The 71,862-nt window shown below is 41.7% G+C and overlaps 1 protein-coding gene and 2 long non-coding RNA genes across 9 annotated transcripts; 1 reads left to right on the top strand and 2 right to left on the bottom strand.

Annotated features, from left to right (window-relative positions):
• Positions 1 to 13,303: 13,303 nt before the first annotated feature.
• Positions 13,304 to 51,195, bottom strand: LOC146505844 (polycomb group RING finger protein 5-A-like). Of its 7 annotated transcripts, XM_085182437.1 has the most exons (11): positions 42,972 to 43,859; positions 42,542 to 42,694; positions 42,207 to 42,290; positions 41,332 to 42,056; positions 39,394 to 39,490; positions 38,934 to 38,989; positions 35,513 to 35,572; positions 31,206 to 31,432; positions 30,844 to 30,942; positions 28,575 to 28,664; positions 13,304 to 13,734 (listed from the first exon to the last, which is right to left on the bottom strand). In XM_085182437.1, exons 4-11 carry the CDS (start codon positions 41,444 to 41,446, stop codon positions 13,687 to 13,689), a joined length of 792 nt encoding a protein of 263 aa, XP_085038563.1. In that variant the 5' UTR covers positions 41,447 to 42,056; positions 42,207 to 42,290; positions 42,542 to 42,694; positions 42,972 to 43,859; the 3' UTR covers positions 13,304 to 13,686. The 7 variants fall into 7 exon arrangements, with proteins under 7 accessions (XP_085038563.1, XP_085038564.1, XP_085038565.1 ...); XM_085182438.1 differs by lacking the exons at positions 42,542 to 42,694; positions 42,972 to 43,859 and adding an exon at positions 50,899 to 51,195; XM_085182439.1 differs by lacking the exons at positions 42,542 to 42,694; positions 42,972 to 43,859 and adding an exon at positions 50,014 to 50,892.
• LOC146505846 (uncharacterized) lies at positions 28,660 to 38,571 on the top strand. The gene is made up of 2 exons (XR_014877531.1): positions 28,660 to 28,854; positions 30,117 to 38,571. It is a non-coding gene; the product is annotated as an uncharacterized LOC146505846 (long non-coding RNA).
• Positions 36,087 to 38,927, bottom strand: LOC146505845 (uncharacterized). The gene is made up of 2 exons (XR_014877525.1): positions 37,753 to 38,927; positions 36,087 to 37,679 (listed from the first exon to the last, which is right to left on the bottom strand). It is a non-coding gene; the product is annotated as an uncharacterized LOC146505845 (long non-coding RNA).
• Positions 51,196 to 71,862: the final 20,667 nt, after the last annotated feature.

The following is a 71,862-nucleotide window of genomic DNA, read 5'->3' as shown; positions in this document are numbered from 1 at the left end:
TAAACAACAACAGAACAAGGTCACATTAAGGAAGAAGGACCAAAGACTGCTACAACTGTCACGATGTATATAGCACGACTCCAAAAATACACAACGATGTGCTCCACCACAAACTCTGTCAGATAAAGTCAGGATGTCCTCCACAGTAAGGAAGCGGTATCAACAAATCTTTGACTTATGACAACTTCTTGTCCCTGCACTGCTTCAGCAAAAACAACTTTTCCACTTTAGTCGAGTTGCTGTTCAAGAAGCTTAATTAAAACCAGTGGAATCAAAGGTTTGATTGGCTGCTCTGTGCAGCAGTGACTGCAGCTGCGTGCCTCTACATGTGACTCAGAGGAGGCGACGAAAGGCAGAAGGTGGAGCTGCTGCTTTAAATATTTCAACACATACGTTTATGACCTAAACACACATACGCAACATGCCTTACAGATGTAATCACACACACTCTGCAAACTCATGCACACGTAACATCCTGGAGACTTACTCTAAACTTTAAACCAAGCTTAACCTTAAACTAACTTCACCGTAACGCGTAAGCTTATCTCAAACCTGATGAAACCAGTGACCACAAAACTTTAGGCAGAGTCATGCTGTTTGGAAAAGCCTTTGTTTTACGTCACAGATGAAATCTTTATTTAATCCCACACTTTCATATTAGAGCGCACAGTTTGACACCACAATCAATACGTTTGATCTCTGCTGGTCTCTAACTCACGTTTGTAAAACTTACTCAGTGAAAGTAGAGTAAGGGAGAGGTTTAAAACATATGGCCCTGGGGCCAGAAGTGGCCCACCAAACGGTCCACTCTGACCTACAGGATGGCTTTAGAAAGTGAACTGATTAATCACATCACCCTCTCAGGCTCAAATTAAACTTTTTGTTGCTAATGCACAACCAAGTCCTGCAGTGGTACTACTGAGTAAAAAAAACGCATAAAATATGTATGTGGGGTGATCAGGTTGTTATTTTTTAACTGTTGCAAATCGGCAACGTCTTGTCACAACGGGACTGAACGGACTCACGCGCAGGCTCTAGGTCTTGAAAGCACAAGAGTCTTTGGTCGTGTCCAAATTCATCGGCCGCATTTGTAGACCGATTACGTCACAGCGACCCGCCGAAGGCTGTCCAAATTCGTAGACTCCTCCGAATGCAGCCGACAAATGCGTCCTCCTTTTCCCCGAATTTGAAGGATGGGTCGGGTGTGTCCTTCGTGGCCTACCACATCCCAGAATTCATAGCGTGGCCCAAACTCCAGTTTCCAATAATGTCGGCTGCTACTAAGTTTTAAAATGACTCTTACTAATCTTTCTGGGTCACAAAATAAACTTTTAACATATTTTCAGGCGAGAAAGTAGCTGTGTAAACATCAAATATCTGCTCGTTTTATCAAGATATCGCATATTTGCAAAAGTGCTTCGACGTTTTCGGAGACGTCTGCTACCCACCAGCTCGATAGCTCGCCGGGAGCTCGAGGGTCACTGATGCGGCAGAGAACGGCACAACTCCCGGCGCATCACTTTCAGATGACCGCGGACTTTCGCTGCTCGGGTTAAACGTAATATATAAGTCACTTAGACAACCTAAAAATGTTATTGTTGGGCTTTTTTCAGTGTTTTATTTGTTCGTGAGTAAATCGGTTTGGCTGAGATTAAAGTTATTAGATTAGATTACATAAAATAAAACTTTATTAATCCCCCGGGTGGGTTCCTCCTTGATTTTTACACAGCTGAATAAACGTCAAACAGAAAACTGATTAAACAGAAGTATGAGACGGTCGAGAATTTACGCCAGTGTCCTGTTATATTTTAGACAGCAAGGAGCAGACGGCTGAGTTTATTAAACTCCACCGAGACAGCGGTGACGCAAATCTGAAGGCTGGACCGTCCAATTTCACGGCCGTTTACTTCCGGCCTACCCAACCTTCTGAGGACCCGGCCCACGTAGACCGCGAAGGCCGGGTCCTCAGGAGGATGCAGCCCATGAATTTGAACACGACCTTTATTACGATACACCAGGTGATTATTTACAAAAGTGAGGGGAAAGCCGGGCTCCGGGGGTCCACACATGAACGGGAAAGACGCCTAAAGTCACACACACACACTCTGTCCACTCCTCACGCTCCTCTTCACACTCCAATCACTCAGGTAACACTGGGGTTGGTCCAGCGACGAGAAACGCAGAGCTGCCATCTTATAAAGGAGCTGGAACACTCGTGATGAGCCACAGGTGCGTGATTGCGACCAGGTGCTTGGGCCAAGGGCAGGAGCCCACAGGTGAGCTCCGCCCAGGCAGAGGGAGGAGGGAAAGAGGGGAAGGGAGAGAGCAGGAACAAAAAAGAATATAAAAACATATGTAGCCATACTGAGCCGACCGGGTAGGCACAGGGACCCTGACACGTCTGCCCTGAGAGGGTTAAACAGTTCAATGAAACTTACTGCTGCTCGTTTTGTGGTGATGCCTCAGTTCACAGATGTGAACATGGATGGAAAATGAATCTCGAGCGAGACCAGTTTGAATGATAAAGATGCTCAGCTGAGAAAAGAAAAACTCTATATTTCAATTCAATTCAATTTTATTTATATAGCGCCAAATCACAACAAAAGTCGCCTCAAGGCGCTTCATAGATACAGAGAAAAACCCAACAATCATATGACCCCCTATGAGCAGCACTTTGGCGACAGTGGGAAGGAAAAACTCCCTTTTAACAGGAAGAAACCTCCAACAGAACCAGGCTCAGGGAGGGGCGGGGCCATCTGCTGTGATTGGTTGGGGTGAGAGAAGGAAGACAGGATAAAGACATGCTGTGGAAGAGAGACAGAGGTTAATAACAGATATGATTCAATGCAGAGAGGTCTGTTAACACATAGTGAGTGAGAAAGGTGACTGGAAAGGAAAAACTCAATGCATCATGGGAATCCCCCGGCAGCCTACATCTATTGCAGCATAACTAAGGGAGGATTCAGGGTCACCTGGTCCAGCCCTAACTATATGCTTTAGCAAAAAGGAAAGTTTGAAGCCTAATCTTGAAAGTAGAGATAGTGTCTGTCAGGATTTTGAATTCTGGATTTAACAGGAAGCCAAAACAGGAGAAATCTGCTCTCTCTTTCTAGTCCCTGTCAGGACTCTTGCTGCAGCATTTTGGATCAGCTGAAGGCTTTTCAGGGAGTTTTTTGGACATCCTGTGACTAAGACTAAGCTGCTGGTTGGTTATATTGAGGTCTGGAAACTGGTTGGCAACCCCTGACAATCTCTGGTTGCTAGAGAAAAATGTGTGTTCTAGCTGAGTAGTTGAGATCAGTCCCCTTGTAACCACTGGTTACCAGTTAGCAAGTAAATGTGGGCGGTTGCTGGAAGCAGATAGCATTAATGTGGTCACCACGACAGACCCGATGGATAAACATGTTTTTCAGCCATCTTTATTAACACTCACACACAGCTGCAGCTAACACGCTGCCAGCTCAACACAACAACAACATCGTTAACCAAACTTAAGCAGGCGAGGCGTGATTGCAGCCGCACAGGTGTGTCAATCGCACTGCAGCAGCATCGTCAACCCCGCCCCGCCGCAGGGGTACTTAGTGCTGGACTAATAACCTCCATCGTGTCCTGGTCACCTGTAGCTTGGGTGTTTGTCTGCAAACACTTGCTAACTGCTAACCTTGCTCCAGGCTTTGACATGCTACTCTGCCCCGCCCCTCCCTGAGCCTGGTTCTGCCGCATGTTTCTTCCTGTTAAAAGGGAGTTTTTCCTTCCCACTGTTGCCAAGTGCTTGCTCAAAGAGTTTTCTCAGTTTTATTTTATATTCTTTATGTTACAACATAAAATTCCTTGAAGCAACTAAGTAAATAAAACTGAATTGAACTGAATTCAAACTAGAAACTGATATTCTTCACCTTCAGAGTAGAAGTTGCAGTGTGCTGGTTATTATACGACCTTCACTTTAGAAGTGATTGCTCATCGTAAGCAGTTTGCGTCGCACCTCTTCAAGTTTCACTGCAGCTCAGAGAGTAAACGGAAAGTGTTTGCACACAAATCTGCATCTTTCATGCAACCTATGGGCACGACAATCATTTAGTGACCAAAGCAGTATTTGCAACTGCAAGCCAGAGGTTGCCAGATGTTGCCAACTGGTCTCTAGGCCTGTGTAAAAACTGCCCGTTTAGGTTCAGGCTTGACTTGACGGTGGTCCTAAACAGAAAGTTACTGGTCACTTTAAACATGATGCATCATCCTTTTTGAATCCCTTTGGTTAAAAAAAGCCTCAAAAGCACTTTCATCAGTCACACAGAGGCTTTTCAGCCTCATACAGCACTTGGAGTGCACTCTGCTTGAAGGATAATATATTCTTAATAAAAGCAAAGAGTTTGCTTTCCAAGGTTGAACCTTTGGTGTGGCTGTCAGTGAGTCTAACCAGAGCTGCAGGTCTACGAGGCTCATCACGGTCTCATTCCAGACGCTGTTTACCTTCAATATCACTGATGTCACTACGTCTTTGTGTCCAGCGCACTGGCAGCGGTCCAGAGCTGAAGGACTCAGAGAAGGATGTCTGCAGAAAGTAGACTGAATTCAATCTGAGGTATAATTCTGTTGAAGTACATCAGTAAGGTTATTCACAGGTGAAACTGATGTAATCAGCCTGTTCCTCTCATCACCTTCACGTCTTATTGTGTTATTCAAAGACAGACTTTGGTGCCTTTTCATCCTCGTGGAAAATGCAAGAATCAAAACCACTTTTTCCTTTGTGAAGCTTCTCGTTTACTCATTTATAGCCGTGCATCACTAACTATTAAATGTGCTCATCGAGAAGGCTCTAGAGAAAATCATGCAAATCAAAAGTCATTTCACTGTTCCTGTGAGACTTTGGGAAGGCGTCAGACAACGTGCTCTTCTCAAACCACTCTTTAATTCTCGCTTCACCTCCACAGTATCTGTCAGTGCTGCATGACAAACTATAAGTGAAGTGATGTCATGATGCTGTAAAAACCCAGAGTGTTAACACCGCCCCGCTCTGCGTCATTGTTACGACTCCCTTTCCATTTTTTCACCCAGCCTGTTTGTTTTCGCCTCGGCAGCCTGTAATGAATCTGACAGAGGAAGGAACTGAAACTCATTTGTCCTCCCACAGCGGGTTCGCTGAGTTAGAACACAGGTTGTTCTCAGAAACTCTCCTTTTTTACTCAGCGGGGAAAAAATATATGACTTTCTCGCTCTTTGATTATCACTCTCTCCGCCTACACAGATGAAAGAACTCACAGAGGAAACACAAGTTCACACAGCCACTGCACTGCAGAGGCAGTCGAGTGGCATGCTGGGAGATGTAGGATCAGATTTAAGAAGAAAGAATGAAACAAAAATGAAGAATTTCAAGTTCAAGTTTCAATTTAAGACAAATCCATGTCACAGCACATTGTCTAAAAATAAAGTATAGATCATAATTTCTAACTGGCTTAAAAAAATTAAATGTAACTTAACAAAATACAGATTTGGACCTTTATTCACAGCTATGATCGCAGAACGTCCTCTGAAAGTTGAAGCTAAATCCTGGTAAAGAGTCATAATGACTGCTGAGCATACAGAGAAAGACTTCAGGAAGATTAACGCCTGCAAACAAGCCAACTGATATTGTAATACAGATCTACAACTAATCCGATTACTTTTTTCAGGTAATGAGTAAAGTAAGGGATTGCTATTGCAAAAACGGTAATTAGATTATCGTTACTTTCCCGTAGGAACGCTGCGTTACTGCGTTACTAAAACCGTGATTTTTTGCGAGAATGTCTCATGACAGTGACGTAAGCGAGTGCGACGTTCGTGACAACAGCTGTGTGCAGATCAACAATGGATCATATATCGAGTGCAGAGAGAGTATGAGCGTGCAGCGTTTAAAGCGTGGAAGTACTGACCTTACTTTGAGTTTGATTCCATAAAAAGTGACAAAAACATTAGTGTCCGTTGTGCGTGGGAAGAAAACTTCTTTTTACAGCGAAAAAAACCCCTAAACTTCCAAGCAAGCACCGAGTAGCTACGACGTAATGGGAAACTCACAGAGAAACTCGCGGATTCTTCCACTGACCGCTGCACACCTGCACCAGGGTAACCCTCCGCCTACCCCACTCCTGCTTTACAGGTGAAAATAGAGCAACAGGACCGCTAGTCTTTGACTTTATTTATTTTCTGCTGTGTTTTACTTGCATCTATTTGAAAGACTGAGTGTAAACACACAAAATATTTTATTTTATGTGCTGGAATGTGCAGAAAATAGGTTTAAATGTTAAACTAATTTCTTCCAGTCAGAGAATGTTGCAGATAATTAAATTTTTGCTTGATGCATAAAGTTAAAAGATTAAAACTAATAAAACAAGTTTTAAAAAGAGACTTTTCCATTTGATTACATTTTGTATGATGATTATGCAGAAAAAGTAGAATTGGGCTGAAAGATCTATCACTTTATCACCTATTCAGGTTGTAAATCGTGTTTTTAAAAAGTAACTAAGTAACTAAGTAATTAATTACACGGGATTACTTTTTTGGGGAAGTAATCAGTAATTAGTTACTGATTACTTTTTTCAAGTAACTTGACCAACACTGTCTACAACATATGAGAAAACAGTTTAAAACTTGTGGGCAGCTTTAAGTTTATTTTGAGCTGCACACACACAATCTGTCGAGATCATCATCACCAAAGCTTCGTCCATGGATTGAGAAAACCTTCCATGTACACCTGTTTGTCACCTTGCCTGGTCTTTTAGCTGACCTGCATCAGTAAGTGGGGAAATTTGATTGTTTTCCTCTTGTTTTTATGCTTCTCTGGAATTGAGCACACAAAATTCCCTGGGGGGAGTGCCCACTGGGTCAGGGACAAGTTCCTGCCCCAAGTGGAGGACTTTAAGTATCTCAGGGTCTTGTTCACGAGTGATGGGAGAATGGAGCGGGAGATCGACAGACGGATTGGTGCAGCGGCCGCAGTGATGCGGAAATGGGCTTCCTCTGAAGGTCGGCTGGCCTCCCCCTTACAGATAGGGTGAGAAGTTCGGCCTTTCAGGAGAGGCTCAGAGTAGAGCCGCTGGCTCACCCCCTGGGGGCTTCCTGGGTGAGGTTTTCCGGGCATGTCCCACCGGGAGGAGGCCTTTCAGTCCTGACACTTTGAGCTGACAGCTCTCGTGCTGGGGCCACGCCTCCAAGTGCAACAGCTCTTTAATGTCTGACAACATTTGCAGATTTACATTTGTGCAGGTATTCGTCTTAGAAATTGTTGTTCATTAAATTGCTCAGGTGGTCTGTTTTTGCTTTGTCTTTTTCAGATGCTAGTTAACACCTCCTCCCCTCCTCTTTGGGAGCTTAGAAGGAGGCTTCCTTCCAAGATGACGCCCTCTCCTTTTCATGGCACCGATATTTGTTTTCTTACTCCCTAATTTACGGCACACGTCGGTTATAGGTTAGCAGCTAGTTTTCTTTTTGTGCATCTGTCTTCTTTGTTGTGTCCTGAATAAACCGGGTGTAACAAGGCGTTTCCATTGGTGTTTTTTCCTCAACACTGAGTGATTCAGCAGTCGATTTGATCATTTTAGCCAAGGACTGTGTACGATTCCTTTTTCTCGTATAAAATAGTTTTAAAGAACTCTTAATAATTCAAAGATGAACTCTGATCATTGGCGACCTGGTGGATGCCCAGAGGTTAAGCACCTGTATTCTTTTCATAGTGTTATTAGTATTTGTTAGATACCAAGCATTCGCAGTAGGGATGCAACGATACCAATTTTTTCAAACCGATACGATACCGATACTTGGATCTGAGTACTTGCCAATACAGAGTACAAAAACCGATACTTCTACCACACACACACATAAATGCAATGAATTGGAAGACAGGTTTTATTATATTCTCTGCCGATAATAAATAATATCTTAATAAAAACGACCACAAAAAAATTTCAAGTGAAAAATAAGCACTTCTGTTAAATTATTGCAGAGCCTCCACATTGTAATTTAACAGAATATCACTGAACTATTGGCACTGTCTCTAGGGGATGTCCCCCTAGTGGCCAATCTAAAAAACTACAACAAAAGTGACAAGCCACCCTCTGATTTATGAAATAAGCTAGTATCGGTTCATGGTATCGGTTAACTTTTACGAGTATGAGTACACGCACATTTTACAGTATCGGCCCCGATACCCGATACCAGTATCGGTATCCGCCCCGATACCGATACTGGTATCGGCCGATATATATATACCGATACTGGTATCAGTATCGGTGCATCCCTAATTCGCAGGTTTATACATTCTGTGTCAGCTCAGGTTTTTAGAGTTTCAGCTGCAACTTGAGTTTGTCCAGCGCAGGTTTTTCGTCTACTCACCATTAATGCTGTTGCCTCCGATTCAACACTTTCCATGCCACTGCCATTCCGATTCAACAAAAATGACAAGCCACCCTCTGATTTATGAAATAAGTTGGTATCGGTTCATGGTATCGGTTAACTTTTACGAGTATGAGTACACACACATTTTACAGTATCGGCCCCGATACCCGATACCAGTATCGGTATCCCCCGATACCGATACTGGTATCGGGTATCGGCCGATATATATATATATATATATATATATATATATATATATATATATATATATATATATGCATCCCTAATTCGCAGGTTTATACATTCTGTGTCAGCTCAGGTTTTTAGAGTTTCAGCTGCAGCTCGAGTTTGTCCAGGGCAGGTTTTTCGTCTGCTCACCATTAATGCTGTTGCCTCCGATTCATCTTTCCTCATAAAGCTGAGGTTGATTACAGTGTTGGTAGGTCAGCAGCATCAATGTGAGTCATAAAAACCACAGGGACCTCTGGCCTACATAACTCTGACCTGAAAAAACAACTGCAAGGGCAAAGAGAAACAGCTGGAAGGGCGTGTGTGAGTGTATGTGCACGCAAAACTGCCAGAGAAGAAGAAGAAGCCCTGTTGATGATTTCAGACACATTCATAAGGATGCAGGCCCACTCTGTAACTCTCTGTTTAGATGTTTTCATGAGGCGTGTCTGTGCAATCACACAGATTCCTCTTTCTTTATGGTTACAAGTTCAAATGCAGTTCATCAAACGGACTGTTTAGTAAGCAGCACATGGTCCGCGTGACCCTGACTACTGCAGGGCGTGTGTGCTGCCAATGATGAGCGATCAAGAAAGTATTTATGGTGATGAAAGTCCTTCTAGCAGCAAACCTTGTCGCTTGGCAGGAATTCACAGCCTTTATATAAATGAATGAAAACAACATTAAATTCTTCGACGTAAAAAGCAGTACGAGGAGAATCTGATAACATCATGTAACAAAATAAACATGAAATTAAATTTAAAAAAAGCCTTCCTCTTATTTCAAAATAAAAAATTAAATCACTAATTTAATGCTTTTTTAATGCTGTGAAAATACAGCATTTTTATTTTATTTTGAAAAGTCATTGCCTTGGAGTTCTTTAAATATTTAAGCCCATATGTATCCCATATGTATCCCATATGTATCCCCTCCAACAAACACCTCAGACATAAGAGCCCCTTTGCAAAAACAATTCGAAACATGAATTCTGATTTTGAACTAAGAAGCATCACTTCCCCTGAAATGAATCCTCCTCGTGCATCTTTGCTGTAAAATTACATAAAATTCAGAGTTTTATTGGAGTAACTGTGTCTCTGCTCATCACTAAGTGACAACATGGAAGAAAAATCCCACTTACCTGCAAGTTTATGATGAAAATGAGTAGAGAGACACGCCTGTCCTGTTTCAGGTATTGATTATCTCTCCCACAGATTTCTATCCCTGTGTCTTTATCCTGTCTTTCTCTTTTATTATTTCTCTGTCATTGAGTGAAAAGTCAGAATCTGTAGGCAAAAGTAAGACCACCACCAGGAGCTTTCTGATCTGTGTTTATAGTCGCGAGTAGTCCTAATTGTACTGGTCCGTCTCACATCTGATCAAGCCTTGCAGGTACACAGTCTATGTGGAGACTGCAGATATGCCAAGTCGTAGTCAAAGCAAACGTGGTGAGATTATCCAAACCACTGTATTTAAAGGTCACAAGCAAACACGGTAGGTGACTTAAGTCCTGCAATTCTTGTAAAGTAAGTAAAGTTTATTTATAAAGGACTTGATAAAGATCTAACAGCAATTTAAAGACAATATTAAAAGAGAACATGTCTGTGAAGGTTCTCAGTCATCCAGGTCATCGTAGTCAAAGGAGCTTGCAAAGAAAAGCGTCTGGACTTCTTTAAGTTGAAGACGTTTCACCTTCATCCGAGAAGCTTCTTCAGTTCTAAGGTCAAATGGTGGAGAGTCCCAGATTTAAACCTAGTGGGAGTTTCCCCCCACAGAGGGACAAAAGGACCCCCTGATGATCCTTCCTAGATTCCCTTTCATACTCCCGCACCAGTTGAAGGGTGTTCCTCCCAAAAAGTACGGCAATATGTCTGTGAAGGTTCTCAGTCATCCAGGTCATCGCAGTCAAAGGAGCTTGCAAAGTGACCATCTTTGAACAGAGGCGGTGGTTTACAACACCAACTGTCTGCCATCTATAATCCAGTTTTGAGATCCCTTCCCAGACGCCTTAACGCCCACTCACATCCTGGGCCATCTGACCTCAGGAAATCACATGATAAGGTGGGGCCAGGTTTCACAATGAGCTCACCCGAAACTCTGGCTGATTGGGACCCACACCCAGTTTCACACCTTGACTCAGGCGATTAGAGGATCATCAGGGGGTCCTTTTGTCCCTCTGTGGGGGGAAACTCCCACTAGGTTTAAACCTGGGACTCTCCACCATTTGACCTTAGAACTGAAGAAGCTTCTCAGATGAAGGTGAAACGTCTTCAAGTAACTTAAAGGAGTCCAGACGCTTTTCTTTGCAAGCTCCTTTGATTAAAAGTAATTAAAAATAACAAAAGAACTAATAAAAGAACGTCTGATTAAACCGAAAGTCTTTAACGGTGAACCGATAGATTTGGAGCTCGTGAGCAAAGACAGCGAGCAGCAGTGTGTTTAACAAGAAGCTGAGATAAGTGTGAGAATCTTAAAATGAATTCTAGAGCGGAGCCAATGCAAAGAGAATAAAACTGGGGTGATGAATTTTGTTTTGCTCGGAGGCGTGACAGAGATCGTTTTTAATCTGGTAAAAAAGGGCGTTGCAACAATCTAGGCTTGATCATTTCTCTAGTTCAGAGGAGAAGATTAGCTCGCAATTTAGAAATGTGCCTTTTATTAAAAAAAAATCACATATGATAGATTTAATGTGTAAAACCTTTAAGTCCAGGGAAGAATCAACGGTTCAAGGAAGAAGCTCCTTCTCTCCATTCAGGCTCTGCTGGATGTTTGGTCACGTTCTTCCTGCCTTTCAGATCCTGATGCATTTAAACCCAAACAGCTCTCAGTGTCTTTTTAAGACTTTAAAGGGAATTATTGTGCACATTTCCTGCAGAATCCCATAATTTTATTCTTGGACTCCACTCGGGTCGTCCACTCATATTACAGCCAACTAACAAAGCAGTTTTAGTTTCTTATCCTTTAGCCAAATCTCTTTGATGTCATGAAGGTTCTTCATCAAACTGTCAGAAACAGCGGATGCTACACTAGTTATGAGTTATTTATCTCATTTTAACTTCTTCTCCCACGTCTTTGTAATTGTTGGACGAAAACAATGTGAACTGTAATAATCTGACTCACCTCGGTGGTTATTTAGGTTTTGTCTCCAGGAAGTGCTTTTTGCTCTTCTCTGTAACGCTGGCTTGGGTTTCAGTGTTGGGGCTAAGATGAGAACATAAGACTTCAGAGGGTTTCTGCAGTCTGAAACATGAACTTTTGGCTCATGCGATTCACTTCTACTTACAGTGATCTCATTTCAAATTTTCACCATGTTTGTTATGGACACCGGCTGCTGAAACAGAATATACAGGACAGAAAAGCTGCAGTTCCACTTTAAATATCCGCTGTCCGCCTTCCTGTCACACTCTCATCCTTTAGGATGATCAGTTTCTTCATATTTGAGCTTAAAGGTGAAGCTGTAGCTAACACCTGTCTGTGGAGTGTAAATAATTAAAATATTTTTCCACAGAACTCCACTAAAGTGAGCTTTAAATTACTATGTGGTATATTTTTATTACATTAGCACCACGATGTTCCTGCATTTCTGCATTTATAGAAATAAAATAACAATTGAGAGCAAAATGAAACATTGATGATCTGAAAGGAAAAAGACCTTTCAAACAGAGCGGCTGTGCAAGCCACTTTGAACCCTACCTGGATTTGTGCAAATAAACCAATTAAAAGTAGCATATCTACAGTATTTTTATCCTTGTTGCAAATTGATATATTTAATCACATAAAGGAGATAAAAAAAAATAAGGCTGATAGATGTTTTTTATATCCTGAAAATGGTTAATTTTAGCTTGTTGCTATGTGGTTGCTAAGCATGTAGATTTGCACTTCTTGAGATGTTTTCGTGCAGAAATTGAACAAATAAGACATCTTTCATAGACGTTCAGTTTAGTTTGCTGTTAGGTGGTTGCCAGGTAACCACATAGCATCATAATACCTCAGTCATTAACTGAAGTTTTGCAGTTGTGGTGAAATAAAAATGATACCACACTTTTTTGAGGTGTTATAGGTTCATAGGTGCTAAAAAACAAGGCGATAGCTGGAAAATATGATAAGATTATAATACCTGACACATATGTGAAGCTCCCAGGATGTGCCAAGTTTGGCTGCTCAGCTCCTGATCACGTAGGAGGAATTTTGGTGTGTTATAGTAAGATAAATAAAGCAGCCTTACAGCTTTAAAAATAGTCGTTTCAGTTGAATTTAGATGTAAATCCAACTGCAGATCTGGCGTAATGTTAAACCAGCAGCAGTGTGGTGAAAGCAAATAGATCTTATTAAAAAAGGGCCGTTGTTCATTTCCATATTAATGTTTTTAATCAGAGCACCGCCGCATGTGGGTAACAGAGTTGCAGGTTCTGAGCTCTGCTCGACTTCCTTCTCATGCTTGCAAATGAAAATGTGTTTGTGAAAAGCATTTGAGTCCAGAAAGAAGCTGAGCACTCGCTGAATCTCTTTGTCGGATCAACAAAGGTTCGTTTAAAAAGGCTTTCCAAATGAGAGGCGGAGCTAAACTTAAAGGGTCGTTAGTTAACTCGGTGCTGATACTTGTGTTTGAGCAAAGACCTCTTAGTGATGCCCGTATCAGCTCCATATGAACCATATGTGCACACATGCTGATAGTGAAGCGATCAAAGCGCAGATTCAGACAAACACAGCCGCCAGCAGTAGAAAATCAACATTTAATCTACAGTTAGAGTTAGACAGGCAAAGAGGAGATATGGTCATACTTCATTTCTGATCCGAACAGCTCTTTTAGGCACAGGGACATACATTTAAAAATATCATATATTATAGCATATATTATTCTATGTAGCATAAAAGCTCTTTAACATAACAACGTAAGCACTTCATCATTGGCTGTACAAAAATACATTTAAATTTCTCTCTTTTTCTGCATATGGTTGGCGTGCGTATGTGTGTGTGTGTAGTTTATTCTTGGAAATGCAGATGTTCTTAATGTCTTGCTTGCTTTGTATGGATGACTTTGTGTGTGTGTGTGTGTGTGTGTGTATGTGTGTGTGGTCCTCTTCTTGCACTCGTGGTTCAGCCAAAGTCGATGCGTGGCCGGTACTCGAGAACCATGGGATATGTCTGAAGGAGACAGAAACAAGAGAAACTGTTTCAGAGCGATACGATCGATGGTTTGTTCTTTACACTGTAAACTTAGGCACACTTCAGAGGACGATCCACACTGATGCAGCTGCAGCTGCTGCTGCTGAACGAACAGGAATCATGGGAGGAACGGCGCTGCGAGGAGCTGCTTTGTGAAGGTTCATCTAGTGAACGCACCTTTACAGAGCTTTGTAAAGGTGCAGGAACAGCAGTCACACATACTTTCACACTTGTTACAGGAATTAAATAAGAGGTGGTTTGAAACACACACATGCACACACACACACACCGCCTCTGAATGTAAAGCAGGAACCACCTGGCTCTGCTCTGCAGCGATGGAGGAAGCCTGAAGCAGAAGAACATGGTTCAAATGCAGTGTGCACTTTTGTGTCTTTGTTCAGGTTTTACAAACATCGGCGCTTTCAGAACAGCAGATTTACAAAGTGATTGTTTTCAGCAAGGATGCAAACCCGCTCGGTCGAGGTGCCGAGCAAAGACGAAAAGAAAGACCATGATATCGTGAATCCTGCCCTCGGGTGCATCACGATGTTACAGGAGAACTCAAATATTCAAATATCTGCAAACTGATGAAAAAATACCTCCAGCTCCCAGAATTTGAAACTCCTAGGTGACTTCCTTCTTGGGTTATCACATTCACGAGACTTTCTGAAAACTTGACCTCTGACCCCGAGGTCGGCGTCACTGAGATTATTTGTAGATGCACCAGTGGCATCGACTTGAAAATTATATACTGTGCAAGACAACATACGAAATCAAAATTGAAGGGAAGAACATTATCACTTATTTTGAAGCTAAAGAAAAAAAAATATGTGCCATTGTCAATCTTTATATCTTATTAGGGAAATTCCATATATATAAATGTAAATTTCAAAACTCAACCCCATCATTTAATTTGTTTTTAATTGAAATTGATTATTACTTAAACTCTCTTAAATTAACTTCCAATAAAAAGGTTTGTCATTGATTGAAATTCATTCAGAAATGTTTAACGAATGAGCTGTCCACAACTTTCAAAGTACAAAGTTGTTATGAAGTCTGTCACATTCCTCCCCCCCTTTTTTTTCTTTTTTAAATTTATTTATCCTTTTTATTTCATTGTACTGTATATTGTTGCTCTTATTTGCCTTGTATGTCTACTGTAACAAACTGAAACTGGAATGACTGTTCGCTTTATAATTTCAATAAAGTTTGGAAAAAAAAAAAAAACAAAACAAAAAAAAACCCAGTGGTATCGACTTGAAAATCAATTATTGCGCTCAACAAAAGTTGGGTCATCGCGCCCGAGCCTTTCAGGCCGAGGGGTAAAAATGGCGAGCGTGCCCACCTGACAGGCGAACCTAAGACACTTAGGACCCAGTTTTCATCGCCAGCAAAGATCCTCCAGAGAAATCGATGTGATGAAGAGAACTGATCGGCCTGTTAGAGGGAAAAAGTTGTCGTTCTGCAGCTCCTCAAAACATCAACATTTTACTAGAACTCACAACACAGCAGCACCAGAGAGACAGGACTTCTCTGCCACCGGCGCCATAAGCAGATTAGATCCAAAGGGTTTTGTTCTCCATGTGCAAACGCATCAACGAGCAGCAATCTCTGCAGCTTTGATCCCAGCTGGCCTCAGGAAAGCTGACCTCTCAGCCTCTTTATGGGCTTCTGGTCCATGTGCTATCCCTGCATCACTGAGGTTAAATAAGAAAGTTGTCATTCCTGACAGATACATACATTCCTGCCTCTTTCAGATGACGTGAGCTACCCTTTTCATGAAACATTCAAAAAGGAAAAAGTGTTTGTGTCTGCAGCTGCAAAGCGAAGAGGGAGTCTCCCGATTCTGGAGTCTGTCTCCTATTTTTGGCAGCTCGAGGCTGCTGGTGCAGCAGAGTGCAGCTCCTCTCATCTCCCTCTGCATTTTGCTGTATCATGCCTCAAAAAAAACAGCTCTGTCAGTGTGCATCTGCATCTCTGACACTCTTTCACTCCATACAGCGTAATTACACTGCAGAAATACATACGCTGTGCTGAGTCTGCAAGGTTGTTCCAGCCCGGTCTCACAGCTAATCATGAAACCATCACAATATAAATCCATCAATCTACATATTGATTGATAAATTGCTTTCAGACGGTATCAACATATTTACCAGAAAGCTGTAATAATTTTATGTTACCTTGTTGTAGATACTTGTGTCTGAATGCAACTAGAGGATCCAGGATCCACATCATGTGTGGATCAATGATAAGACCTTGTTAACCCAAAGATGGATGTTTGAGACTGACACTGTTATTTATTCATGACAAAGACTTTAAATGTAAAACTGACACTCAGACCTGGGGTCAGTCAAAGCTGAGTTCCTCCGTACCATCCTGAAGCGTGTGAAGGTCATTCAGTGGAAACACCTGCCCTGCTCATCAGATTTGCCCCCCTGAGACTGAAACTCTGCTCTCAGACACACTGGAGGAGCTATCACATCACAGATCACAAAGGTTTGTTCTCAGAGCTGAACTTCCAGGAAACAAAGTGACAACTGCAGACCTTCAAATTAAGGTCAGCAAAACACATGGTAATAATCATTTGCTTTGCTTAATATTATAATCTTATTTAGGGATGGGTAGTGGTATCTGACATAAACGGTAGTAACCAGACCGAAAAGCAGCGCACATTTCGGTGCTTTTTTTTCCTGAGATGTGATACACTTTAGATTCTAGCCAATCATTTTACGTTTCCGAGGATAGTAGGCGGGTCCAGGTACGTACGTTCTTTTAGAGCAGAGCTACAGATTAAAAATGCCCAAGGTGAAGTGGTCAAAGTCTGGCTGTACTTCACAGCAAAATATGCAAACTCAGCAGCTGCAACAAGTGCTTTAAGGTGATACTGTGATACTGTCAAAGGAGGAAACACCTCAAATCTGATGAAACACCTGGCGACGCATAGCGTTTTTTTAAAGCCGAGAAATGCGCCGTATTTGATAGCTTGCTGCGAGACCTCACACCGAGCACATCTACTGCAGGTGTGGTTCCTGTTATCGGACAAGGAGTTAGCAACATCCCCCAAAAACCCGAAGAGGAGAGTCCTGGCCCCTAGCCCTGCCAGTGTAGCAGAAATGATGAGGATGATGATGCAGCAGCAGCCGTTCTTCTCTGCATGAGTAGCTTAATGTTGTTCGTGTGTAATTTACGTTGAGTAGGCTAACCACGTTATTACATTAATGCATGTAAGGTGAACTAGCAAACACCATCATAGCTACATGTGGCTGTCTTCTTGTTTGATGGCAGATACTCCCTTCACCCTGGACAAAAAGGCTAAAATGACCAAAGAAAAAGTGGAAAACAGTTAAACATGAGAGGTTTTTGGACAAAGTTTGTTTTTTTTCCATTGATTAAGCTGCTTCCAGCCAAGAGTGATACCATATATGCCCCATAGCTGCAGAAAAGGCTAACATTGTTATCTTTTTACAAAAAAACAGCTGAACATGAGAAGTTTTTGGACCAATTTTGTGTTTTCCATTCATTAAGCACTGTTTAAGCACCGGCACTGTTTCAAAAGTACCGGTTTGGCACCGGTATCGAATAAAACCTAAACGATACCCATCCCTAATCTTATTGTAACCTGATTACTCACTCGCATAGACACCATGACAGAACTTAACTCTTTCCCATCAGGGATTTCCTAAACCAGCCCAACCTGAACTCTGACAGGACAAGCAGCGTTCCACTGTCAGAGGCAGTGATCACCCTGAGCCGGGGGTGGCGAACTCCAGTCCTCGAGGGCCGGTCATTACCGAGACTTGACTGCATGCTGAGGTGCCAACCCCCAACACTACTCAAGTAAATATAAGTAAATGTAAGTGTTTGGAAAAATGTACTTCTAAAAGTACTTTTATTGCACCGTGTTCATTATCTCATGAGCTGCTGTAACATGAATCAAATGGCTGAACTGCCATTGAGCTACTTGCTAATGAGCTGCTAATTGTATTCAGGTGTGTTGCAGCAGGTTTCAGGAGTTTGACACCTGGACCTCAGGCCACGGGAGTCAAACATGAGGGCTGAAGACAACCTGGCGAAGACTCCAACCTGCACCAGTGGCTTTGCAAAATGTGAAAAATGACATAAATTTTGGACTTTTTACAGTATTTTTGCTTTCCTGCTAATACAGATCTTCCACATGACCACTCTTACTACAACAGAGTAACATATTTCTATTACTTTTTATACATGCACTACTTACAATTGAAGCCTAAAGAGTTGTGCTGATAGATGTTTTTACTACAGCAATGTTTCTTTATCACGTAGAAAAACTGAGACATGCTGAGAAACTGATCTTTTCCTTATATTCCAGCCCACATAAGATCAAAGTAGGCTGCATGTGGATGTAAAAGAAGTTTGGGCAAAATAATCTTTAATAATCATTCTTTGTGGAAGATCTTTTATGGAGGAGGTGCAGTATGTAACAATAGGAACAGCAAGAAACAAAAGATTGTTTTATTGGGAGTATTTTGTTTTCATAATCTTTAAAATCAAAAATCATATTGATAATTGGAATCTGAATATTTGCCCAGTTGGAGCTCCAATCCAATCCAATTTTATTTATAAAGCACTTTAAAATACCCAGCACAGGAACAAAGTGCTGTACAGAAAATAAGTTGAAACAATAGAATAACAGAAAACAGCAAAATAAATAAATAAAACACATAAAACATAAAATTAAAACAGCCCTATATTAAAACAAAAACAAGATAAAACAGCATCGAATCACCTAAAAACAACTAAAATAAAAAATAAAAACCAACATCTCACGTGGTGTCAAAGGCCAGGGTAAAGAGGTGGGTTTTCAAGAGTGACTTAAAAACAGATAAAGAACTGGCCTGTCTGATCTCTAAAGGAAGCTCGGTCCACAGTTTTGGAGCTGCTACAGCAAAAGCACGATCACGAAGTTTACGCCCAGTCCTGGGTATCTTCAGGAGCAGCTGATCAGCTGACCTGAGAGAGCGGGTGGGTGTATGAGGCTGTAGCAGCTCAGAGAGATAAGATGGGGCGAGGCCATGGAGAGCTTTAAAAGCAAATAAAAGAATTTTAAAATGAGTCCTAGAAGAAACGGGCAGCCAGTGAAGTGAAGCTAAAACAGGGAAATGTGCTCAAACCTTGTTTGGAAAGTGCCAGTTAAAAGACGAGCTGCGGCACTTTGCACCCTGTAGATGACTAATATATAATGTGCTGACCCCAATATAAAGTGCATTACAGTAATCCAGCCGAGTCTAACAAAGACGTGGATCACTGTCTCAAAGTGCTGCCGTGAAAGAATTGGCTTTATTTTTGCAGCTGCCTGAGGTGAAAGAAGCTTGATTTTACCACTGCTTTTATCTGATTATCAAACTTCAGATCACAGTCCACTTTGACCCCCAGGTTTGTGACAGTTGGCTTAACATACTGTGCCAGGGAATCTACACACACATTGGGGGTCTCAGTGGGGCTACCAAAAACCATCACCTCTGTCTTTTTATCATTGAATTTTAAAAGTTAACAGACATCCAAGCCTTAATGTCATCGAGACACTGAAGTAATGGCTGTGTAAGGTATCTGCCTTTTTTCTTTAGAGGGACATCGATCTGACGGTCATCAGCATAAAAGTGGAAAGGAATGCCGTGTTTTCTCAGTACAGAACCAAGAGGAAGCAGATATAAAGAGAAGAGGAGGGGGCCTAGAAGTGGGAGCTGAAGTGGGAAACGACCAAGTTTCAATCTAAGATGGTTTTTGTTTTTTGGGTTCGTGAACTTCACGACTGCATCTAATGTGGCTTCAAATGGGACGAAACAAGTTTCTTTAAATAGTTTAGAAACTCTTTGATTTATAATGTGTCAGCCGACCACTCTGCAGAGTTTCATCCCACATTAGGATCACGACACTCAAAGGAACTACACATGGTAAAACTGACATGTGCTGCCATCGAACTGCAGTTGTTTCTGTGTGTTGCTCCTCACTGTACCACATGGACGGTGTATTAAATACTAAGTAATAATGTTGTGTCTATTTTTAGGACATTTTGTTCTGATGCCTTCTTGTAATTGAATATACCAGGAGATTTATTTCTGCACTACTGCCCAGTGGGGCGCCTCTGCAGTTTTATTTTAGGTGTAAGAGACTTTTCCAAGAGATAAATTAAGTTCTTATGCCTCTTATGCCTCCTCTGATCCAAGGTCTAAGACATCACAGGTGCTAACCCTAATCCTATATTTTGGAGAAGGCCCAAACTGACTCTTTTTTGTTAATAGCTTTTAATTAGGGGTGCAACGATACACAAAATTCACGGTTCGGTTCGATACTTTGGTGTAACAGTTCGATATTTTTTCGATACAAAAAAATGTTCATGCCTTTTTAATTTGTCATTTATTAAAATTATAAATATATATTTTAACTCAAAAGTACAGTTTTTAAATTTAATGTTGCTGAAACAACAAAGTAATAATAAAATTAATCTATCTGATGGAGAAATCACTCATCTTTGGAAAAGAGAGTTTATTACAGAGAAATGTCTCTTTCCAAAATAAAAGCTCTACTATACGCTTCTTCTGGGCTATATTCTCAGCAGCATATTAAACATATCAGGTCCCCACAAGGAGAATCATGTGCTAACGGCTGTCTAAATGACTCGGCTAAAGTTTGTAGCATGTGTGCTTGTTGTTTTTGTCTGCTTCCACTTGTCTTTGCACGAGGATGATGTCGGAGTAAATGTGCAGTCATATTCGTTGTGTTCCCACTAGTGCTGTCAGCGTTAATCTGAAATGACGTTAACGCCACAACACGGCAAATCTCCGTTAACGAGCTACCGCGGATCGCCCCGTGTGTGGGGCTGGACGGCCAACACGTTAACGAGCTAACTGCGCTAACACACTAGTTCCCACCAATGTAATTGAGCATTGCGTGGCACATCCAAGATACTGTTTTACTTTTGTCCATGACGCGCTTACCTTCAGGGTCATACGTCACATGACAACCAAAATAGTTCCAAACGCCAGATCTGAATGAGGGTGGGGGAGGTTCAATTTGCCATGTTGCAACGAGCTTAGCTTCTGTCTTGCTAGCTTGCGCTGCGCTCAGTGGATCTGCGCTCGACTACTGCGCCTAGGCTGCACTGTCGAGCGCAGATCCACTGAGCGCTCAACACAGACAGCACCGTCAGAAGGAAAGTTGATAAAATAAATTAAAAATTTTGTATTGTTCGATACATATGCGTACCGAACCGAAAGCAATGTATCGAACGGTTCAATATCGATAAGAGTATCGTTGCACCCCTACTTTTAATGTGTGTTTGTTAGAATGACTATTTTCTTTTCTCCAAGACTTTAGAGAACAATTTCATGAGAAAAGAAGATGACATATCCTCTGATTGCTCAGAATCGGAGTTACGGTTAGCGCTGGGTCATCACCGTCACCTCAGAGGGTTAATATCGTCCCACAACAACACAAAGTTGAGGCAGTCAGATTTCTTTCTGCTGTAAACTTTCTTTAGAGTCCAAACGGTGGGGGCTGTGAATAAGCTCAGCTTTTTCTGGATGCAGAAAACATGCATGAAGATGTTTGAGGAACACGTTTTGGGTTTCACACTTGAGTTCCATCATTCGGGCCAAACGCACGGTGCCAGCTCTGGAAATGTGCTTTAACGAGGTGAATTGATTGCAGGAGAGATGGAGCGTCTGCGTTGCAGCTTTCGTCTGTGACTCTACCCGACCCCAGAAACACATTTTGTGTTTGCTATTTTGAAAAAACGGTAAACACTTTTTCTAAATATCAGAGCCAAATTCCAGATCTGGAGCAGCTGTGTTTAGTCATCCTGACTCAGAGACTGGACATCTGTTGTTTGGACGCTTTATGTGGACAGCCTCTCCCCATCTTCTGCTACTCTTAAGACTTTGATCACATGACACAACACACTGATTTTTGATTCTTGGCCGATTGTACACCACCGAGGAGTTTTGGCTACTTTTAGGTGCAGTTTAACATATTTTTCCAACTTTAAGATTCTAAGATTGGTAAATATGCAAAGTGCTTTAGATTAGTATGGTGCTTTTCATGGATTTTAAATCCTTTAATAAAGCGCTCTAATTCCTCATAACGCGCTGTGGATAAAGATTAGCCGTTGATTAATAGTGTGTGACTTGGTGCCTTCATATAGTCCAATCTGACTCATTTAAACAGAAATGAACCAGAGTAAGCAGAGATTTTCGTGCTTAGCAACATAATTAAATACCATTCGTTAATAACAGACATCAGTGCGTGTACGTTAAGGGTATTTTTCGTAAACGTTTTTCAGTCCTGTGTTTTTAAAAGTCACCACGGTGGCTTCCTGCTCTGAGTTAATGACATCCCGGGAGGATACAGATTGATTTTCCTTTGCTCCCGTGTGAGCGGAGCCGTCCTGACCGGCCTCTAAGTCGGAGGGAGAAAATGAAGCCGAGCTGCAGAGTTGTCAGAAGGATGAGACTGATGAATGGCTCGTATCTTTTTTTCTGTCCGACTTTTGCCTCCATTCCCGACTCTGGCGCTTTGTATCCATCTTTCTCGCGCTCTCTGTCATCCCTCTCCTTAACCATACAGGGTTCAAACAAGATTCAAAAATAATTTCTGGCTGTTTATCCTCATGACTCGCCAGCGAGGGCATAAATAATTCTGACGGACAGACTTCTGTCTGTTGTTGTGGAGCGTCGGGGCGGTGGGCGGAGGGGAGATAGAAAATGTGGCTCCTGATGTCATGTGAGAGGTTTTCCCTCAACATGTTTTCTTTTCACATTTGGCTTGAATGCTTTCAATTTCTGAGCGCTGACCTGGAGTCAGTGTGTATTCTGGGGACACTCCAAGTGTTTTATTTCACTGTGGAATATTTTGAGCTCCACGTCTAAATGTTTTCAGAGAGATTAAATAGTCTGATTAAACCACTGATTAAAGCTGAGCTAAAAACGTTATTTGAACTAAACTACGATCAGTGACAACAACCTAACTGATAACTGACACGTAGCCTGGTTCTTCACAGTCCTTACTAGGATGGGATACTGAGACTGAGTCATCTGAGGCCCATGTTATGCTCTCCCTGGTCTGTTCCCTACAATATGTATTTATGGATGGTAAGTCTCCTCTTCCTAGTGTCCTCTTCCTTTTTCCACAGTTGCTTTGCCTCTCGTTGCTCTGTTTGTGTTTGTTTTATTAATCTTTAAAGTATCTTGATGCACGCTCAATCATCCAGGTAAGTAAATCTCCAAAAGTTGATTCTGTTCATCTGGACGTAGCGTTTTGTGGGAGAATCGTTTGGTCATCATCCAAGTGACGTCTTCAGTCTCAGCTGACTGCAGGTTTCAATCTTATAAACAGTACATTTGCATAATGACTGAAACCAGCCCACTGAAGGAACAATGGGCTGGGAGGTCAGTTCCTTCATCATAGTTGTGCAAATTCTCATGACCATTGATCAATGCCGACCAGAGATGGGCAGTAACGATTACTTTTTTAAAGTAACGAGTAAAGTAAGGGATTACTATTGCAAAAACGGTAATTAGATTACCGTTACTTTCCCGTAGGAACGCTGCGTTACTGCGTTACTAAAACCGTGATTTTTTGCGAGAATGTCTCATGACAGTGACGTAAGAGAGTGCGACGTTCGTGACAACAGCTGTGTGCAGATCAACAATGGATCATATATCGAGTGCAGAGAGAGTATGAGCGTGCAGCGTTTAAAGCGTGGAAGTACTGACCTTACTTTGAGTTTGATTCCATAAAAAGTGACAAAAACATTAGTGTCCGTTGTGCGTGGGAAGAAAACTTCTTTTTACAGAGAAAAAAACCCCTAAACTTCCGAGCAAGCAGCGAGTAGCTATGACGTAATGGGAAACTCACAGAGAAACTCGCGGATTCTTCCACTGACCGCTGCACACCTGCACCAGGGTAACCCTCCGCCTACCCCACTCCTGCTTTACAGGTGAAAATAGAGCAACAGGACCGCTAGTCTTTGACTTTATTTATTTTCTGCTGTGTTTTACTTGCATCTATTTGAAAGACTGAGTGTAAACACACAAAATATTTTATTTTATGTGCTGGAATGTGCAGAAAATAGGTTTAAATATTAAACTAATTTCTTCCAGTCAGAGAATGTTGCATATAATTAAATGTTTGCTTGATGCATAAAGTTAAAAGATTAAAACTAATAAAACAAGTTTTAAAAAGAGACTTTTCCATTTGATTACATTTTGTATGATGATTATGGAGAAAAAGTAGAATTGGGCTGAAAGATCTATCACTTTATCACCTATTCAGGTTGTAAATCGTGTTTTTAAAAAGTAACTAAGTACTTAATTACTTTTGAAAATAAGTAATCAGTAAAGTAACTGGATTACTTTCATGGGGAAGTAATCAGTAATTAGTTACTGATTACTTTTTTCAAGTAACTTGAGCAACACTGATGCCCACTGATCAATGGTCATGAGTCCCATTCACAGAGAGTTGGGGAATGGCTGCACAGCATTGTAAGATGGCGAAAGACGTACCCTTAGGCCCCCTCCTCGATTCAGAGATGGTCTTTCCCTGGCGTCATCTCATCATCACCGTGCCTTATATAAACTTTAACTCATTTCTCCATGTGCATGACTTCCGTCATGGACCAACCAGCCTGCCTCTTGTCTTCCTTCGGTCTCCCTGCTTTGGACTGGCTTTCCAGATCCATTAACTCTATCAAATCCACACTTGGTCCCACTGCATCTGGCACTTTTACTCAGGACTCATGGGATGGACGACATTCACTTAGCTTTTGCTGCTGAAACGTTACGTGCAGGTGGACATTTTTAAAGCGTGACGACATTTTAACCAAGCTGTGATCTTTTTCTAATCCTTCCAAGTGATTTTACTGCCTAAACCTGACAGAGTGGGTTTAGTAAGAAGGTGTGAAGGAAATAAAATCAAATAAATTGGAGAAATTATTTACGCTGCTGGCAAAGTACTCGTGCCTCTACATCCAGACTGTATCACACCTTATGACACATAGACACAAATCAATAAATATGAAAGCAATAGAATGAAAAACGGTGAACTTCACGTCCATGAGCATGAACTTTTTCTTCTTTTGGCTGCTCCCTGTAGGCGCCTCGTCAAGTATCGTGAGGATGAGTTATGAAACGAGTACGAAAAGTACTCAAAACCACCTTTGTGGCCGTTCCTGTATCACGAGGCCACATTTACTGCACAGAGACTCACAGTGGAGACAGAGGGGAGACCACCAAGTGCTCTGTGATGACTGGTAAATAAGCACTGGAACAGGACCGACTGAGGAGATTAAGTATCCTCACTCTTATCTGTGGTTTCAAGATGTTTCCAGTAAAAGTTTATGTAACAGAAAAATCGTTTTTGTTCTGCTTGCACTCTCCAAAGCAGCATTTGTTTAATTGTCCTAAATCCTGTAATAACATGCGTTCATAATCTGTGCGGATAATTCGCCATATGGGAAAAAGGCCCAGATGGAAAAAGACGTGACCTGCAGTTCTGACAATCTGTGCACAATAAAACAGTCTGTAACATTAGTAGAGAAGACGGATGTCCAATCAAGCTGGATTAATAGGTTCAAACAAGCTGCGTTGCTGGAAAATAAAGCAGCAGAGACGCCATCTTCCTCGGGGTTGGCATGTCCTGAGTTTAGACTGGATCCGAATTCTGCTGGGACTCATTTAAATTTGACTCGATGCAACTTTGGCCTGCGTAGCTTTCCGGTCACAGTGCGACACGATAATGAGAAGGAAAAATAATTCTGTTTTCTTTTCCGTCCTCTCTGACAAGTCAGTGAAACGGATCCAAAAAAGAGATTTTAGCTCAGCGGCAGGCGGACTTTGTAGAGGACACGATGACACTCAGCTGGAGCTGAAAAGCTACACGCTTAATAAGTTTGTCATTTCATACTGACTTCCTTCCTGCCGCCTTTCCTTCTCAGTTCCACCTGACCCGGTGTCTGAAGCGTCCTGCTGTGCCAGCTGCCTGCACTCATTAGTTACCATCCAGAAATGGACGGGAGGTCTCAGTAGCAGTAAAAGTTCACGCAAATACTCACCCGTGCAAACAGATACACAGCCGCTCATGCACAAGTCAGCACAATTACTGTAGATCAAAGACAGACACACTGGCTCAGGACTGATGACCCTGAAGCCCAAGGCTGAGAGTACCAGCACGTTTCAGAGTGACAAGTGTGTGTGTGTGTGTGTGTGTGTCAGTTAATGTACATCATGACATCGGCATTTTTTGGGAGCATTTTAAAGCGTTCATATTTTCAGACTGAATAGTCAAAAAAATCAATAAAACAAAGGCCTTAAAATTTGATTTTTTACATTTCCTGTAATATATATTTATGTTAAGCCCGGTATAATAATAAGATTTACTTTTGGAAATCACCATCATGTTACTTGATACATGCACCTCTAACCATAACCTGTGGCAAGAAGAATATACAGGACTGTGCAAAAGTTTTAGGCAAGTGTGAAAAATGCTGTAAACAAAGAAAGTTTTCAGAAATATAAGTGATTGTTTATTAACCCCAAATGTCTTCTGCAGCAGGACAACGACCCCAAACACACAGCCAAAGCCATTAAGAACTCTCTTCAGCGAGGAAGAAGAAGAACAAGACGTACAGGAAGTGATGGTACGGCCCCCACAGAGCCCTGATCTCAACATCATGGAGTGTGTCTGGGACTACATGAAGAGACAGAAGGATGTGAGGAAGCCCACATCCACATCTGTGCTTAGTGCTCTGAGATGTTTGGAACAACCTACGAGACGAGTTCCTTTAAAACTGTGTGTGTGCCTAGAAGAAGGCAAAGGGTGGTCCCAGAAAATATAGATTTGATTTAGATTTCTGTTTTGTTCTTTTACTGCATCGTGTTGATTGATGAAAATAAATGATTAATGTTTTTCTCACTTGCCTAAAACTTTTGCACAGTATAAATTTTGTTTTTATGAAATTCTTCTTCCACACATCAGAAACTTCTTTCCTTCCTTTTTGTCTTTCTCCAAAACATCAGAGGTTCGTACGGAAGAGGATTAGGGCCACTGGGGAAAAAAAAAGAATTCTGACTTTAATCTCAGAATTCTGACTTTAATCTCAGAATTCTGACTTTAATCTCAGAATTTTGACTTTAATCTCAGAATTCTGACTTTTTTCTCAGAATTTTGACTTTAATCTCAGAATTCTAACTTTAATCTCAGAATTTTGACTTTAATCTCAGAATTCTAACTTTAATCTCAGAATTTTGACTTTAATCTCAGAATTCTAACTTTAATCTCAGAATTTTGACTTTAATCTCAGAATTCTAACTTTATTCTCAGAATTTTGACTTTAATCTCAGAATTCTAACTTTATTCTCAGAATTCTGACTTTTTTCTCAGAATTCTAACTTTAATCTCAGAATTTTGACTTTAATCTCAGAATTCTAACTTTAATCTCAGAATTCTGACTTTATTCTCAGAATTCTGACTTTTTTCTCAGAATTCTAACTTTAATCTCAGAATTTTGACTTTAATCTCAGAATTCTGACTTTTTTCTCAGAATTCTAACTTTATTCTCAGAATTTTGACTTTAATCTCAGAATTCTAACTTTATTCTCAGAATTCTGACTTTTTTCTCAGAATTCTAACTTTAATCTCAGAATTTTGACTTTAATCTCAGAATTCTGACTTTATTCTCCAAATTCTGACTTTATTCTCCAAATTCTGACTTTAATCTCAGAATTCTGACTTTAATCTCAGAATTCTGACTTTAATCTCAGAATCTCAAAATCTCAGAATTCTGAGAAAAAAGTCAGAATTCTTTTTTTTTCTCCAGTGTCCCTAATCCTCTTCCGTAGGTTCGGCCTCACAGAGCTAATCTGCCTTTTTTCAGCAATATTCACCTGGGAACTCTGCAGAACCACAAATCAACTCTAATGCCTTTTAGTGGCTCTAAACTCACACAAAGCTTTCCCTTTGACACTGCGCTGTTTACATCTAATCAAATCAATCCACCATTTATTATATAAGTGAATTATGGCTTTTAGCCACATGTTAAATAAGCCAAATTTCAAAAAGCAGATAACGTTACCTGTGTTATCAACATTACACAAGTCGTGTTATTTTGCATGTCTTCTGTTATAAGAGCTGTATTTTGGTGAACCCTAACCATAGAGAGGTCTCTGACTTCCTGGTGACCTAAAAACAACCCCACTGTCTCCTCTTGTAGATGTAACAAAGGCTGTGAAGAAGAAATATACCTTCTTATGCACAAAATAAATGTGGTGCACAGAATCTCTTTTATCATCAGTAATGCGTTTCCTGTTTTGACTGTCATTGCTAAGCATCTGTTAAACATGCAGATATGACTGACTTCACTTTGCAATGTGACCTTAAAAGCCAAACAGGATGCAGAGTAACCCCGAGCCTCTAAGAGGAGATGGACGTGGTTCAAATTTAGCAAACCGAGGTAAAGATGAAATGTCGAAATGTTACATGAGAGGCGAATCTTTCATTTAAACCGGGCGTCTCATGAACATCAGTATTCTGTACCAACACCATAAATTTATGTTGCAAAAAGTCTCGAGTTTCCTTTTTCACAATCTGACACCTTCTCTGAACAGAAACGCTCCTTTCACACTGAATATGAAAGTCATTCAACCAGGAACGCACGCTTTCACTAAAGTGCACGAATGCATAAGATCCACAGACACACGCGTGCACGCAAACATTTCCTGCAGCGATGCATCTACACACGAGGATGCAAACACTCACACATAAACAGGAAGTGAACGTGACAGCCTTACATTCTCTCCGTGTAGCCTCCATCGGGTCATGTAGATGAACTCGAGAGTGTGATCTCTGCCCATGATCTCTCCATTACACAGAACGTCCAGCTGCAAACACAAGAAGGAAAGTATATAAGAAGGACGCTTTGACCGAAACAAACACAAACAGCTTTTAACGAAGCGGTTGCAGTCACAAAGTTTCGCCTGAACCTGCCTCCCAGACAGAGAAGGTGACGAACGAAAACAAAAGCTCTCACTTCTACGAGACATGAAAGGAGAGGGGAAGTTCACTGTGGTGGTGAGTGGGAGGCTTCTCTGAATATGTGAGTGTGCGATACCACTTTTAGCTCGGCCTGCTCCAAATGTGGAAGCTAACAGTTTCTTAATCCTTTGCTAAAGCTGGCAGATGATAGCATAGCTTGCATAGAATATTAACGAGCATCTGGCTACGAACTGTTAACAGGTCAGAGTTTGGCTTCATATTTGACCACATGCTGTTTCTCTGCTGTTCTAATGCAATCCACTAAATCTTCATTATGTTGAACTGAACTCTCCAACATCTTGCACTTTATGTGTAACACAGTACAGCTGTTGGTTAAACAAGTCAGAGTTATGCTACCAAATACAATTTCAGCATGTTGCAACTTTAACTTCTGTGCCTGCACTGCATTTTTAATGACATCCAACCGTGTTTTTATACAGTACTGAATCACAACAACAGTCGCCTCAAGGCGCTTTTTATTTTAACCTCCTAAGACCCGAACTCTTTCATGGCATGCATTTTTAAATGCTCTTTGCTATTCGGGCTGTTTGGGACTTGTTTAACGTAAAAACAAAGAATTACCTGATTTTTTTTTTTTACCTGATTTTTGTTTCTGAGAGAAATGAGATCCACACATGAGGATATTAGCTTTAAATTTCGATAGAACAGAGGCAGGATAATGTCCTCATAAGTGAATATCACGCCCTTGTAGAGCAAAATTTTCTATTTTGGTCGAGACATCCCAAATGTGATGTCCACATATGTGGACTCCAGGTCCTAGGACAGGGGTGGGCAATCTCAGTCCACGAGGGCCGTTGTCCCCGCAGGTTTTAGATGTGTCCTCGAACCATCACAGCTGATTAAAATGGCTAAATTAGCTCCTCAACATGTCTTGAAGTTCTCCAGAGGCCTGGTAACGAACTAATCATGTGATTCAGGTGTGTTGACCCAAGGTGAGATCTAAAACCTGCAGGGACACCGGCCCTCGTGGACTGAGATTGCCCACCCCTGTCCTAGGAGGTTAAAGTAGACCCTACAACAATACAGAGAAAACCTCATCAATCATATGACCCCCTATGAGCGAGAGCTTTGGTGACAGTGGGAAGGAAAAACTCCCTTTTAACAGGAAGAAACCTCCAGCAGATCCTTGTGAGAGACAGTCAGCCTCTGACAGTCAGACTTCACACCCTGAATGTGTGACAACACCTGTACCATCATCTACTGTAGTAGTTCAGAACTAAAACAGATCTGTGATGTGGCCGGAAAGCACCGCATTTTAGCATTTCTTTGAATTACAGCGAGCTGAGAAGAAGACACCCATGACTCTATGCACCACAGATCCAAAGAGTGGACCCTAGTCTCTCAGAGGGAAGCCATTTTTGTGGTAACTCTTGTGTTTATGTGTACAAAGAAAAAATGAAAATGTGTGTGAAGACTGTTTGAGCAAAGTAATAATGTGAGGTACAGTTAGGGCAGACATCTCCGAAAAGGTTCCCTTAGATAAAGAGGTCCCTACACCTTAGTCAGCCCTCCCAAAGTAGTGAAGAAAGTAACTTCATTACATTATGAAGTCAGTGGAACCCTGTAAATATTCAAAGTGGAGTGATTTTTGCAACCATAAAGGAAAAAAACATGATTTCATTTCTTTTTTTCCAGGAAGCCAAATTAAGCCTCTAAAAGTGTCCGTTTGCCTCTGTAATGTTTCTTTGCTCTGTTTGATCTATGGTGAAAGCTCAGAAACTCAAGAGCAGGTGGTCAGAAGGGGACTGAGCACTTGCAGGAGTGCTGAAGGTGCTCCAGAAGTGCACAGGGAGATGACACTGAAGGGGAGACCAGTCAAACTCAAACTCAAGTATGATTTTTGCCTTTTATGACCATCACTGCTCAACATCCAACAAACAAGCCCCACGAAGGTAATCCTACCGATCAACCGAAAACTCTGAGTTTGTGTGGTTAAGTAAAGAAAAACATGCCTTTGAATCGTGACACATATTTTAATGAATGAAAACAGAGTGTGCTCCATACCTCGTAGGAACTCGGCAGCTTTAGTTTAAGACTGAGAAACTTCTTAATTGTTCCCACGGTGACTCTACTGGAGCAGCGGATGAACCTCTTCATCAAATCCTAATTGGATGAGAGAATAACTCTTACACACTGATTTAATGAGGCATAATTGCAGGTTTTTAAAGGAAAAGACATGAAAACAAAATTACATCTTTACAGGGGATTATGCACCAAGCACCCGTGAAGTTTGGAAACAATTCCCAACACATCCAGCAGCAAAGACATGGAACACCCTTGTACATCATAGAGAGGACCAAAACAAGGTGATATTGTGTTTCAATGCCTGTTTCTTAATTAAACGTTATATGTAAAATAACACGCACCGTGACCGTGCTCTCCCCCGACGGTCCTGTGTTGCGTAAGCAGTCCAGGCAGATTGCGATCTGTGGGTCACTCCTGTGATAGTCGTCATTGCCGGCACCGTCCGCCTCATTGCCTCCACCATCACCAGCGTCGCCTCCAGCATCGGGAACCCCGAACCGTGGACACCTCAGGGTTTCTACAGGCAGGTTAAGGATGTTCGTTGTGGATAAGCTGCATCGCCAAAACTCTGGGCCAGATGATCAACCACAATATTCAAGTCTAGCCTTTGATCGGTTTTCAACTGTTCCAGTTATTGTTACTTGTTACATTCCCACATGGAAAAGATATATATAAAAAAGATACATATAAATGTTACAAAGTTTGTATCTGTCTTGTGTGAAACTTGTATGAAAAGCGTACAAGAGTGAAAACAGATACAAGATCCCTTGAAAAATTATATAAATGAAACTTGTATGTTTTGGATACTTCCTAAAACAATATATGAAAGTAATGAGAAAGTGGCCACTTTCATGAGTAAATCATGTACCGTAATTGTCGGGCTATAAGCCGCTACTTTTAGCACAAGCTTTGAACCCTGCAGCTCTTAGTCAGGTGCGGCTTTTCTATGGATTGTCCACGATTTTTGTGATATCGTAAGACGATTTGTTTTGTTTGTTCCGCTGTTGTACGGCACTACGTTGCCTGGCGGAAGGATCGGGGTTCAAGAGTGGTATGTTGGTCACATGTCCATCCGCCCGGCAACATAGTGCCGTATGAAGTAGCGCAAAAAACAAACTTCAAAGTAGCGCTACGCGTTCAGCGCAGTGTTGCCAACTTAGCGACTTTGTCGCTATATTTAGGGAGTTTTAAAAAAAAGACGTGAAAGCGCATATCGCTTTTACTCTCAACAAGCAGCGGGTGCTGTAACGCAGTCAGTTCTTCTTTTACTCTTTTACTCTTATGCTGTTTTGTGGATCACAAGGTTTAAAACTGCTTATAAACACACACACACAAAGTAACTCCACCAGAGTGCCTATTTCGGGTCACTTTTGCCGGTCCAAGCCCGGGTAAAGGAGCAGGGTTGGAATTGTGACATTACAAAAAACAATAATTGCTAAAATAAATTTAATTTGTAGTTCTAAATAAACTCTAAATGCATTTAGGACGTTTTTTACTCACTTTATGTCTCGTCCACGATGTTATTTCTCTCTCCAACAACGTAGGTTACAATTACATTAGCATGACCAATTATGCAAATTAGGTGATGACGTCATTTAGCGACTTCTAGCGACTTTTAGGACAGCCAATAGCGATTTTCCTTACTGAGGAGTTGGCAACACTGGTTCAGCAGGAGGCGTGGATGACGAGCGGCAATAAACTTGCGAAAAGCAAGTTATGCTCAACTCCACCGGTGGAATCTGACAGCGTGGAAAAGTGTGAAAACATCCACGATCACTAACGGAGGATCGTGGTGGGTGTTCGACTCTGACACTGACAACGAGGATTTGTTTGGTTTTGAAAGTGACAACGAAGGAGAGAAGCGGAGAGTGGATGACGAAGCCATCCTGAGCCTGTTCGTATCCGACACTGGAGAAGAGGACTTTGGTGGTTTTAGTGCAGGAAGAAGAGAAAGATGGTGAATGACTGACTTCTCTTCTTGTTAAAGCCGTGTCACTGCACCTGAGCCTAAAAGGTAGTCCCAATCTATTTTTCTGGTGTGCTGTAGGTTATATTTATGTTGTTGTGTCTCCAAACAGCCATCTCTTTCCTGACAATTCCCTTTGTGCATATTCTCTTACATATGATAAGTCAACCTGCGGCTTTTAGTCAGGTGCAGCTAATGTATGTACAAAACAGGATTTTCCCCTGATTTTAGCTTGTGAGGCTAATATTCAGGTGCGCTTTGTAGTCCGGGAAATACGGTAAGCCTTCTATGATTCACTATATGAAGTAGGCCACATCTGATGCAAGTCTTTTATATGTTTTTACTATTTCTTTTCCATATGGGTTGTTTCTCTTGAACCTGATGCATTGGTGCATTGGTCAATGTCTGTAAACACGAGCTCTGTTTGCACTGAAAAATGTGGTGAAGGGGGGTACGAAGTCTGACAAGAAAATTCCCTGCTGATGTATCAAAGCTTGATAAAAAATCCCCCCCTTCTTTACAGAGCTTCTTCTCTAATAATGAAAGCAAGCGTGCAGACATTCTGAGTAAGACGCATCAACCACAACTGGCTTCCTTCCTCCATGGCATGTTTTTTTTTCCTTTTCGCCAGTTTTAAAGAAAAGGTGTGAGAGGCAGAGGCGACGCAGCCACCCGTCGCCCTACATGGCAAATTCTTTACACTGCATATGACAGTGTTCCTATTTCAGTCATCTCCACCCACTCTAATGCACGAGGTGAAAACTCTGTGACACAGCCTGCGAGTAAGAGTGGAAATCTCCTGTAATTTAATGGAATTCTAATGTGTTTTATTTGAAATGACAGTGTAATTATATTTACCTACTAATACTTACAGGTAGGTACAGTTCAAAAAGGGGGTAAGAAGTCAGGTTTTTATGAATAAAAAACAAAGAAATAATTATACTGTAAGTAGGGCTGCCACGATTAGTCGACTAGTCACGATTACATCGACTATTAAAATCGTCGACGACTGATTTAATAGTCGACGCGTCGTTTGAAGCTTTGTAAGATCCTGAAAGATGCAGGAATAAGTAGTAGGATTTAAGAGTGTAATAACGGACTGAAACAGAAGATGGCAGCACTGCATGTACAAGGATGCCAGCTGCCGTTAAACCCCGAAGAAGAAGAAGCTGTGTCCCGGAATTCATAGCGCAGCTCAGTTTCCAACAATGGCGGCAGCTAGTTAGTTTTAATATTACTCTTATTATTCTTTCTGGGTCACAAAATAAACGTTTAACATATTTTCAGGCGAGAATATAACTCCGTAAACCTCAAATATCTGCTCAGTTTATCAAGACACCACATATTTTTAAAAGCGCTCCGACGTTTTCGGAGACGTCTGTTAGCCACTAGCTCGATAGCTAGCCGGGGGCTAGGCTAACTAGAGCTGTGAGAACACCGGATCCCGGCAGATCGTTTTCAAACATGTTTGGCTGAGATTAAAGTTATAGTTTTTACACAGCTGAATAAACGTCAAGCAGACAACTGATTATCAGAAATGTGAGATGCTCGAGAATTTACTCCGGTGTCCTGTTATATTTTAGATAGCAAGGAGCAGACGGCTGCTATCATCTTGTCTTTATTTTTAGTTAGCACATACCTTAAACACTTAAAGCTGTAAGCTAATGATAGTTATATAAGAGCAGATGCTGCTGGTGCAATAAGCTGTACGTTTTACATCCAATGGATGATGATCTGATTAGTCGACTAATCGCAAAAATAATCGGTGACTAGTCGACTATGAAAATAATCGTTTGTGGCAGCCCTAACTGTAAGTCAATTTTAGTCACGTGTGTAAGTAATTTGATGTGTCGTTTTATATAAAGCATGATTCATTTTAAGTGCAGCGTAACTGTAAGCAGTGTGTAATTTTGTGTAAAAACAAATAAAATTTCCCAGTCTTACATCATAGGCACACTGTACTTTTCAATATTTATATTTAATGAAATAAATATGGAAATAATTATTCTAGTGTGCCTACTTTATGTATTTGTATAACTGCATTCAAATTTATAATAAAATTAATTCAATTACAGGGGAATTACACCCCTTGTCATGGTCCGTGGTCCTGTGTGTGGAATGTGTGATGCGCGGGTAGCCACACCCCCAGGCTGGGCCATCACCGGCACACCTGCTCTCCATCGGGGTGATTACCTGAAGAGCTACTTAACCCGGCGCTGACGGATGCTCCACGCCAGTCCGTTAATCACCTCTCTGTGGTAACTAGACTCCCGCGAAAGCGTTGCATTCATATCTTGTTGGAGCTGCGTTAAATCTGCCTACTTGTGTCTAGGTTTCGATCCGGCGTTCAGCGTCTGCCACCTGCCTGTCCTTCTGCTCAATTGGATCACCCGGTACATCATCTGGCCCATCCACTACCTCCACGGATTTCCTTCTCACGGACTTCCCTCCCGAGCTCCCACGGTCCCGATTCCGGCTTCCTCGCGTCATTGTTTCCCCGGGTTTTTTAGCTCCTCGTTTTGCTCCTTTGGTTTTCCCGGGTCGCCTTTTGTTGTTATAATAAAGTGTCATTTTCTTCTAGCGCTTGAGTCTGCGTTTGGATCCTTTTGTGCACGCGCGCCGCGGGCCTTATTATGAAGTGTTACTGTTACTATATAAAGGGTTTTGTTGGGTCCAGCTTACCTTGGCCGTTTTCTTTGGGCTGGTTCTTCCTCCAGAACTCGAGCTCTTGCTGTTCCTCTTCTAATTGACAGGAAAAAACAAATAAAAGTAGAATAAAGTATGAAGCAATCATAGAGACCAAATCAATCAGAAGAGGATGGGTGACTCTAACACTGTGTTCGCCATCGTTACTGAATTCTGTCCACGCTGTGTTAAGAGTCTGGGATCAAACAGCAACATTTCTCCTGTACTAAATTTAGACTTTTCATAAAACTGATTCACTGACGCTCCTAGGAGGAGTTTAACTAAGCTTACAAAACTATTTTACTCGCACAATAAAAGCTTTTCATAGCAGACAGTTGGCCTTTAACAGCAGGAAAAGCGGGTGTAATTAATAACAATAACAATGGATTGGTTATTCCAGCCATTCCAGTGATACAAGGACCTCCTCCAAAAAACAATGCAGCCTCTTTTCTATGCATGCTTTGACATGTCAGAACGCCTGCTGTGAAAAAGGTCAATACGCTGTCTTTCCATAAGAGAAAATGAGCCACTTGCACCGATTTTAAAGCTGCTAGAGAGAAGAGAAGCTGGGAAGTCTCTGCGTTTCTCCTGGACACATCAAACCGAGCCCTGCTGTGATGTGCTCATAACTGCTATAATTAAAGTTAGCTTTCAGCCTCAAAGGGCCATTTTATCACTCAACTGAAGCGTATTCTAACATCTCAAATTTGCTATATTGGCTCTTCCCACACCGGGAGATGAACCCGGGCCGCCTGGTACCAGACAGTGGTCACTGTTGTGTTATCATCAAAATTTACAGGCACCCTCATATTCATATCTCCTCAAAACAGCCTGGAAGTCTTCTTCTAATTCCCTTTTGACGGCCCATTTGTCGCCTCTGACACGTTTACTTTTTACGCTGGCCAACAAACCAGTTTTGCTGCCTCTGGTTTAACCCTTTAAGACCTACCATAGAACCAATTCCGCCAGAGCTTATATTATATGTTTACATGCTGTGGAGCCATTTTTGGGAGCATTTCAAGTTGCTACACATCAATACAACCATTACAGCCCAAATTTTAATAATATGTCTGCATTAAGTGCATAGTAATTACATAAATTGCAAAAAAGTGAAATAAACTACCAAAAAATGTAAAATCGTTTTTGTTTTTTTAACATATATTTCTAGTTAGAGAAATTTAAGAGGCTTATCCCTCAAAACTGTAAATACAAAAAAGTTGCACAAAATAGTTTCCCACCACAGGAAATTTATTTTGAGTGTCTTCATAGTTTTATTTTTGAAATACACCAATTTTTATACACCGCAGGAAAAACGAAAATAAATATTATAATGCAAATTTGCAAAAAAGCAGCATATGCATCAAAATAAACTATTTCCAGCAGTGCAATATGAGTCCTAAGCATCCCAGAAACCACACAGAAAGTCATAAAGTCAAACATAACTTTTAAAAACACCAGTATAGGCTCATTGAGGCCCGGATGTCGGACATGCGATAGTTCGCGCTGACGTCTTATTCAATGTAGGAAGTGTTACAAACAGCTGATCGGATCGGCAAAGCGTGTTTCTGGAATATTATGTTTTTGTTGCTGCAAGTGCTTTTTATGCAGTTTTTGCAAAGCTATATGTGGACGGAAACTGTGACCGAGGACAAGCTGATGGCATAAGATGTAAGTACAACTCCTCCGGTTTCATATGCAAAAAAAATTACTGCGCTAGCTCACGTGGTTGCAGAGCTACCGGGATTTAAAAGTAGTTGCGCAAAACGGAGCGTGCTGCTCCGACCGGCTTTAAAGGGTTAAATCCAAATCCAGCAGATCCAGATGTGCTTTGATGTCTGCTGAGCCTTCTGAACATTAGCCAGACACTCGGGCCACCAGGGTGAAGAGCAGGTAGCATTATTGGAGACACTGGTAAACTTCACTTGTGTTTACGTTGTATCGCTAAGTCTCGGTGCTCTTTGTGACCTCTGGGATTTTTTATGTCGAGTAGAATTTCCAGGGATGATTTCCAGCTTACTAGCAACAGCGACAACAAAACTCCTATCTTCTTCCTGTGTTTGTTGCACATTTAAGACGTCAGTGGGCCTGGAGACTTCATACTCAGAATCTCTTAACACCTAGACGGTAGTTCACCATCCGGATAGAATAGCAGTGTAACGTAAAGCTCATTATTATTCACTGTGAACAGCAATGCTGTGCTTATACCATCACCATCTACATGATAAATTAAAAAAAACCCTCGTCTGCTGTCCACAGTCTTCTCTGTAGACCATACGAGACGATTCATAGGACGCTGACTTTTACACCATTTGGCCGAGAGGCCCGAAAGCTACAAAAATATATGACGTTTGTTCCATCGTTCTGCTGCCAGAGTGCTCTATCAGCGGAGGTGAAGTTATGGAGCAATAAAATTATAGTGCCATCACCACTTTAGTTAGACATGTTGACTTGGCTTCCCGTTGGCCTTGCCACAGAGAGAAGGCTGTACATCTTCATCTAGTTTTAAACGTTTGAGCTTCCACCTCTCTGGAAATAATGTGATGCTGACAAATGAATCCTTTACTGATGTCAACAGCAGCGTGCTTCGATCTTAGAGCTGCAGAACAGCATTCAGGACTTCTTGTGAAGGTAGTAAACTAACTGATGGTGACTCTCGAGTGTTAATGGGAATAAGAAGCAGTAGATCTCAGTAGTGTTGGTCCTGGCTTTCATGGAGGAGCCATAAAGGTGTGTGGACAATTCCCTCAAACATGTTGACTGGATAAAACTAAAAACTTGCTAGAAGCTCGGTTAAGTTTGATCACTCTCAGACTGTTGTTGGTTACCAGGTGTTCTGGACCATTACTAGAGCTTTGCTGCAGGTGCCAGCTAGGGTCTTGCTAAATTACTGAGACTTTACTGAGCAAAGTCTTACCAACAAGTCGCTGATTTCAAAAACTGCACTTTTTTAAAATGTCCACATGCGACTGGCCGTAAAAGTGAACCTTAGGTCAAAAATGTCCAACTTTACAGCAGAAATGAACATGTTTACAGACTGAAGAGAATGAGTATTAGAGTGGAAAGGGGACAAAAGTATGCAAGATATGTCTAAAACAATGACAGCGATAATTGCTGCTGCAAATTAAATTCTGAAAAGTTACAGTTTTAGTGTTTTGGAAGCATTTCTGATGGTGTACTGTAACTCTTTCCTTTTTTAAACTGCTTTCAATCCACCAAGATGCAGCATCGTGTTTGCTAGAGTGCATGCTGGAGGCAATTTGTGCATTTCATTAAAACTGGTTGCAAGCCTTAGTCTTCCAGTGATTTGTGTGATGGGAGTGCTGTAAATTCTTTTCCCGACCTCCCATGAATAGTCACATAATTTAACAGCGACTGCAAACTGAGGCGACAGATTGATGAAACCATCTGGCAAACTCACTTTCTCTGAGTCCGGGCACCAGCTTGAAAATGATCTCCTCCAGGGTGTTGTCTAACCTGAGAGTATGACAGTGAGGAGGAGGTGGAGGGGATGATGCATCGGGGGATAACAAGAAATTAAAGTAGGCAATAGAAGTTAAATGGTGGAGGTGAAGGGAGCGATGAGGTGAGGTCAAGCAGGAATAAAAGTATCCAAAGGAGAGAATAGAAGAGAGAAAATCAGCTCGAGGTGTTGAAATACACACAAAAGCAAAATGTAGAAAAGTACAATTGAATAATGGAAACACAAGAAGTTCAGAGAAGAATGAAACTCTTAAAACTGTCATTTACAAAACTTTGCAGCTCTTTCAAGATTAAATAAAAAGAAATACAAAGAGAGCCCAAAAGTGTCCAACATGCCAATGACGGGAAAAAAACAGATAAAGTGAGAGAAGAAAAACATGTCATGCAGCCAAAGTTACCTGAGCATCTCCAGTGGGTTGGTCTCATGGACCTGAATGCCACATTTAGGACAGTCATTGCTCTCCTCAAAGTGCTGCACAATACAGCTCTTACAGACTGCAAAGGAAATATATTCAAAATGAGCTTCTCCTCTAGGTTAAGGCAGGTAAACCCATCTTTTAAAAGGTCATTCAGAATAAAAGAGGCAGAGAAATGAGCTGTTCGTCTGTGAAACCATCATTTTGCCTTGTCATTGAGGTTTTTTGGGGGCAGCGTGTTAGCTTGCCTTGTTTCGAGCTGGTATTTCAGCTTGCTAAGTCACTGACAATTACCAGGTTGTCACGATCTGCTGCTCAAACCGCCCAAACTAGTCTCATGTTGAAAAAGGGGAAGCCTCCAAATCTCTATGAAAAAACTGAAATCCTGCAGTTTGAACTTCAGACTTTGTCGGCATTTCGGTTCCGATGCTTCGCAGCTCATTTGCCTCTTTCACCTTGCTCTACAATTTCACATCCACTTCAAATAGTCTGTCAAAGTAGAATTTCACTGGAACTATGGTAGCTGTAATTCTGGGTTTGAAAAACAGGAAGAGCAGGAAGTGACAGTGTGTTTGAAGCTTCTAGCTTTCTGTAGGAGTCTCTGCTCTAACGCTTGCAGCTCGGTACATTTGCTCACATCAGTGGAAACTTACTTATCAATTAAGTCTGACACGAGCATGACACCAAGGCTGATCAACAGTTTGAACATCATCTGTACTTTTCTTCATTTCACACAGGTGTGCTGACAAAAAGAGAGTCACCTGTCATCAGAGATGGGCAGTAATCTGATTACTTTTTCAAGTAACGAGTAAAGTAAGGGATTACTGTTGCAAAAACGGTAATTAGATTACCGTTACTTTCCCGTAGGAACGCTGCGTTACTGCGTTACTAAAACCGTGATTTTTTTTTTGCGAGAATGTCTCATGACAGTGACGTAAGCGAGTGCGACGTTCGTGACAACAGCTGTGTGCAGATCAACAATGGATCATATATCGAGTGCAGAGAGAGTATGAGCGTGCAGCGTTTAAAGCGTGGAAGTACTGACCTTACTTTGAGTTTGATTCCATAAAAAGTGACAAAAACATTAGTGTCCGTTGTGCGTGGGAAGAAAACTTCTTTTTACAGAGAAAAAACCCTAAACTTCCAAACAAGCACCGAGTAGCTACGACGTAATGGGAAACTCACAGAGAAACTCGCGGATTCTTCCACTGACCGCTGCACACCTGCACCAGGGTAACCCTCCGCCTACCCCACTCCTGCTTTACAGGTGAAAATAGAGCAACAGGACCGCTAGTCTTTGACTTTATTTATTTTCTGCTGTGTTTTACTTGCATCTATTTGAAAGACTGAGTGTAAACACAAAAAATATTTATTTTATGTGCTGGAATGTGCAGAAAATAGGTTTAAATATTAAACTAATTTCTTCCAGTCAGAGAATGTTGCAGATAATTAAATGTTTGCTTGATGCATAAAGTTAAAAGATTAAAACTAATAAAACAAGTTTTAAAAAGAGACTTTTCCATTTGATTACATTTTGTATGATGATTATGCAGAAAAAGTAGAATTGGGCTGAAAGATCTATCACTTTATCACCTATTCAGGTTGTAAATCGTTTTAAAAAGTAACTAACTAACTAGTAATTAATTACTTTTGAAAATAAGTAATCAGTAAAGTAACGGGATTACTTTTTTGGGGAAGTAATCAGTAATTAGTTACTGATTACTTTTTTGGGGAAGTAACTTGACCAACACTGCCTGTCATACACAGCAGCTGTACTTTGAGCCCTGCCCTGCTTCTTTACGGCTCTTTAAAGTTTGGTCGGGGTTACGTGTCACCTTAGATCGGTCTGGTTTGGTCCCACTACCTCGATGGATTTTTACCCCAACTGTCACCTCCGTGTGTTGCTGCGTGTTAACTCACATGTGTGCAGGCACTCGGTGACCGTGGTCGGTTTAATCAGGTAACCTCGACACAGGTAGCAGGTGATGAAATGGTTAAAGTCTCTGACCAAGTGCTTCCTTCCTGTCCCGGACATGTTTGGAGGGCTTTCCCTGTTTTTGCCAACAGTGAGACACCAAACAGATGGAAAATATCCCCTTCTAGCTTTAGAAGGCTCAGACGTCCATTTACAACAGTGAGAAAAGGAAGACTTTTCCAGTTACAGACAAACACTGCCTGCTGCACTTCAGATGTTTGTAGATGAATTGTGTGTAAAATCCACCGTGTCCAGGGTAGTACCTACAAGGTACCTACACCATCCACAACTGATATGAGATACGAGATCCTACTGTGTAAAATCCTGCTCCATTCTTGAGTTTTGCAGTCAGTCCTTGTTTAGGAATAACTCCCACTGATATTTTATTCCATCTTCCATGAACCATATTACTCCAAATGATCAGAAAACACAAAAAGCTCGTCCAGATGATGAGATCCTGTTTCAGGCACAGAACTCCCACAGAGCGGGCGTCACGTCTTCCTCCCTGACTTTGGTAAAGTGACCTTTTTAATCCATGGAGCTTCACAGGTGAGCTACAGAGAGTTCAGAGTCGTCTGCATAATCAGATTGTTCACCATTGGTGGCGTCGCTGTGGTCTTTACTCTTGACACGGACAGCGTGATGATCCTTTAAGTCATGATGAAGTAACCTAAAGACAATCAAAAACAAAAATGAATGTTGGGGGGAAATGTGTCGACGGATTTGAACATAGTGCTGTGCAAAAGTTTTATAAATCATGCAAATTCAATCTGTAGAAGGACAGCAAGCCCGATTATGCATCAGAATCATGAAAAAGGACCTTCAGAGACTTCAAGAACCAGCAGTCCTGCAACGGATGGGACAGTGGAGCTCGGAGTAGAAACCGGATTTACTTTAGGAAAGCCTAAAAGAAGAAGAACAGTTTTACTGCTGTAAACTTTTCCAGAAATCTCCACCCATATACATCATAATAGGAAAGAGCTTGACGGCTTTAACAGACATCTTCAAAACTTCTAAACAAAATAAAGATAATATTAAAATAACCCAAATTAAATACTTTCAAAGGACGGATCTTCACACAAGATACAATGCAACACCTAAAGCGGTTGAAATAAAAGCAGCTGGACTTCTTTTTGGTTTGTGAAGACGCTCTACCTCTCATCCAAGAGTCCTTCCATCTTCACAAACAAAAGAGAAGTGATGCTGCCTTCATCTTCATTTCAAGCCCTCAAGACTAATAAAGACCAGGATGACTGAGAACCTGCACAAACACAATAAAACGACGTATGAAAGGAAATGGTAAATGGCCTGTATTTATATAGCGCCTTACTAGTCCCTAAGGACCCCAAAGCGCTTTACATATCCAGTCATCCACACATTCACACACTGGTGATGGCAGCTACATTGTAGCCACAGCCACCCTGGGGCGCACTGACAGAGGCGAGGCTGCCGGACACTGGCGCCACCGGGCCCTCTGACCACCACCAGTAGGCAACGGGTGAAGTGTCTCGCCCAAGGACACAACCGAACCGGCAACCTTCCGATTACAAGGCGAACTCCCAACTCTTGAGCCACGATCGCCCACCTTGCGAAAGCTAGTTGCTAGGCCTTAAATCAGCCTGAATTTAACCAGTTGGGTTCTCACCCACCAAAGGGTTAGGGTTTGGTCTAACCTTACATCTTATCCTGTGTTTTGAAGAAATTCAAAAGGAAAAATAGATTTCCTTTTTTCTATTTGATGGTTATGTTCACTTGACATACAGTTCTACCACATTACTCCTCCAGTTAACCCTGTGCAAGTGGTTTTTGGCCCTTGATGGTCTGTTTACACTTTTCTTTTGTTGGTTTCCTCTGCCTCATTTGGTGTCAGGGCTCTGTGTGCGGCAGGCGGAGGTGAGGATCCAAACGCAGGACTCGTGAAGCCAAATTTCAACAGAAAACCACAGCTTTATTGCTGGCGAAGCACAAAACATGAACAGAACAACGAACACTGAGAACCGGAAACACAAAGGCATGATCCGATGGTACGACGCAACAGAGAGCACAGGAACACACAGGGCTTATATACATAGGTCGTGTCCAAATTCATGGGCTGGATCCTCCTGAGGCCGCATTTGTAGACCGATTACATCACAGCGACGCACCGAAGGCTGTCCAAATTCGTAGACTCCTCCGAATGCAGCCGACAAATGCGTCCTCCTTTTACCCGAATCTGAAGGATGGGTCGGGTGTGTCCTTCGTGGCCTACCATATCCCAGAATTCATAGCGCGGCCCAGCCAAACTCCAGTTTCCAATAATGGCGGCCGCTACTAAGTTTTAAAATTACTCTTACTAATCTTTCTGGGTCACAAAATAAACGTTTAACATATTTTCAGGCGAGAAAGTAGCTGTGTAAACATCAAATATCTGCTTGGTTTATCAAGATATCGCATATTTGCAAAAGTGCTTCGACGTTTTCAGAGATGTCTGCTACCCACCAGCTCGATAGCTCGCCGGGAGCTCGAGGGTTACTGATGAGGCCGAGAACGGCACAACTCCCGGCACATCATTTTCAGATTACCGCGGAGTTTCGCTGCTCAGGTTAAACGTAATATATAAGTCACTTAGACAACCTAAAAATGTTATTGTTGGGCTTTTTTCAGTGTTTTGTTTGTTCGTGAGTAAATCGGTTTGGCTGAGATTAAAGTTATTAGATTAGATAAAATAAAACTTTATTAATCCCCCGGGTGGGTTCCTCCTTGGTTTTCACACAGCTGACTAAACGTCAAACAGAAAACTGATTAAACAGAAGTGTGAGACGGTCGAGAATTTACTCCAGTGTCCTGTTATATTTTAGACAGCAAGGAGCAGACGGCCGAGTTTATTAAACTCCACCGAGACAGCGGTGACGCTAATCAGAAGGCTGGACCGTCCAATTTCACGGCCGTTTACTTCCGACCTACCCGACCTTCTGAGGACCCGGCCCACGTAGACCGCGAAGGCCGGGTCCTCAGGAGGATGCAGCCCATGAATTTGGACACGACCACAGGGAGGTAATCGGGGAATGAGAAACAGGAGGGAGACACAGCTGGGAGAAATTGGACTAACGAGACAGGGGAGCAGTAGAACTGAACACGCTCACATGAGACACAGACCTTCACAATAAAACAGGAAACGAGAACCCACTAAACAAAGACGCAGACAGAATAACACATGCAACTCAAACAATTCATGAAACAACAAATCCTTAAACACAGATAAACAGAAACAAGAAACTAATAATAATCTATCATCATCACCACAAGCACTACAAGAGAATAAGAAAACAATCCATAATGCAAAAACACACCAAAATAACTGAAACACAGATTCCTCATAAAACCCAACAAAGCACCAGAGAAACATAAAGAACAATCCATCATTCAAAAAAACGCCAAACCATAACAACTCAAAATACTGGGTCAAACTCACCCAGAACCGTGACATTTGAATTTACAATGCTCAGTATCTATGACATAAATGACACCTGACATTTGAGAAACAGCCATCATTTGTTTTCAGTTCCTTCTATAGAAAAAGATTTTTTTTAATCCGTTAGCTACGAAGTTCCCCACACAGTAAACGAACCCACTTTATTAGGGCTGAGTGTTTAAGAGAAGCCTGTTGTGTGTTGACGGAACATGTGACTCAAATGTGACTCGAAATGTGGTGAAAACGAAAAACCTCACCAAAGGTGAAAAATCTTAAATTGGTTTTATGGGACTAATCGCTTCACCTTACTTTTGTCCTTGTGAGTCATTTCTCATTGGTCTTCAACGAGATGTGAGTCAGAAAAACACGCTTAAGTCACAGTTTCTGATAAGTTCATAAATCAGTATTGGGTACGTACAGATATCAGTACAAGCAGTAACACTTTAACCTTTATAACTACCTCTAACCATAAACCTTGAGATGTTTCTTCTTTCGTCTGTACTTTGCCATAATCCCCTGAGGTTTACGTCATCACTGCTGATGATCAGAACCCTATGTAATAAGAATAGTATGACTATTATAGTATATATATAGTATATACTATATAAGAATAGTATGTAAGGCTGCACGATTTTGCATAAAATGCGAATCACGATTTTTTGGCTTAGAATTGAGATCACGATTCTCTCACGATTTTCTTTTCCAGTATAAATATTTATTGCACTTATTAACTGCACATCAACTTCGTAACAGTTGAGACTGAACATAAAAACAATAAATAAACATAAAAACAACAAATATCTCACGTTTTGTCGTTGCCGCAAAATGTTGTACTGCTTGAAATTGCGTCTCCACCGTTGCTCGACACTGCGTGTATAGAGCAGGTAGAGCAACAATAGAAAAATAGTTGCGGGACGTCACTGTGTAGCGTTTGTCTAGGGCATAGGTGTCAAACTCTGGCCCGCGGGCCAAATTTGGCCCGCGAAGCCATACCAAATTACTATTAGAGCTGACCTACTGGTATTATACAGCTAATATATATATATATATTGTTTAGTATTAAGCTTTGCTTGTTCCATATTCAGTTTTTTAAGCAAAACTTGTTTGAGTCCATAAGAAAAGATCAATTCTCATATCTGGAGGAAGATTTTTTTTCAATAAATATTAATGTTAGCCCGCGACTTTGTTCCAGATTTGAATTTTGGCCCACTGTGTATTTGAGTTTGACACCCCTGGTCTAGGGTGTTGATCATTTTCCTAAATCCCTCGTTTTGCACAGTGTTGATGGAGCCATATCTTTGGTCAGGTGATAAGCAGTGTTGGGACTAACGCGTTATTAAGTAACGCGTTACAGTAACTACGTTATTATTGTGGTAACGAGCACGGTAACTAGTTATTATGCCAAAATCAGGAACGCGTTAGTCGTTACTGGGATTTAGATAGGGTCGTTACTCGTTACTTCGTGTGGTGGCTATCGCGGAGCTTCCACAGATTCTGTAACATTAGCAAGTGGTGGAGGCAGCAGGTGGAGGAGAAGGAAAAGAGACCCGAGGCGGCCGCCGGTCCAAGTGTGAACTGAACTTCAGGTAAGAAGTTATGACCTGCAGTCTATCTGGGTCAGATATAAACCAAGTTTAGGTGGAGTTTATTTTCGTTATTCTGACTTTTTCCGTACTGCGTACTAGCTAGCATGACGGAGTTTCTATACAGCTGGGTGGGTGCTATGAAGTTAATGATGTTGAACTTTATTTTGTTCATAAGTTATTAGAGTTGCCAACCGTCCCGTCTGGTATTCAGAGAAAATATTACGCGTTTCTTATTGAGGTGAAAAGGAACAGTTTGTCCCGTAATTCAGCTACAATGAAAAAGGCACAAAGCTGGAGTTATTCTGTGTTTGCTGCACAGCTGTCTCTTCTTCTCTCTTTCTCCCCCCTCCCTCTCCCGTTTCTACTTCAATCATGAAAACTGATCAATGATCAGCTGATCGGCTCTCTTGTTTGTTTATCGCCCACTTTGCGCCAGAAAGAGGAAACCAGCAGATGTCGCGTTAAACAACAGCAGCACGTTTAAGCTTGATCAGCTGTTGTTAGAATTGATTTAATATTAATTTCTAGTATCAGCTGATGTTTGTTGGAGCCACAGCTGCAAAAAAGCTGCTGGTCATGATGTCGGTTTGTTTATCTGGTGAGAGGGAAACATGAAGATGAAACCAGGAGATGTCCTTACTGAATCATCAGAGCTGAACAGGTGATGGAGAAACAGGTTTACCTTTTAGGTGACATGGATGAGTTGAAGGGAAGTTATGAACTGTTTCTGAGAGACAGATAACCCCAGGATCCTTTTTAGGTAGCTGAGAGCTGGTAACTGTGCAGGAGCAGAGCTAGCAAAGTTTTGCCAGGGGCGCCAGGTAGGGCATTAACCAATTTTTTGTCCCCGTCCAGCCCTGTATGCAGCTCATCTGCAGTCTGGTGTTACCTACATCTTCCTATTCAGAAGGCAGAATTTCCGAGTTCTGAGCACAATCAAAGCACCACGACTGCAGTTTTTTGTGTTGGATGTAAAAGGCGCACATGACGCTGTGACGTAGGCTAGAATCATGGCAGCAGTCGACGACGGTCCAGGCGTGGGATTTCTCTCGTGGAAATATGTATTATCTTTTCCTTTCTATTGGTAGGTGGCACAGTGCACTTGTGGCAAGTAAGCAAGCTAGAAGACTGGCAAAGTTATGGAAGCAACACATTAATAAGAGAATTCTGAGTAAAACCAAAGTTACTTTCCCTAGTAACTAGTTACTTTGAAAGTAACGAGTAACTTGAAGTAACTGAGTTACTTTTGATAGAAGTAACTAGTAATGTAACTAAGTTACTATTTTAAAGTAACTTACCCAACACTGGTGATAAGTAACAGCCTCCGTAATTTCTTTGTGTCTGCGGGAGTTCGACGGGTTTAGGGAAGCGCTGTATAAGGTTCCCGTTATTGATGTTTGGGTGGTTGACCGGGACGGATTTTCTCCTGTCACTTTCTCGTCATCCCTGATGCTCTCCGTTGTTTTTCCCTGCCAATTTTAGCAGCCAGCTAATCACGTGGTTTAAGGCTCTGCCCTTGTCATTTGTTGAGCAGGAAGAGTGAGCGCTTGTTTTCATGCAGATTACGTCCCGGATCAAAATGCGGTACAATCGTCGTCTTTTTTTATTTATTTTTTATTAAATCGTTGTCATTTGGAAATGAGATCGCACATAAGTATGAATCGAGATCGCGATTTTCTAACGATTAATCGTGCAGCCCTAATAGTATGTAGTAGTATATAACTCAAGTTATTCTCAAAGCTTGACATTGATGGGACAAATAGGGTTCGGGTTTGGGGTCATCACCAATAATGATTCGGATCTTACCACCTGAAAACTAGCCTACTGATTAACTCTAACTCTGACCTCTCATCTTCTCTGCCCCAGCTTTCGATGAGGCTCATGTGCTGCTTTTCAAACACCCACAGCGCCTGGAGTGGAGCTCTTCTGCCTCATCTGGATCTTTAATCAATGCTTCCTGTTTTCTGTTGTTTCTCCCTTGCACAACACCATGTAAGCAGCCTCGAGTGACCTGCTGGCCTCTACATGCCTGTTTCTTCATTACAAACTATTTTAAGTCAGTCAGCAATATCCAGTCATTTCCAAACCATACCTACAGCTGAGGATAGGTTCACATCTGGCTCTTTTGATAGATTTTGTCCCAATTTGCACATCCAAATGAGAAAGCTTATGATAGTAGAACTGTTGGGCTAAATGCAAGCATGAGACTTTACTAGAAAAGCACAAACTTCTAGTTGAGCTGCCATCTTGTATTTGCACACTTAATGATGAATGTGGTTATCATGAACTAACAGTGACGTGATCATTCACCCAGCAGGACAGCTCTGACCTACATGCATCCATTTCTACTGCACTACCCCAACTATGAATAGCTAACCTCTCCAACTTGCCCCCATTCCATCCCCATTTTGATGGATCTGGATGGATTTTGGCTTGCCTGCTTCGAATATAGACACCGAGCTGCATATTAATCATGTGGTGTCACCACAAAACCCACTCTGAAGTTTCATGTTTACTGTGGATTCCCCCTTTTGTAAACAACTGATGGGCGTCAGTGCTGTGATTACAGTAAATGGCTGGTAAATCTCTCTGGATGTGAAATTAATCAGCGTTTTCATGTCAGATTCATTCCCTTCATTAAACACACATCCATTACTGTGATAACAGGATACATTTAAACAATAATTATCATACAAATTACTGCATAAACTGTTTGCTTTGTGTAGATATTCACCATATCCAGCACTCTTGTTCTTTCTGTGATGTTTGCTATAAAATCACCTGACACATAATAACTGTCAGAGTTGAAGCGATTTTTGGATAATAACGTTCAGGTCGGGATGATTTGAGTTCAGACATAACTCCACGAAGGGTGGGATGGGTTTGTGCCAATTTTGAGGTATTACAGGAGACATGTGGCATATGAATGTGGCTGGAAAACAAATGCTGATCAGCCACATTATTAAAACCATTCACTCATCCTTTTGTTGTTTTACAGCACAAGGTTGGACGTCAACACCAACAATCCAGCAGCACCTGCTTCGCCTCACCTGGACCACGAGCACCGCCCCACACTGCAAAAAGCTGCTCAAAGACAACAAGCTAACCTTGCACTGAAACACTCCCACTCTGTGTCCAGTAGTCAATAGAGCACTCGTGAGAGAACCCGCGTGTCCCAAAGAACTCCAGGTTGAGAGTCCTGACAGGTCAGAGCTGTTTGGCGGTACTAGTGGGACCTGCCCAGGATTAAACAGCTGGTTTTAATGTTGTGACTGACTGCTCTGTGGGGCGGCTGTAGCTCAGGTGGTAGAGCAGGACTGGGTGGTTTGAGCCCAGTCTGCAAGCCAAATATCCAGGGGCAAGATACTAACCCCATGTTGCTCTCCGATGCATCCATCGGCGTGTGACTGTTAGATAGGAAGCACTCAGAAACAGCATAGAAAAGGGTGCTTGTGCAAATGGGTGAATGTACAAGTTGTGTGAAGTGCTTGTTGTGCTCAGAGCAGCAAAGCGTGATATAAGAACATTTACCATCTAATTATGACATATTTGTGTACAAGCATAGACGCTGACACCTGAGCCAATCTCACCTTTGGCTCAAAGACGGACGCAGTGAGCGTTTGAGCGCAAACTTTGCGCCCACCCGGCTGTATCACGCGATGTTACATGCGGGCTGTGCTGCAGGGTCAGAACTGGACGACGTTTAGGGAGACGGTGACTGCTCGTCACCCCGGGTGCACTTTACCGTCATGCCGCTTCCTTCCGTTTGGAACCCGGACACACGGGCTGCACGCTCAGGTGCGTGTACGTCAGGTGTGCGTGCAGTGCTGGACTGAGCGAGCCCACTCGCCGCACGGACAAAGTCCACGGAGGAAACAGCGTGTACTCCACTCCACGCTCATCAGCGCGTCTCGCTTTTTGCTAAAAAAAAATCTCAAGTGCGCAGCTTTGAAATCCCCCCAACGAGATTAGGAGCGCGCGCACGCGCACAGAGACGCGCGAGCGTTATTTATTCACACACAGAATCTGCTTATCTCATCGTTACGGCGCGTCACGGTCTACGTCACATTTGTCAAAACAACATCAATGGACGACACGCGCACATTGCAGCGACACAGTGGGACGTGTGACGCACGCGCGAACGCCCGCGCGAGCGCGTCGCAGCTTCTGCTCGGCGATTGCACACCTACGGTGCGCGGATCGCAGCGACGATAAAAGTTGCGGAGATTCGTGTCACGGCCTTAAACGAGGAGCGCCAGGCGTACATTTGCGTGAACATACCGCGATCCCCGCATGTGTGCGCGACGCACTTTGCGTTAGTGGGGAGGGAGGGAGCAGGGGGGAGCAGGGGAGAGAAGGGGGAGGGAGGGACAGCCAGTAGCGTCAAAGTTTGGCTGAAACGTAACGCGACCGACGGCGGCTGATGGATTCTCCGTCCGCGCACAAATAACGAGCAGCAATAAGACGTTACTCACCTCCGCGCTCACTTTCCCGTCGTCCCCGGAGTTACGGATGCCGCTGCTGGACAGGAATGTCCACCGTGACGCTGTCCGGTCCTCCGGTACGATCTGCTCCGTAAACTGGGTGAGCAGAGAAACACGGAACTGGTCGGCTCGGATCTGCCCCAGTCCGCCCAGCAGAGAGGCAGGCAGGCAGCAGAGAGCAGCGGTGGGCGGGGAACCACCAGGCGAGCAGGCAGGGCTCGGAAACTGAAAGCAGTTGTGTAACTGAGTGGCTATTGGCCCACAACACACACATGCACACACGGAGCCGCGGTGTGTAGCGATCAACGCCGCTACTCACTTTGTTCAGTTGGCCAGACCCGAGCGAGCAGACTGCAGAGTTTCTGCGTTAGAGAAAGAAACGCGCAGGTGTGCGCTGCCACGGAAAAACCGTTTGCTCCTCGTTCTTAAGGCAACATTTCTCACAACTTAATTATAAACACGAGTAAGTCCAGTTATTAATTAACTCGGGTTATACCATAGACTGTATATAATAGATGGCCACAGTCCCCTGTCAGGTTTTTTAACTTGTAGTTTGGTGTGTTCGGGCTTCATCAGCACTCTGTCCTGGAAAGATAAGAAGTTTGGGTAAAAATACAGTCTCATGGTGTCTGTTTGACATGTTGAGGAGCAACCGTTGAAGTCTGAAGGACACACACACATATACACAGTGACATTTTATACCTTCTCCAGCATACTGTATATGTTATGGCCACAAGTTTGCATCATGGTGCTGATCCAGAATTCTATTATTAGTATTATTATAGTATTTTTTATTCCTAGTTCTATAATAATAAAGCAATAAAAATAAAAAAGTAATAAATATTAAATAATAAATTTATGATGAGTCAGTTTGTTTGTTTATCCATTCGCTCTGTCGTCAAGAGCAAGCACTGGTTAATGGTCATTATCACTGACCAGCATCTTCAAGTGGCCAAGAACCTGCTGGTGCAGGACATGCACTACTTTGTGGCTCAGAGTTATGCATTAAAAGAAGGCTTTTCATGATGCACAAATCCCTGTTACTTACTTCGGTCAACTAAAATAATTATTTGCCATCCAAAGCAAAAATATTTAAACAATAAAGACTGCCACAGGTTGTGTGTTGCATTTGCAATAGGCCAAGATTATTGATGGTTAGTTATATGGAAAGCAGACGGCTCATTAAGCAAAGCATTCTCAGTGTTGATGCAGCTCAACTCAACAGGTTTAGAGGAAATGTGGGTCTGATTCCAAATTGTAGATTGTGGCTTATTCCAAAGAAGGACATATCACATACTGTCTAAAGAGGAGCAAAATAAACATTTGAGCTGTAGAAAAACCATATTGCACCAAACTAGTTCTAAATTATGGATAAGGCCCTTGACTTATCATGACTATGTTGTCCAGCTCTTCTGGGGAGATACCAAAGTGTCCCCAGTGTAAGCACAGAGATATAATTGGTCCATCATCCCATCCATCCATCTATTCGCTTCCGATTATCCTTTTCAGGGTCGGAGGGGGGGGGGGGCGCTGGAGCCTACTGTTTAAATCAGATGCTAAAAATGCTCTGTCTGAACAATAATGCAGGTGTAAGTGTGTGTTTCCCACAGGATTTGACTCTGTTTTGGCAGCAGTGGGTGTGGGAGGAGCAGGGCATTCCCATGCAGGTGTATCCAAGTGCATGGATACATGTTTCCGTTCTTTACACATGGAGAAACGGCCTGACCCATCCATGTTCTGTTGTAGTCCTGATAAACTTGCCTTCTGCAGGCTCCGGTTAGAGTGGCCCTCCAGCGTACTACTGATCTCTGGAGCATAAAAGAATACATTAAGCAGCTGCAGTCCAAGATGCTGCAATTGAATTGCATCCCAACACGGGAGGAGAATCTCCCTGGAGAGCCACAACAGAGACGGGTACACCAGCTGCTGGGGAAACACAAAACAGGGCAGGCCAGGGCCAGAATATGGGCTAGAATAAAGAGGCTGTCCACCAATAAATCAATCAAAGTCATTCCTTTGGATAGGCAAAAAAAAGTCAGCACAGATGAAGTCTGTGTGGGGAAACTTTTAATGCTGCTTATTTTTACTATTTCAGGCGATCTTCAATAGTCATGATGCAGACAGGATCCAGGATGATGGAAATATATCAAGATTTGCAGGTATTTGTTAACTCATTCATTCAGCACAGTAAATATGGTGGTTACACAGAAGAGAACACAAACTCTGATGTTTCCCAGGGTCACTGATTCAATTCAATTCAATTCAATTTTATTTATATAGCGCCAAATCACAACAAATGTCGCCTCAAGGCGCTTCATAGATACAGAGAAAAGCCCAACAATCATGTGACCCCTATGAGCAGCACTTTGGCGACAGTGGGAAGGAAAAACTCCCTTTTAACAGGAAGAAACCTCCGGCAGAACCAGGCTCAGGGAGGGGCGGGGCCATCTGCTGCGACCGGTTGGGGTGAGAGAAGGAAGACAGGATAAAGACATGCTGTGGAAGAGAGACAGAGGTTAATAACAGATATGATTCAATGCAGAGAGGTCTGTTAATACATAGTGAGTGAGAAAGGTGACTGGAAAGGAAAAACTCAATGCATCATGGGAATCCCCCGGCAGCCTACATCTATTGCAGCATAACTAAGGGAGGATTCAGGGTCACCTGGTCCAGCCCTAACTATATGCTTTAGCAAAAAGGAAAGTTTTAAGCCTAATCTTAAAAGTAGAGATAGTGTCTGTCTCCCGAATCCAAACTGGAAGCTGGTTCCACAGAAGAGGGGCCTGAAAACTGAAGGCTCTCCCTCCCATTCTACTTTTAAATACTCTAGGAACAACAAGTAGGCCTGCAGAGCGAGAGCGAAGTGCTCTAATAGGGTGATATGGTACTACAAGGTCATTAAGATAAGGTGGGGCCTGATTATTTAAGACCTTGTATGTGAGGAGCAGGATTTTGAATTCAATTCTGGATTTAACAGGAAGCCAATGAAGGGAAGCCAAAACAGGAGAAATCTGCTCTCTCTTTCTAGTCCCTGTCAGTACTCTTGCTGCAGCATTTTGGATTAACTGAAGGCTTTTCAGTGAGTTTTTTGGACATCCTGATAATAATGAATTGCAGTCGTCCAGCCTGGAAGTAATAAATGCATGAACTAGTTTTTCAGCGTCACTCTGAAACAGGATATTTCTAATTTTAGAGATGTTGCGCAAATGGAAGAACGCAGTCTTACATATTTGTTTAATATGTGCGTTGAAGGACATATCCTGGTCAAAAATGACTCCAAGGTTCCTCACAGTGTTACTGGAGGCCAAGGTAATGCCATCCAGAGTAAGAATCTGGTTAGATACCATATTTCTAAGCTTTTCAGCGCCGAGTACAATGACCTCAGTTTTATCTGAGTTAAGAAGCAGAAAGTTAGTGGCCATCCAAGTCTTTATGTCTTTAAGACATTCCTGCAGTTTAACTAATTGGTGTGTGTTATCTGGCTTCATGGATAGATAGAGCTGGGTGTCATCTGCATAGCAGTGAAAATGTATGCTATGTCTTCTAATGATGCTGCCTAGGGGAAGCATGTATAATGTAAACAGAATTGGTCCTAGCACTGAACCCTGTGGAACTCCATAATTAACCTCAGTGTGTGAAGAGGACTCTCCATTTACATGTTCAAATATGAGTCTATTAGATAGATATGATACAAACCACTGCAGTGCAATACCTGTAATACCTACAGCATGTTCTAATCGCTCTAATAGGATATTATGGTCAACAGTATCGAATGCTGCACTAAGGTCAAGAAGGACAAGCACAGAGATGAGTCCACTGTCAGAGGCCATAAGAAGATCATTTGTAACCTTCAATAAAGTTGTTTCTGTGCTGTGATGAACTCTGAAACCTGACTGAAACTCTTCAAATAAACCATTCCTCTGCAGATGATCTGTTAGCTGTTTGACAACTACTCTTTCAAGGATTTTTGATATGAAAGGAAGGTTGGAGATTGGCCTATAATTAGCTAAGACTGCTGGGTCTAGAGATGGCTTTTTGAGTAAAGGTTTAACTGCAGCCACCTTGAAGGCCTGTGGTACATAGCCGATTATTAGAGATAGGTTGATCATATATAAGATCGAAGAATTAATCAATGGCAGGACTTCTTTGAGCAGTTTTGTAGGAATGGGGTCTAAAAGACACGTTGATGGTTTGGAGGAAGTAATTATTGAAGTTAACTCAGAAAGATCGATTGGAGAAAAAGAGTCTAACTTAACATCAATGGTACTAAGAGTAGCTGTAGATAATATTACATCTGTGGGATGATTATTGGTCATTTTTTCTCTAATGATAAAAATTTTATTTGTGAAGAAGTTCATGAAGTCATCACTAGTTAACGTTAAAGGGATGGTTGGCTCAAAAGAGCTCTGACTTTTTGTCAGCCTGGCTACAGTGCTGAAGAGAAACCTGGGGTTGTTCTTATTTTCTTCAATCAGTGATGAGTAGTAAGCTGTTCTGGCTTTGCGGAGGGCTTTCTTATAAAGCAACAAACTATTTCTCCAGGCTAAATGATGATCCTCTAAATTTGTGACACGCCATTTCCTCTCCAGATTACGAGTCATCTGCTTTAGGGTACGTGTTTGAGAATTATACCACGGGGTCAGGTACTTCTGATTAGAGACCTTAGTTTTCACTGGAGCTACAGTATCCAGAGTCGTACGTAGTGAGGAGGTGAAATTATTAACAAGATAATCGACCTCTGTTGGGGTAGCGTTCAGATAGCTGCTCTGCTCTGTGTTGGTACAGGGCATTGACGATGATAACAGTGGCTGGATTATATTCTTAAACTTAGTTACAGCGCTTTCAGAAAGACATCTACTTTGATAAAGTCCACTCTCCACTGCTGCGTAATCAATTATTGTAAATGTAAATGTTATCAAGAAATGATCAGACAGGAGAGGGTTTTCAGGAAACACTGTTAAATGTTCAGTTTCTATGCCATATGTTAAAACAAGATCTAGAGTGTGATTAAAGTGGTGGGTGGGTTCTTTTACATTTTGAGAGAAACCAATTGAGTCTAATAACAGATTAAATGCCATGTTGAGGCTGTCATTTTTAGCATCTACATGGATGTTAAAATCACCCACAATAGTTATTTTATCTGAGCTCAGAACTAAATTAGATATAAAGTCTGAGAAATCACACAGAAACTCTGTGTAAGGCCCAGGTGGACGATAGATGATAACAAGTAAGACTGGTTTCTGAGTTTCACAGCTGGGGTGGACGAGGCTAAGCATCAGGCTTTCAAATGAATTAAAAGTCTGTCTGGGTCTTTCATTAATTAATAGACTGGTGTGAAAAATTGCTGCCACACCTCCCCCTCGACCTGTGCTTCGAGATTTCTGGTAGTTAGAATGACTCGGGGGTGTTGATTCATTTAAACTAACATAATCATCCTGCTGCAACCAGGTTTCTGTAAGGCAGAGTAAATCAATTTGTTGATCAATTATTAAGTCATGTACTAACAGAGACTTGGAGGAGAGAGACCTAATATTTAATAATCCACATTTCACTGTTTTACTCTTTGGTTCAGATGTGGATACTGTATTGTTCTTTCTTTGTAAATGTTTAAGTTGTTTGTTGCTGGTTTTTAGTTTGTTTTTTGTGTTTTTGGAAGCAGACACAGTCTCTATGGAGATGGGTTTTTGGGGGGGTAGCAGGAGGAGAGAAGCTGCAGAGAGGCGTGTAAGACTGCAACTCTGCTTCCTGGTCCCAACTCTGGATAGTCATATTTTGGGGGGTTTAATAAATGTGTCCATATTTCTAGAAATGAGAGCTGCTCCATCCAAAGTGGGATGGATGCCGTCTCTCCTAACAAGACCAGGTTTCCTCCAGAAGGTTTGCCAATTATCTATGAAGCCCACATCGTTTCTGGGACACCACTCAGACAGCCAGCAATTTAAGGAGAACATGCGGCTAAACATGTCACTCCTGGTCTGATTGGGGAGGGGACCAGAGAAAACTACAGAGTCCGACATTGTTTTGGCAAAGTTGCACACCGATTCAATATTGATTTTAGTGACCTCCGATTGGCGTAACCGGGTGTCTGATATCGGTTTAGCTAATGCTGAGAAAGATCTTTGCAACCTCCCTACAAAATAGTCAGGTTTAAATGCAGTGGGTAAGTGAAAAGTGTAAAACCAAAGAACCCAAATGGCTGACAAACCTTGCTCTAGGCTCTCGAGCTAATAAATACAGACCTCTGTAGTTTGATGCTGCTGAAGCATCAGTGACAAAGACTTTGTTCAGATCTCTTAGAATGGCAGCATTTGAAACTAGTTTGAGAATGAATTGGGTTGTGATATCTGCTACAGACACTTATGTCATTAATTCATCAGTTAGTGCTTAGTGCTTCCTAACCTTCTTCATCTGAAGTACCCCCACAGGCCTGTTCAATAGACTCAAGTACTCCTTCATCATTTCTATTTCCCGTACTCAAATTTGTTCATTAGGATTGATGCTTAACTGAATCCTAGTCAAAGGAGCTTGCAAAGAAAAGCGTCTGGACTTCGCCTGAGCCAAGGTGTGAAAGTGTTTCACACCCAGTTCCACACCTTGGCTCAGGCGATTAGAGGATCATCAGGGGGTCCTTTTGTCCCTCTGTGGGGGGAAACTCCCACTAGGTTTAAATCTGGGACTCTCCACCATTTGACCTTAGAACTGAAGAAGCTTCTCGGATGAAGGTGAAACGTCTTCAAGCAACTTAAAGAAGTCCAGACGCTTTTCTTTGCAAGATCCTTAGACTACGATGACCTGATGACTGAGAACCTTCACAGACACTGTTGAGAATAGATTCCTTGATATAGATCAGAGTTAAAGAGAATATAGTTTGTGATTGCTTGCAACACTATAATATTGCGGTTAATGAGTGTAAGAATACAAAATAGAAAAAAAGGCCTGGGATGGGAACAAAGAACTGAGGAACACGGCAGGAGGACAATCAACCCCCACCCCCAGTACAGTAGCAAGAGTTACTGAGGGTGAGGAGCAGACAAAGGGCAAACAGGCACTACCATAAAAGGAGATGGGGGTCAGGGGGTCAGCACCCTTGGCCACTGTACTAGTGTATTTCCATTGTGGGGGTGTTTACTGTAGGGGGGAGGAGACCAGAGGTTATAACTGTAACTGTTGTGTGGAGTTCTTTAGATCAGCCTTTAGCATAGGACTGCAGTGTGCTGATCTCCAGATGCATCTGTAAGAATAATGGTAATAAAAGGATTGTGTAAAACATGGAAACATCTCAGCGTGATCTCTACCAGGACCAAAAGAATCGCAGAGACCAGCGTTGTCTCAACAACACTTAACTGAATCTTACTTAACATTAAACAAAAGTGGAAACTGATAAAATGATTTTTCTCCAGCATAACAGTTTTTACCGCTCAGCTGTAAAAGGCTGGTGGGGTCTTTAGGTGGTTGCCCGTATGTGTGAAAGCGATAACTCGATTCTGAGGCAACGCGTGAGCTTCAAATTGATATCATAGATGTATCTGCTAAAAATCTTGAATTTGAATCTTAGTGATCTCGATCAAGGTAAGAGGTCAAATTTTCTGAGAGTTTTGGGGATGTGATAATTCAAGATGAATTAAATGAATACCATAGGTGCATCTACTAAAAACTTTCATCAAGACTAAACTAGTCATGTAGGAGTTCAGGAACAAATATTCAATTCAGTTTTATTTATATGGCGCCAAATCACAACAAAAGTCGCCTCAAGGCGCTTGCAGACATACATGTGCTACAATCGTTATAGTTTGATGATACAAATACTGATACAGTAAATCTGTTCATTGTTTTAGTGCAGTCATAAATATGGCTAACACAAAACACTCCAGGACACTCAAATTCACCTCAGGTACCCTCTGGGAACCTCTGGCCTCAGGTTCTTTTTATTGACTCACACATGAATGAGTTAGTGGACAGGCCATGATGTCAGTGTTTGATTTATGGCTGCAAAATTAATCTTAACCCTTTAAGACCTACCATAGAACCAAGTGCGCCAGAGCTTATATTATATGTTTACATGCTGTGGAGCCATTTTTGGGAGCATTTCAAGTTGATATACATCAATACAACCATTACAGCCCAGATTTTAAAAATATGTCTGCATTAAGTGCATAGTAATTACATAAATTGCAAAAAAGTGCAATAAACTACAAAAATATTGAAAATCGTTTTTGTTTTTTTAACATATATTTCTAGTTAGAGAAATTTAAGAGGCTTATCCCTCAAAACTGTAAATACAAAAAAGTTGCACAAAATAGTTTCCCACCACAGGAAATTTATTTTGAGTGTCTTCATAGTTTTATTTTTGAAATACACCAATTTTTATACACTGCAGGAAAAATGAAAATAAATATTATAATGCAAATTTGCAAAAAAGCAGCATATGCATCAAAATAAACTATTTCCAGCAGTGCAATATGAGTCCTAAGCATCCCAGAAACCACACAGAAAGTCATAAAGTCAAAGATAACTTTTAAAAACACCAGTATAGGCTCATGAGGCCCTGATGGTAAAAAAACTACATTTCCGCGAAAATGACGTCACTTCTGGTTTCGGGCAGGTCATGGCGGACATGCAATAGTTCGCGCTGACGTCTAATCCAATGTAGGAAGTGTTACAAACAGCTGATCGGATCGGCAAAGTGTGTTTCTGGATTATTATGGTTTTGTTGCTGCAAGTGCTTTTTATGCAGTTTTTGCAAAGTTATATGTGGAAGGAAACTGTGACCGAGGACAAGCTGATGGCATAAGATGTAAGTACAACTCCTCCGGTTTCATATGCAAAAAAAATTATTGCGCTAGCTCACGTGGTTGCAGAGCTACCGGGATTTAAAAATAGTTACACAAAACAGAGCGTGCTGCTCTGACCGGTTTTAAAGGGTTAAAAGAAGAAGAATATCTTAGATATTCCCATGTTTGCTTTTAGTACACTTGTTGGTTCAGCACTGACTCACACAAGGGGCCGCAGGAGGGGAAACAAAAAGTCTTCAGTGACATCACCCTGTGGGATATGACCTCCTGTTTTGGGAAGTGGAATGTATCACCATGGAAACAAAGTTCCCAGTCCTGCAGAGGGAGATTTGTTGAGATGGTAAAATCCAAAAAAATGAAAATGCTGCCTTTCCAGCGTGTTTCTCTTTGTTGCAGGAGATTGTTTTGGGAATCTCATCCCAGAGGTGGAGGCTGCTCTTATTAAAGTGCACCCAGACTTCCTGCCAGGACAGACCTGTCAAAATGAAAATGACACATGAACAGCAAAGGCTTTCCAGCCTCTTGTTACTATAATGAGGCAACAATAAAACCAGCACTCCTATTAATGATCATCATGATTCTGGCTCCCAGAAGGCCGTGACTTACAAGACAGATAATGAAACTTGAGACAAGCAGCGCTTCAGTCGTGGGAAGTTAAAGCTGGAAATGTTGACTTAACTTTAAGGCTCCATTAGACTCGAGTATACTGGAGGTGAAAGGTGAATAAAACAATATTCAGGGATTTAATTTATGTTTTAAATTGTGTTTTACGTCTTTTAAATGTTTCTAGTGCATAGTACAATATCAGAAGTATGTAATACCCATGGTCCAGTGCAACTGATGGTAAAAGATTTCTCGCTCTCATTAGACCAATTATTGCCAAGTGTAAGAATGTGTGTGTTGAAGTTCATGTCAGTTCAAATTAGGGCAAAAGCTTGAACATAAGAAAGAGAGTAAGAGAGAGACAATTAAAGAGAAGACAGGAGGGAGGCTGACAGGTCAGAAGAATAAGGTACAGAAGGAAAAAAGAGATACAGGGATGAGAAACTGAGACAGCTGCAAACGAATCAAAGAGCTGGAGAAGATACGAAATGATGGAGATGGAGGAGAATGATTCTGTGGTGAATTTAAGATAACGAGAGAACAGAATGAGAAGCAGCGACGTGATTGAAGAGGTGAGAGCATCTGTGAAATTAGGTGGGCTGAATACGTACAAGGAGTAGATGATGTCAGATGAGAAAAAGAAGACGAAATTAGAAGAACTAAGAATCAATAAAGAGCACGAGTGTATGTGGGGGAGAAAGAGAAGAAGCTGTTCTTAGGATGGCAACAGTTTCACCACTTTGTATTTTTATCTGTTTATTTAAATCCCTGAAAGTGTCACAGTTAATCTATTGTGTAACCCTGACACTACTCTACACAGAGACACAAGCTATATATATGCGATCGTTTTTATAGACAGCGCTGCATGTGTCTTACACATTTCTGACTCTTTTTTTAACCTCTCATAGATTTGCTTCCTTAGTGGGTTTGCAGGCTGTTTTTGACTAAACACAGACAATAACAGCCTGATGATGCAGGCCTGCAATCTGCAGTTTTTTCCACTGGCTTCTGTGTTTTCTTGCCTGGTTAAGTCTGATTACGTTCTCTTGTGCATTATTATCCCTTTTTCTCTGGTATGCATTTATGATCAGCTAATCAAATGTATTTGATTAGCTGATCTTCATCATCATCATCCTAATGGACTGAATGTGTAGGACATGAAAGGCATTATGGATTCTCGTGTTTCACAGATGGACAGAGTCAAGGTTACTTATAGTCTCAATTTCAAATGGCCCAGTAAAATCTGAAGACAGTTTTGACGAAGTGAGTAATGGAATATTTTTGAGCCAGACTTTCTGAGCTGGTACGTCGGCTGGAGCAGGGGTCCGACTGTGATGTGTTTATTCTTCTCTGTGGTTCTCATGGAGGGCAGGTTGAGTGGTTGAGTGTCCCGCAGCAGCGCAGATGGTCTTAAACAGAAGGAACAGGACTCGTACCTTCAATGTTTGGTAAGAGAGGTGGTTGGTAACTCAAGGATGATTCAAACGGTGAAAGGCCGCTGGCAGATGAGGTCAGGGTCCAAGCGAGCTGAGATAGAGGACCGCACATCGGACAGCTGCTTCCGGTTCTTGTTTAGTTCTCTCAGTCCGTCCATTGAGCTGAGGATAAATTACCAGAGGATAAACTAACCTGGGATGGAAGGAACGGGCCTGTCAGTTACTGACTGGACCATAACTGGGTCACTTCTCAGTGATGCAACCTGGAAGGAAACTGTGTCGATTCACATTTCTCTCCTTTAACAGAAAGGGCTTTTGTTTGTAGGAAGCGTTGGAGCATCTGTCAGACATGGAGCTCATCCTCATTTTCTCCCAGACCCCCACTCAGAGCATATCATCAAGATATGCAGAAACAAAGCAATTTAAATGTTCATTTACCAGGGCTTGGAAGATGTTGCATTTAACTCAGTAGAATAATTAGCCACACTTCTCTTAGCTTGACATTTTTAAAAAATACTTTATAAGCTGCAGATCAGGATTGGAGCCTTTTCAAAGACACTCCTGAACTTAGAGACAAACTCCACAAAGCCAGCGTAAGAGCTGAGCGGTGCATGTCCACTTTGAGAAAAACAGTTTCAGCACCGTCAGATGAATAAGTGTGGCACTGCCGTCTGAAGGCCACAAAACACTGAGTGTGTTCCAGGCAGAGATGGGCAGTAATGCGATACTGTAATCCGATTACTTTTTTCAAGTAACGAGTAAAGTAAGGGATTACTATTGCAAAAACAGTAATTAGATTACCGTTACTTTCCCGTAGGAATGCTGCGTCACTGCGTTGCTAAAACCGTGATTTATTTTGCGAGAACGTCTCATGACAGTGACGTAAGCGAGTGCGACGTTCGTGACAACAGCTGTGTGCAGATCAACAATGGATCATATATCGAGTGCAGAGAGAGTATGAGCGTGCAGCGTTTAAAGCGTGGAAGTACTGACCTTACTTTGAGTTTGATTCCATAAAAAGTGACAAAAACATTAGTGTCCGTTGTGCGTGGGAAGAAAACTTCTTTTTACAGCGAAAAAAACCCCTAAACTTCCAAACAAGCACCGAGTAGCTACGACGTAATGGGAAACTCACAGAGAAACTCGCGGATTCTTCCACTGACCGCTGCACACCTGCACCAGGGTAACCCTCCGCCTACCCCACTCCTGCTTTACAGGTGAAAATAGAGCAACAGGACCGCTAGTCTTTGACTTTATTTATTTTCTGCTGTGTTTTACTTGCATCTATTTGAAAGACTGAGTGTAAACACAAAAAATATTTTATTTTATGTGCTGGAATGTGCAGAAAATAGGTTTAAATGTTAAACTAATTTCTTCCAGTCAGAGAATGTTGCAGATAATTAAATGTTTGCTTGATGCATAAAGTTAAAAGATTAAAACTAATAAAACAAGTTTTAAAAAGAGACTTTTCCATTTGATTACATTTTGTATGATGATTATGCAGAAAAAGTAGAATTGGGCTGAAAGATCTATCACTTTATCACCTATTCAGGTTGTAAATCGTGGTTTTTAAAAAGTAACTAAGTAACTAAGTAATTAATTACTTTTGAAAATAAGTAATCAGTAAAGTAACGGGATTACTTTTTGGAGGAAGTAATCTGTAATTAGTTACTGATTACTTTTTTCAAGTAACTTGACCAACACTGGTTCCAGGGGTGGTGGAGGAAGCAGACCAGGTGTCTAGGACCGTGGAAGGAGAAGGAGTCGTACTGGGCTTAGTGTGATACCTCCAAACTGCATGACTCTTTGAAACATGGTGTCCTGTTTTCCAGAAATGTTGCAGCATCTGTTTGGGCTTTTCTAACGGAGCTTCTTGTTGGGTCTGAGTTCACATACCTGGCCTTATCGTTCTGCCGCAGATAGTGCTGCAGGTGGACTCAAACAGGACTTTCAGAATCAGATTATTTACAGGAAAAAATACTTCAACAAACACTTTTCCATCTCGGGTCCACAAACAACAATCCAGCAAATATTGGCCTTCCACAAAAGATTCACCACAAACATGCCAGGTTTTCCTGCACTGAAGGAGAGGAAGGTAAGTTTCAGTCACGAATTCTAAATATAGCCAAAAGTAGGAGGTGGGAAACCGACTGAACCAACGATGTCATGTGCAGAATGAAGGTCTTCCCTGTGTTTAATATGCAGTGGAGTCAGATGATGATGCGCAGGTGCACTGATTACCTACAGGTGTGCAGGAGCAAAGGGAATGCCAGAAGGATTGCATCCCTGCAAATAGAGGTTTGGCTAACATGCACACAACACAGACACAGGGAGAGATAGAGTGGAAGGGACTGAAGAGCAGATAGGTGAGACGAATCCGGAGGATTGGAGGACCATGATAACGTATCCGTTTGTCAACCTGTCTCATAGATACCATGGGAATCTGCCACATCCAGAAACCCCGTATCCTCTCACAGCGACAGACACTGATTTAAATCATTTCTCCTCATTTGTAAGATGAATAAATATTGCTTTTGCTGCCGGTATTCCAACTCAAATTCAATGGAAATGTGAAGTCAAGGGATCATCAGAGTAAGGACAAGTCATCCCGGGGAGGACACGAATGTGTGCACCAGATTAATGTCAGCTCAGCCCACAGTTACTGAGTTATTCCCCTAAGAGCAGAAGAAATCTCAACCTTAGCTTGTTGGGTTGCCAGTCCTATTAAATGATTCTCCTGGGATCATAAATGTCTGTACAGAACATCCAGTGATCCATCAAATAGTGACTAATAAATTGATAAGCTGATGGGCTGACAAAAGACATTCTTATTGAGCCAAGCTACTGAAAACGTGACGCAATTTAACAATATGTGAAGAGTTCATAGTAAAGGAGATTTCCTTGGTGCAAATGCTGTTAAAGGGAGTAGAAGGAGTAGCATCTGTGCTCCTTATTTCTCCGTCTTGGACAATCTCGGGGTGTTTCAGTGGCCTACTTACGCTGCTCGCCACAATTGTTCTATATCGTCACTCTACAGGAATGTGGGCTGACTTCTGAACCCCCAATTACTGACCACTGCCTCATGAATGCTCCTCTTCCAGTTCTCTTTTTTCCAATCTGATCCACTCCGTTCTTTTCATTTTCACTGCCGCCTTTTTCTTTCTGGCACTTCAATGCATTTGATTTCTTTTGTGTTTTTCTCATTCTGACAATTCCTTTTCTTCTCCTGCTCCTCGTCTCTCCCCGTCTCTTCCTCTACCCCTCGTCTTTATTTCCTGTCTCAAAGGCTCGTTCAATAGTTTCCCAGCTGACTGACTCATCCTCGGTTATCCTTTTACTTTGAATGACTCATCATTCTCCGGTTTACATCAGTCACATTCACAAAGACGCTTCCACAGATGGATGGTTTTGCATAGCCATGTGCAAAGTTTCTGTTAGTGAGCTGAACAGAAACAAAGAAATCAGGCTTCAGCTTTTAGCTCCAAACTGCATTTTGTCACAGTCTGGCCTCTCATCCAGAGAGAAAGACTACTTCCTGCCCGGTGCATGCTGGGATGGATGGCAGCCCCTTTTCTTTTTAAATTTAATTTTCAGTCCACAAGAGTATCTTTCCTATCAAATTCAACATATTAGTGGACATGCAGGACAAGAAACTGTGCAAATGAGATTTGAGATTTTGATCTTTCAAAGCTCTTCCTGTTAAAAAGGAGTTCTTCTCCCCAACGAAGTGCTTGCTCACCAGTGAGCATTTGTTGTTTTCAGTACTTTACCTCACATTAAAAACCCTTGTTGATAAGATTTGGCACTAATTTTGTTAATCTTTTAAAATGTTGACGTTTTTACCCAAATTATCGTTGTGGTCGTACCAAGGAACGTTTGAGTCCCTTTGCTCCGTCAGCACAAGCAATCCATCGTAGGCAGCCACATGTGTGGGCTGAGCGGCCATCCCTCTTGATGAAGCGTGCAGCAGCTGAACAGCAGCTGAGTCAGAAAATACCAAACTGGGATTAATATCAGGGTGTGATGGGTACTATTGCACGAAAATCCCTCTGCGCTGCAGCTCTGACCACAGCTATGCTCCGGGCAGTAGGGCGGTAGTAAAAGAGGACCATGATTAATTACTTTTGAGCAATCAGTAAACGTTTACCACCTCCTTCTATTACTCCTATAATGTGATATTTGAGTATTCCAGCCTGTGACTTAAAAAAGAAAACAGACAAAAGTTGACTGAAGTGATAAAACACCCCATTTCCCTAAAAGATGCTCAGCTGTTTTGTTGCTATGCTACCACACAGTCTGGTGAAGCTTATCAGCTCTAATGTTGGCTTTACTCAGACAACTGACAATTTGTTAGTTGTCTGAGTAAATTTGTAACAATATTGCAATGAAAAACTTTATTCACCATATTTCTAGAAAGAAAAGTAAGAAAAATTATGTTTGAGGCTAATCTCTCCAGTATTAAACGCAATAAAAACACAGAGAGAATGAAAACTGCTCTCTACAGCTAGTGTAGGGAACTGGGAATTGGGCCGCTGTCTTTCTGCAGGTGTTGGGCTTCAGGAAGAGAAGCAGGTGCTGTGTCCACGAGCTGCTCCCCAAGCATGGCTCCAGGGTTGGACCCCAGTAACCCTCTGTTCATTGAGTTTGTTTTAACACACCTCCGTTTGCTTTGGGCACACCTGCACAAAGATAAATGCAGGTATTCTATTGTATTCTATTCTATTCTAAAAATCACCCCAACTGCTATCATGAGGTGGCAATCCACCTGGAAGCTCGAGGAAGACAGAAGTATAGACATCACTGCTTGCTTGCACTAAGTGGTAGTGGATAGATGGATGAATGGCCAGTAAAATAAAACATGTAGACATCAGTACGCCAAACAAGGATTTGTATAGATTTAACCCTTTAAGACCTACCATAGAACCAAGTCCGCCAGAGCTTATATTATATTTTTACATGCTGTAGAGCCATTTTTGGGAGCATTTCAAGTTGATATACATCAATACAACCAATATAGCCCAGATTTTAATAATATGTCTGCATTAAGTGCATAGTAATTACATAAATTGCAAAAAAGTGCAATAAACTACAAAAAAATTGAAAATCGTTTTTGTTTTTTTAACATATATTTCTAGTTAGAGAAATTTAAGAGGCTTATCCCTCAAAACTGTAAATACAAAAAAGTTGCACAAAATAGTTTCCTACCACAGGAAATTTATTTTGAGTGTCTTCATAGTTTTATTTTTGAAATACACCAATTTTTATATACTGCAGGAAAAACAAAAATAAATATTATAGTGCAAATTTGCAAAAAAGCAGCATATGCATCAAAATAAACTATTTCCAGCAGTGCAATATGAGTCCTAAGCATCCCAGAAACCACACAGAAAGTCATAAAGTCAAACATAACTTTTAAAAACACCAGTATAGGCTCATGGGGCCCTGATGGTAAAAAACTACATTTCCGCAAAAATGACGCCACTTCCGGTTTCGGGCAGGTCATGGTGGACATGCGATAGTTCGCGCTGACATCCAACGTAGGAAGTGTTACAAACAGCTGATCGGATCGGCAAAGCGTGTTTCTGGAATATTATGTTTTTGTTGCTGCAAGTGCTTTTTATGCAGTTTTTGCAAAGCTATATGTGGAAGGAAACTGTGACCGAGGACAAGCTGATGGCATAAGATGTAAGTACAACTCCTCCGGTTTCATATGCAAAAAGAATTATTGTGCTAGCTTAAGTGGTTGCAGAGCTACCGGGATTTAAAAATAGTTACGCAAAACAGAGCGTACTGCTCTGACCGGTTTTAAAGGGTTAAACAGTTATGAAACATTCATACACATTCGTATCTGCAAGCTCGCTGCCTTCTTTATGACGTTTTTCGAGAGATGTGGAAGAACTGCGTGTGTCACACAAACAAAGTAACAGTGTTACTCTGTTGGGTGTCGTGCATGTCTGAGAGATGGATTATGGCAATTCAATGAACACAGAGGCTACACAGAGACAAGCCAACAGCGTGGTTTCAGTGTTGACCTCTAACTGGAACTACCATAGCCAAGTTCTCCACAGAGAGGAAGAACTACAAGAGAGGACAGAGAACAAGGAAGTACGAGTGAAGAGAACGGGTAATGACTGCAGTGGACAGTTTCAGTTTTATTTAAGACTCAGTTTCACAACTTGACAACAAAGTGTATCTCATGACCGTTTACCACCATGACATCACCCACTAACATTGTGTGAGTCTGTGGGGATTGACTCACATTTGGAGCCAACCTCATGTGGCCATTATGGGAACTGCAGTTACACAATTTGGCAGGAGGCAACTGAATCATGTTTGTGTGTATGAAACGATAACATTTTAATATTATCATTTAATATTATCTCAAGACTTTGTGTGTTTTTGGGAGGGGGTAATTCCAATATAGTTATTTGTTAATAAAAATTGTTTGTATGAATCTACAAGCATTTTTTTCTGTCTTAAAATAAAACAAACAATTTTTCTTAAGTAATTTGTTTGCTGAAATTTGGACACTTAATACTGTGTGTTTCTTTCTGTGTGTTCATGAAGGGACTGAAAATAAAAGTCGAACTATATGACAATCATGGGTATAAGCACACACTGCAGAGGCTGTCACACCAGAAGCATTTTATTATTCTAATTATTAGCTCTCCCCTCCCTTCCTCCCGTCTTTAACCTTGAATTTGAGGACCAGCTCGGATTCCTCTGGAGCTGCTGTTCGCCGCCGGCGAGCCTCTCCTCCACACGGACCCATTCCAGCACCCGCTCCACCTGTTCTTGGTGAGCAGTTGGCATTCTTCAGGATACGTGTTCACGAAAACACACACCACGAGACTCACACAGCATACATGCCACAGGACTGTAGACTCACTGTCTGGTTTAACTTCTGTGCTGTCCACAGCATGTAGAGCAAAGACTTCAAATAGAAACAAAGTTACATCTGAAGTGATTTAGGTAAAAAAAGATTGTGTTTATAGCTCAAAATAAGAACCAGACATTTGCCTTATTCATCAGGCTTCTCTTATTTAGCAAAGTTTAATCTTGTAGTTTGGTCACTGGATCTCTCAAGGCTCTAACGAACTCTTTAGCATCTTTGAACCCAAACCAAGTCTCCTATGCCACCCACTCTGTGACAAGTTTAAGTCCATGTGTGGTCACCCTTGCAGCAGGTCAAATATCTCATAATTATGAAGGGTTGAAATACTGTAGCAAGCTTTGGGACTTTCTCACCTTCCTTCAATGAAAACAGAAGCAGCTGCTCAAAATCCGAGGCAATGTGTATATATATATATATATATATTTTTTTTTTTTAGGGGTGCAACGATACACAAAATTCACGGTTCAGTTTGATACTTTGGTGTCACGGTTCGATACTTTTTCGATACAAAAAATGTTCATGCTTTTTGTCATTTATTAAAATTATAAATATATATTTTAACTCAAAAGTACAGTTTTTAAATTTAATGTTGCTGAAACAACAAAGTAATAATAAAATAAATCTGATGGAGAAATTGCTCATCTTTGGAAAAGAGAGTTTATTACAGAGAAATGTCTCTTTCCAAAATAAAAGCTCTACTATACGCTTCTTCTGGGCTATATTCTCAGCAGCATATTAAACATATCAGGTCCCCATAAGGAGAATCATGTGCTAACGGCTGTCTAAATGACTCGGGTAAAGTTTGTAGCATGCATGCTTGTTGTTTTTGTCTGCTTCCACTTGTCTTTGCACGAGGATGATGTCGGAGTAAATGTGCAGTCATATTCGTTGTGTTCCCACTAGTGCTGTCAGCGTTAATCTGAAATGACGTTAACGCCACAACACGGCAAATCTCCGTTAACGAGCTACCGCGGATCGCCCCGTGCGTGGGGCTGGACGGTGTCAACACGTTAACGAGCTAACTGCGCTAACACACTAGTTCCCACCCATGTAATTGAGCATTGCTGGCACATCCGACATACTGTTTTACTTTAGTCCATGACGCGCTTACCTTCAGGGTCATACGTCACATGAAGACCAAAATAGTTCCAAACGCCAGATCTGAATGAGGGTGGGGGAGGTTCAATTTGCCATGTTGCAACGAGCTTAGCTTCTGTCTTGCTAGCTTGCGCTGGGCTCAGTGGATCTGCGCTCGACAGTGCAGCCTAGGCGGAGTAGTCGAACGCAGATCCACTGAGCGCTCAACACAGACAGCATCGTCAGAAGAAAAGTTGATAAAATAAATTAAAAATTTGTATTATTTGATACATATGCGTACCGAACTGAAAGCACTGTATCGAACGGTTCAATATCGATACGAGTATTGTTGCACCCCTAAAAAAAAAAAATATATATATATATATATATAAATAAAATTCCCACGAAAACCATTTCAATCTTTTCATTGCTGACACAATCCTGAAATAACTACACAAACCTCAAGTTAGCACCGTGTAACACACTGGTCCAGATTGTCCCAAAGCTTAATCAGTTTGAGATAATGTGAAGATGAAAAGAACATTTTGCTGCAACTAATGTGAAGTGTGGTTAGTGATGGGACTTGGTGATGGAGGACTGGTAACAGCACTGGTGGTGAAGCATCCACGCGAACATACAAATGGACCGAGTGTGCCGGGAAAGAGGGGAAAGCTGGAAATTCACCTTACACTTATCCAACCGAACACGAGTCTGGAGCCTTCGTTGTCGTTTCTTCTGTTTTTCTGCCAACAGAATCTATGAGCAGCTGCAGTGGGTCGACTGAGACGTCTGCTCCAACATGTTAATCATAATGATTACAATTTTATTATAGAGAAATTCATAGGAAACATGCATGAAAATGAAAATTAGAAACATTTCAATCCAGATGATGCTGTGTTCCCTTTTACTTATTTATGTTATTTCTCTTTAACTTCTGTCCATTGTGTAACTTCTGTCCATTGTGTCAGACTCTATCAGGCATGAAGGGGATTAGAGGGGAATTATGAATTGTTTACCATCAGAAGTGTCACACAGAAATAGCTTGTATAGGGTGTCGTGTGTGTGTGTGTGTCCAGTAGGTGCTGGCTTTCTAAACTTGATCTTTGCCCCTGATTTTATGAGGATGATCACATTTGCACACATGAAACCAAATGCACACATGCACACAGTCACCCCTTCAACCTGAGGAATGAATCTCTGATTTGCTGCTTTAGTGTTTGTCCATATATGCCTGCATACGCCAACAGGCACACCCATGTAAGTATAACACCTGTGGATAATCTCGACACATCTCCACTCTCTTAAAGACCTCCATTACTGCCATCAAGCTCCCCGTGTCTAATAATACACACCAAGATGTTTCTCTTTAAGCTTTTGCACGAAGTGTTTATGTGTGTTGCCGTGTGGTGGGGGTCACAGGGAGGTGGCGACGACAGGTCCTCACATCGCTTCAGACTCAAACAGCAACATCCGAGCTGACCTCGCGGTCTTTGTTATCAGCTGTAGCAGAAAACAGTTGCTTCACAAACACACTGACATGCACTCTGCAATAACAAACACATGGTTATTTGTATTTTACAGGATTTTTAGTCCCACAGATGACTTCATATTTCAGGGAAATTACTCATGAGTACCAAATTTGGCATGCAGATCATTTTTTTGGTAAAGCCCGGGAGCCTTTATCAGTTTTAGATGACCAGTGACTCTTAACTAGGCAACTAGACTTGAGCATTTTCATATCATCTTTAATGGCATGTGCAGATGATGACTTTACAAAGCACTCCTCACTACCTGCCCAACTCTCACGTATGACTTTTAGAAGCTGCTCAGGAGACAGAGTGGCTAATTAACTAATTGGGATGTTGTCAGTCTCCAGTGTTACACTGGACATGATACTGAACCCCATAGTCATAGTTTTCAGTCATGTGACCGACTCGCTACCCTGGTGGGCAAAGCATTACTCCATTATGATTGCTAATAGTGAACAGTCAGTAATACTGCAGGAAAACAGTGAAGATATGGAGAGAACCTGTAATTCTGGGGACTTGTGATCCATATTTTGCTCTGGTAGTTTTATTTAAAAAATATGAAAGATGTCATTGGGGCTACAGTTCGATGACATCTACATTGTCACAGTGTGGCGAGGGCAGAC

Source organism: Neolamprologus multifasciatus, chromosome 13 (genome assembly GCF_963576455.1).
Source record: "Neolamprologus multifasciatus chromosome 13, fNeoMul1.2, whole genome shotgun sequence".
Taxonomy (NCBI): Eukaryota; Metazoa; Chordata; class Actinopteri; order Cichliformes; family Cichlidae; genus Neolamprologus; species Neolamprologus multifasciatus.
The sequence above is the reverse complement of the archived record's forward strand: the minus strand, read 5'-3'. Positions and strand labels throughout refer to the sequence as shown.

What these genes read in the sequence shown, in the direction of transcription:
- LOC146505844 (XM_085182438.1), bottom strand. Translation starts at nt 41,446, where the DNA reads ATGTCCGGGACAGGAAGGAAGCACTTGGTCAGAGACTTTAACCATTTC. An exon ending in AACCCACTGGAGATGCTCAG is followed by an intron (nt 38,990 to 39,393) that starts GTAACTTTGGCT and finishes TCATACTCTCAG; the next exon opens with GTTAGACAACACCCTGGAGG. An exon ending in GGTGCCCGGACTCAGAGAAA is followed by an intron (nt 35,573 to 38,933) that starts GTGAGTTTGCCA and finishes CCTGTCAATTAG; the next exon opens with AAGAGGAACAGCAAGAGCTC.